Genomic DNA, 72089 nt, shown 5'->3' on the forward strand with positions numbered 1-72089 from the left:
TGCATCCACCAAATCTCTTATCCACAGTAGCGGGTACGGATCACTCGGACATGCTTTATTCAAATCAGTAAAATCGATACAGACATGAATTTTACCATTCTTCTTTGGAACGGGTATAACATTAGACAGCCAGCGAGGATATTGCACTGGTCGAATAAAGCCTGCTTCCAACAGCTTTTCGACTTCTACAGTAACTCCATCTTTTTTGCTTTGCGCCATATTTCTGATTTTCTGACGAACTGGATGGAACTTCTCATCGATATTTAGCATGTTGCAAGCTACATTCGGATCTATCCCAGGCATCTCAGCAAAACTCCATGCGAAAACTTTGGCGTTTTCCCTTAGCAATGTAATAAAACCATCATGTTCGTTTGCAGGAAGATCTGCCCCTACGAACGTTGTTTTGTGCTTCTTATCTCCAATCTTGACCTCGATCAGTTTCTCAACTGTTGGGGGTTCAGCTGCGTCCTCTCCCATATATGATTCTGGAGGGAGAGGATTCTGTAATTTCTATTTCTGTTCGACTCGTAGGATTTGGTTCGCGCTAACTTCTGACTTCTTGTACTCATCCATAGCATTCTCGTGACGCTTTCGGCCGGTCATCTGGTCGCTTCTAACTTTCACGACTCCTTCAGGGGTAATAAACTTCAGACACTGATGATATGAGGATGTGACCGCACCGATCTTATGCAGTCAGTCTCGTCCTATAATCGCATTGTAGGGAGATCGAAAATCAAGCAACAAGAAATTGCCTAAAATTGACTTGTCAGCCACTGTTATAGGTATCTTCACTTTTCCAATCGCCTTTGTAACTTCTCCACTGAAACCGATAATTGGATTTTCATCCTCTTAGATCAAGTCGTGTGGGAGATTCATATAGGAATAGGCTCCTGAAAACATCACGCTCACTGATCTTCCTGTATCCACTAGAATATGGTGTACACGAAACATGCCAATCCAAGCAGTTATAACGATAGCATCATTGTGGGGAGCATATACACCTATCATATCTGCTTTAGAGAACTCGATCTTTGTTCATCCAAGCTCCCGAATTTCTTCTCCATTTCCATTGACAAAATCGATATGATTTTTCAAGTACCATTCTTTTAACTGTCTGAGCTTTCTCCTGGTCTCATCTTCCGATGCCTGCCTGGTCATTAAATGGATCCTGGTGTGACTGACGTTAATCACATGTGCGTTAATCACATGTGTTGTGCCACATTGTCCAGGACCCTTCCCAAAATCCTTTTTCAGTTCTCTTGTAGCTTTCCAGCGTCTATCATTCGCTGGACCCCGATCTGTAAAGAGCGAAAATTCTCGAACTTGTGACCATGGTCTTTGTGAAAGTTGCAGTATTTGATCTTATCACGTTTATCATGTGTCCCCGATGGAAAAGGCCGAGGGGGGCTAAAATCCTTGCTTATTTTCTCATACTACTCTGTAAGCCATATGTTCAACGGTGTCAGCTTCATATCATGATATTTATGATATCCAGTTTTTATTCGTTCACCTTGGTTGTTCTCCCGAACTTCACCTCGATCGTTATGCTATTCGCTCGAACGGTTCTTTGACTTGTCTTTCTTCCCATCATTTGGATGATTGGATGATCTGTTAACATCTCTTGTCTCTCGAGATTTGGAGTCATCCTCAACTCGAGCGTATTCTTCTGCTGGATCATACAGTTCTTCCAGAGTCTTTGGTGGTATCTTGACTAAGGAACCGTACACACCTCTTTGATCATATTGGTATTCCTGTTTGTAAGCTTCGATTACGATTTGGTCGTTGGCACCATCCACATCAGCCAAATCTTGCTTGAAGCGTCGAGTAAACTGTCTGATGCTTTCTTCCTTCCGAATTCCTATAAGGAACAATGTGTGGCATCCCTTCCAATCACGTCTGTTGTACTTGTAGTGAAAGAATAATTCTCCAACCATCTCATGGTAAGTAACGATCGACTGTGTCGGGAGCTGATTGAACCACTTTATTGATCTACCAGCCAGTGACCGTGGAAACATTTTGCACATCAACTCATCGATGTACTGCCGTAGAGTCATGGAAGTTTCATAGTGTAAAACATGCTTATCTGGATCATCCGTTTTCTCATCGAATTCTGGCAACTTTGGAACTTGAAAATTCATTGGCGGACGGAATTCTCTGATATTCAGTTTGAAAGGAGCTCATGCGGCTCGATGCAACCTGTCTATCCTTTCTTCTCTGGAGTGCTTTTTCGACATTACTTTCTCGATCATCTTGTGATGTAATTTTGTAGTGGTAAGTAAAGTGTTCGTTTCTCGGACTTATTGGGACTGATTTCAGATTTAAAAATGGAAAACAATAAAAATAAAGACAATATATACACAAGGTTTGTCACAATGTCAAGAGATTACTCAGACTCAGGATTCCACCAAACCTCATACATGTGGTTCAAAAATTAATTCTTAGACAATTATAGCTCTTGTTTACTGACTCTAATTCTTTGATAGGATAGATTTTAAAAATATTAACTGTAAATCACTAGCATGATGCATCAAAAGCACTTAGACCAAGCATACATCATCATACGGCTTCACAACTAATTAAGAAAAATCATAAAACGATTAAATTAATGCAAAAAGTCATAAAAATAATTAAATATAATTACCATATGCATGAAATATGGCTTTTTCCGTCATCCCAGTGTTGGGGTTTAGCTCCTCATATTAATCACTTGCTCAAAATACATGTTTGTTGCTCAAAAGTTGATTAAAAGAGTGAAAGGTATAAAGCAGCTGATTTGCAACATCGTAAAAGTGTTACAGATCTCTGGTACAAAGAGGAACAATGATTACCTGTTGTATATAAACGTTACTTCTCTTCTGCTGTTGAACAACGATACTATTCTGCGACTGTTTTTCGTGCGTCAATGTTCTTCGTGTTCTTGAGATGTGCAGCAGCAGCAGAAACAAAGTTTGATAAAACTCTGATTTCTTCTTCTCTGGCCCTCCTCAGATCCCCAAACTCTAGACACCCCTTTTATATGACCCAAACAATCTATTTATATCAAAAATACCGATTAAGTCTCTCCCAATTCTTCCAAAATCTCTTCCCCTCTCTTCACGGCAAAGTTGCGGCAATTTCTTGTTTTAGAATTTCTACGTGTTTCTGAGCTTTCCTTTTTATTCTAAACTCTTCATTATATAAATACAAATCTTTGTGAAGGTTCATAGCACTTTAATCTCTCTAAATCCCCTAAAACAGGTCACACACGTGACTTTCCATATATTTCTGTTGTGATAAAAATTCGTCGATTGAGCCCAGTCTAATCGATTTCAACACCCATATCAGATTCCTATACCCATAAGGAGTCTATCCTATGAAAATCATAGGTTTAATCGACCTCAAACTCCTCCAAATCACGATTGCCAAAACTTCCAGAGATATTTTTATTGGAAATGGGTGCTGGGGACAAATCTGGGTGTTGTGGACAAATTTGGGTTACACATAACCTTGGGTGCTCCTTAGCCAATTATTGGGTCCGTTTAGCAACTTTCCTCCGGGGTGCCTCGAGCAGCTTTTCGAGCCAATTTCGCCGCAAAATCTTATTTCTCAAAAAACACCTACAAAGACATAAAATAACCAAATAAGCACAAAATCGAGCACTAACAATATATACAATTGGGATCAAAAGAGACACATAAATGCGTCTATCAAATACCCCCAAATTTATTATTTGCTAGTCCTCGAGAAAATTAAATAAAATAAATTCCTAACTCACTGTCGCAGGCATCGTCGATTGCATTTGGCGTATGCAATAAGCCTTTAAACCCCTAGATAGGTGTCTCTAGTGGCGGAGTGTTGTCTTCGGAGGGCTTACCAAAGGTATACTCACAAAACCTTTGTACTCCAGACCCTAGCTATCTACACAGAACCTTGGGAGGCACTAAATAATTTCCTTGGTTGGCATACTTATTGACTACAGGAGGAAGTACCCTGATGCGAAATTCCAATTGTTGTACACGAGTTCGCACTCAAGCATACTAAAATTCATATAAAGTGACAGAGCTCTACTCAGATAGTCGCATCCAAACTCAGAATCAAACAAATCACATGGATAGATTAAGAAGATGGATATAGAAAAACATAGATGGTTTTGATGTTGACTAAGGTGAAAGGTGTTTCTCATATCTGTCTGAAGGCCACTGCCATAATGAATCTATCCTAATGGACTGAGATACCGGTCTGACTAATATCAACACACTGGCATATACAAGGGTACCAGTGGTCGATAATCCTAACTCTAGGTCAACACAACTGGCATATACAAGGGTTCCAGTGGTCGGCTTTATTGAATTTATTCCAGTTGGTCTGATGGTCTGGTCTCAATTTATTTATTTATTTTTTTTTATATGGCTAACTCAATCACTCTATTTCACCCTAGCAATGGTAACAACTTGAATCGTAAGCCCCACCTAATCACTTAGAGAAACGTATTTTAAAAATAAAAAAATAAAAATAAAAAAAGTGAAAAGGACTCAATGAGATATGGCGAAACTACCATGTTATTTCTAACACCTGAGCTCTGTGCTTTTATGAATAGGCTCTTTAGATGTTTCCATCTAATCATATTGGTCCCTCAACTCCTACAACCAAAATGCTTCCATCCACTTAGACTGGTTAGTGCCATCCTTAATAAGCATAAATTTCTAGGCTCCGGAGTTTAATAATGCAACTAAAAAGTTTCTCCCATACCCCCAAACTTAAATCTAACATTGTCCTCAATGTTCCAAAGGTGAAATTAAAAGCATGAACAAGGAGAAACTGTTACCATTTGAAGCAAAAGAGATAAGGAAAGAAATTACCGTGTCGCATGAATATTGGGTTACCTCCCAAGAAGTGCTAAGTTTAATGTCTTCAACCAGACTAAGAAAGGATTAGTACCCTTATAAAATCATAAAGTAATAACCGAAATATCTATGGGTCATCAAAACCAAATAGAGCTATCACAAGTAAAAGGAATCTGCAACATGCCAAGAAAATGAACAAATAAAGCACACCCTTGTATAGTTTCCTGTTTAAGACAACTACATCTAGTTGTGGTTCAGTTTCAGGATCTATAACTGGGTCCAAATAAATATTTTCATGGGTTGCGTTTCCTCATAGGTTAGATCCAAATGTTCAGGTTCTAGAGTCTGGAAAAACTCAAATAAAAACTTAGAAACACATAATAATAACCTGAATAATTGAGGATCCTCTAAGTCAATCAGATTTGACTTACACAGCTGACCACAATGAGAGTGGTGATCTTCCTTAAACAAGTTTGTCGACCCTAATCTCCTAAAGTAATTAGGTTTAGTCTCAAAACTTAATATTCGATACATTTGAAAATCAAACATTCCCACATTTGGAAGAAAAATATTTGGTGGGAAAACAAAGTCAATCTGGGTATCATAGCCTGGGTAAACCACATCAACTAGAGGATGGGTTTCTAATAAATGAAATTTCTTGTGGACATCACTAGGTTCAGGAAAATGTGTATGAAGATAATCTTGTAAAATTGTTGAGGCACATATGTCAAGTCCCAAGTGAGGGACCTTTCTAAGAGTTAAATCACATGGAGAATGATAATCACCTCCAAACTTAGAGTTTTCAGTGTTTCTAAAAAGACTAGTCACAACATCCCTAATTTCAAGGTCATCTAATTCATGAAAATTGTCAATTGATTCTTCTAGGTCAGGTACATCCTCACTCATCTCGACGAGTTCATTTTCTTTTTCTAAGTCTATTGTTTCTAAATAGCTAGACTCAAAATATACTCGTTCCTCTAAACCATTATTAGCTTCGTAATCAAAGAGAAATACTACATCGTCTAAAACGGGGGTATCTCTAGTCAAATCCTCGTCCTTTTGAATAGGTGAATAATTATTAAAATTATTTGGATTTGAACTAGAAATAATATTATTATTAAGCTCAGTTGGAGTAGCAAATTCCTGATCACTATGCCTATTTATTTCAAATTCTTCATCAACACTATCCTCATCATAATCATTATAATAACATGAATATGGTTGAACCTCATCTAAACAACAAGTAGTGTTACCAATTATATCCTCGTCATCTTGATTATGCAAATAACTATCCTCATTTTCAAGGGTACTATTGGAAACACTATATTAGAAATTAAGACTATCTTGAGCAGTTCTTTCTTGGGCCTCTAACAACATTTTCTGAGTCGACTCACATGACTTCCTGATTTTATCTAGGAAAGAAGGTTCACACGTTGCATTGCTTTTATTCATAACTAAGTTATTCATCTCAGCTGAACTATGTGTCGACTCAAGTAACTTTTGTGTCGACTCAGCTAACTTACATGCGGACTCTAATAGAGAAGAATCCTACGACCGTGGGCGTATGGATAGTAATTGGGCTCACCATGGTATGGACAATAACCTTCAAAAGGCTGATGTTTCCAAACACTATTCACACTATGGTCAAAGTAGTAACGTCCATTTTGAAACTCAGTCGGATATTCGTTGTATTGGCTATTGTAATACCAGTTCGGCATTCTATTGCAGGGGTGTGAGTTGTCATACAAAATAAAACCCACTGACATGGGATTCGTGGGTGGATAGAGTCTTACCTCCCGTACCAGACGGGCGATGAACCGTTGAAGTCAACTCAGGCCAGCGACTCCAATGTCAGTGTACGAACCCGAGGGGCCGAGACAGTATCGTAACTGTCGTCCTTCCCTGCAAACAATTTATATTTAATTTTAACCCTTACTTAGGGTTTAAAAATAAAAATGTCCAAGTCCAAAAATAAAAATGTCCAAAAAGGAAAAGAAAAATTACAAAAATAAAACCATATTTACAGTTTCTAAAAATAAAACAAAATAACTATATACAAACTCTTCTTCTTCACTCCTTTCAGATTCCTCTTTTGTTTCCTTCTCTGGCGATGCTTTCCTTTTATAACACTTTTTCTTTCCTTGTAGCTTCACTCCAAATCTGAAAAGAATCGAAAAATACCAAAACGCGTAAAAAAGAACAAAAATAATAAAAAGAAAAAGAAACCTAAAACAAATCTAAATACAAGTCCGCGTCGGCGGCGCCAAAAATTGATGTAATTTTATAGTGGTAAGTAAAGTGTTCGTTTCTCGGACTTGTTGAGACTGATTTCAGATTTAAAATTACAAAACAATAAAAATAAAGAAAATATATACACAAGGGTTGTCACAATGTCGAGAGATTACTGAGACTCAGGATTCCACCAAACCTCATTCATGTGGTTCAAAAATTAATTTTTAGACAATTATAGCTCTTGTTTATTGACTCTAATTCTTTGATAGGGTAGATTTTAAAAATATTAACTGTAAATCACTAGCATGATGCATCAAAAGCACTTAGACCAAGCATACATCACCATACGACTTCACAACTAATTAAGAAAAATCATAAAACGATTAAATTAATGCAAAAAGTCATAAAAAGAATTAAATATAATTACCACACGCATGAAATATGGCTTTCTCCGTCATCCCAGTGTTGGGGTTTAGCTCCTCATATTAATCACTTGCTCAAAATACATGTTTGTTACTCAAAAGTTGATTAAAAGAGTGAAAGGTGTAAAGCAGCTGATTTGCAACATCGTAAAAGTGTTACAGATCTCTGGTACAAAGAGGAACAATGATTAATTGTTGTATATAAACGTTACTGCTCTTCTGTTGTTGAACAACGATACTGTTATGCGACTGTTTTTCGTTTGTCAATGTTCTTCGTGTTCTTGAGCTGTGCAGCAGCAGAAACAAAGTTTGATAAAACTCTGATTTCTTCTTCTCTGGCCCTCCTCAGGTCCCCAAACTCTAGACACCCCTTATATATGACCCAAACAATCTATTTATATCAAAAATACCGATTAAGTCTCTCCCAATCTTCCAAAATCTCTTCCCCTCTCTTCACGGCAAAGTTGCGGTAATTTCTTGTTTTAGAATTTCTACGCGTTTTTGAGCTTTCCTTTTTATTCTAAACTCTTCCTTAGATAGATACAAATCTTTGGAAAGGTTCATAGCACTTTGATCTCTCTAAAATTCCCTAAAACAGGTCACACGTGACTTTCCATATATTTATGTTGTGATAAAAATTCGTCGATTGAGCCCAGTCTAATCGATTTCAACACCCATATCAGATTCCTAGACCCATAAGGAGTCTATCCTATGAAAATCAGAGGTTTAATCGACCTCAAACTCCTCCAAATCACGATTGCCAAAACTGCCAGAGATATTTTTATTGGAAATGGGTGCCGAGGACAAATCTGGGTGTTGTGGACAAATTTGGGTTACACATAACCTTGGGTGCTCCTTAGCCAATTATGGGGTCCGTTTAGAAACTGTCCTCCGGGGTGCCTCGAGCAACTTTTCGACCCAATTTCTCCGCAAAAGCTTATTTATCCAAAAGCACCTACAAAGACATAAAATAACCAAATAAGCACAAAATCGAGCACTAACAATATATACAATTGGGATCAAAATAGACAGATAAATGCGTCTATCATCTTGCAAAGGCGAGATTCTGTTATTGCATCCACATCGCTATCTGAGGAACTGTCTTCCTGCTCATAATGTCGACCCTATGGAATATGAGCTTTAGATCTCATTCTTTTCCTTTGGGTTCCAGTGGGCTCTCTTCCAGATCTTCCTTTCTCCGAACGAGCATACTAATCGGGCGAAAATTCTCTCTCATCGTGCCGATCTCGAACCTCATCTTCATAATTCCTGAGACGTTTTCAATGGGTGGTAGTTCTGGCCGCACTCTGCTGAGTCGCAGCTGGCCGGGTCCCTGCTCGCCGGGGTCGCGCACGCCTTCGTTTAGGTAGATCTTCAGTGACCAACATATTTTTCTCTGGTCTATCAAGATCGATCACTTATCTGTTTTGGTCTGCAGCTTGTGGGTTAATACGATTTCCAAGGCGTTGCCACACAGATCGACCCCTCTGGTTGTTCAGATTTCCAGACCTAGGTCGAGATTGGTTCTCACGTTCTAATCTCAGGAAAGTGTTCTTTTTCTCCACCTCGTTCAGTCGATTGCGCAACAGTTCTTCCTCTGTACTAGGAGTCGTGGTTCGTCCATCTCGCAGGTCATGTTGATCGTCATTCCTCCTTGATGGGCTGCCGAATACACGACCTCTGTCTCCTCGAACTTGTGTGTTTTCCCCATCAACATCCATTCCTTCGTCTTCGATCACTGGCTGTTTTTCGCTTCTCCAATTCAGATCTGGGGTTCTGTCACGGGAACGATCTCGATCCCGACTACGATTCAGGGCTCTGTCATGAGCACGATCTAGACCCTACCCGTTTCCAGTGGGTACTGCTGGAGCTGACTGAACCTCAATCTCGTGCCTTTCAATTCCGCGTCTCCTGCGCTGTTGAGAATTGCTAACATAATCGACCCTTCGCGCAGTTTGTTTGACTACTGTCATAACTCGATTTGGGAAAACACTATTTTATTTTCTCGAAACCCTTAGTCGGCGCCAATGTTTTGATGGTAAAATATTCTTTTACCTCAAACAAGAATTTAATGGTGATTCGTTGATGATCGATCCGCTGTTTCTTTCTCCAAGTGAATAGTGTTGGGGGATACCTGCAAAAAAACCCTCTAATGCTTAAGTTAGCTGAGGTTTTTCACAGATTATTTTAGTGAGGAAGATTGCATGCCTTTTAGGATGGTAAACCCCTCTATTTATATGTAGTAATTTGGGTCTTACTATAGTGAAACATCTTCACATGCCTTGCATGCCTCCTGGCATAAATTGCATTCATTTTCCCTGCATGCCTCCTCAATCATAAATTGCATTGATTTTCTCTGCATGCCTCCTAGCATATTCCAAAACATATTCTGGAACCTTCCAGAACATTCCTCTGGGTTATGTAACTAGCTAAGCAAAAATGGGTGTAAGAAATCATGCCCAAGAAATAGTGTAAAATGCCAAGCCCAAGAAGAGAAGTTTGCTTAAGCCCACAGTGGGGCGTAAAAATACGCAAGGTTTAATGGCTTGGGATAAAATATCAGTGAGCCAACAGCTGGACTCGTCTAGGCTCAGCGAGCCAACTCACTCCAACTAGGTGGGTGTAAAAATCTTCTAGCGTAAACGATCGGGGCGTAAACATCCAAGGACTAAGGAAGTAAAACACGCCGCGAAGTACAGGAACACATCACTGTGGCCGGCCGGCGATGGACGTCGTGTTGAGCCGTCGGAGTTGGCCGCCGGCACCTGCTGTTGTACCGTTGTCGGAGAAGACCACCGCCGCCGGCAATCGCCGGTGACCTGCTGCTGCTACCGTCGCCAGAGAAGGTGACCTGCGTTGGAGAAGATTATTAGCATGTGACGTCACGCTGACGCAGAGACGGAGTAGGCTGACGGCGTTATGAAACTCTAACGGCGTTGACAGTTAACGGAATATTCTTGGTTTATGCGGACGGCGTTAACGGTGACAGATTGATGACGTCACAATGTCGTCATCATTGCCTGACGCCGCTGTTTTGACATGGCAGTTGACTGTGCTCTTCTCGCTTGTGTGGCAGCTACGGGTTGGTAGAAATTGTTTGACATGGAAGTGCTGATGATGTGGAGACTTCTTACTTCTTAGCTTGGGGTTTCTTGCACGTGGACTTGTGCATAGAGTGCTTGCAAAGCCCAAATTGGCTATACTTGGCTAATATGAGGTTTATATTAGGTCTAAGTGAGTCATCTTTGTTGTGAAATATTAGGGTACAAACATGTACGCAACTACAAGAACACAAAATTGGTTAATAAGACCAAAATCAATAATTTCTGGATGAAAGGACATTTAAATTTTGATACTGTTTAAATGGATAAAAATGTAAAAATAGCCAGGATGTAAACAGTTTCATCCTACCCATTTTCAAATACTTTTTCGTACTTTTAATTTATATCAGGATGCATCCAGTTTCATCCTTACTATTTTCTAAGTTTAAGTCAGGATAAACCCAGTTTTACCCTTGCTATTTTTTTAGTGTCCATTTCACCCATACTAATTTTTACTCGTCCATTTGAACCATGTTTTAAAAATATTTGGACAAATGACCCATTTTCCGCTACAAGAATTCCAAATTCAACTGGAAACAACATATTAAGAATCGATGCAACTAAAGTTTAATGTAAGCAACACGAGAAGTGTTAGCTACTTTGTTCAAAGTCCCCAACATAGGGGCTAACAAACACTTTGAGGACCCTTGTTTGTAGAAAAAGCCTGAACACTCACAATCTGTACTGCATTTATTTCTACAATCATCTAATTTCAAAGATCCTTCGCCTTCACTATAGTCGTTCATGAAATGTTCAACACCCATGACCTTGAAATAATCCACTTTGTTAGTCTTACCTATATATCACATTTGTGTTGCACTGGAGGTGCACAGTTGTTGGTCCAGCCTAACAATCCCTTAGGCGTTGGACAAGCAGCACATTGTTCATCTTCACATACACCAAAAGATCCACACTTGCTTGGTAACTTACACTCACTTAAACGTCCGTTCTTGGTCGGATCAAACAAACTAAACGTCACCTCCCAAGCTCCGTAAACAATTTTTCGTAATATATATAGACCTTGAGACTACCATCAAATCCTAATCGGAGCAGGGATGATGTGCTATTGTATTTGGGTCTACCTAAGATTAATGTTCTAGGTGAAGAATTAGATGCAAAAAATTTCAATGTTAGCTCATATACATAAGCTTCTTCCGTTTCTGGTGCTGCGTTGAACAAGACCTGAGTCGGTGGTCCTTCACTGTTTCCAAACCAGTCAGATGTGTAATAAAGTAGTGGCTTCTGAACAGGGACGAAGGAAAATGGGGACCCCCAGCCCCCGCTTAATTTTGAAATTCCTTTGATATAGACTTATCATTTTTGTAATTTACGGGGGTAAATATGCTAAATAGAGTTGAATTTTCATTTTTAATGGGGTCAATACTGGAAAACTAATATCAAATTAATAAAAATACATCAAATGTGTGACTTAAAAATAAAAATTCGTCTAAATTTCTATGTTTAATGTAATTAAAATATTTTATGACTTCATTTTCATTTAGTAAAAACTAAAAAGTAAATAAAATTGTCAAAAAAAAATCGAACGGCCTTCGACCGCTTACTCGCTATTGTGCACAAAAAATTACTATATGAATTCGCCCCCATTTGAGAAAAGTGGGAATGCTATTATTACCCCTAGTATCCATGGGCTTAGCAAGAATACCCTTCAGGGGCAACTTCACAAAGGGCTGAGTATCTTTAACAAATTAAAGCCCGTTTTTAACCTTCACAAATTTATTATGTCCGAACATATATAGGTTTCGTTTTCAGTTTTCTCGAGAATAAAAAAATTTCAGAGAGAAAAATAACGGTTTCAGAGAGAGCTCAGATCAATCGAGAGAGAGCTCAGATCAATCGAAAGAGAGCTGAGAATTGAATCAATTGAAATCGGTGAACCAGTTTCAGATTAAGATTTTGTTTATTCTCCATTGAAAAAGAAACATGCAGTTTTGAATCTTCAATCTAGTTGAATCAATTGAAATCGGTGAAGTAGTTTCAGATTAAGATTTTGTTTATTCTCCATTGAAGAAGAAGATTCTTCATTAATTCTGTTCCAGAATAATTGTTCTTCAACTGAGTAGACATTTCGAAATCGGTTTTGAATTCAATTGAAATCAGAAGTGTTTGTATATTTGAATCAACACTTCTGAAGATCTACTTCAGTTTTCGATTGCAGAGATCAAACGATTCGTTATTGGATTTGATTGAATCATCGATTGCAGAGATCAAACGATTTGATTTCTTCTCATTATTCAAGTTCAATCTCGTTAACAGGTAAGATTTACTTTTTTGCTCTAACCTTTGTTTTGTTTTTATCATATTTGTTCTGAATAATGTAATATAGAAATTGTTTGTTATTAACCGTAGATTTGACATGTTTGTACCTTTTGAATAAATCGTTTTTTCAATTTATGATTATCATTTTGAAACACAATGAAACTGATAACCAAAAAATGTAGTTGTTTTTGATGTGTATCATTTCAAATATTAGGTCATGTTTATAGTTTTTGGTTTTTCTGATACAACAATGTAGTTGTTGAACCTGTTACATATACAATAATGTCGTTTTTGATGTGAATAATTCATGTTTTTCCACTGATTTATGTGAATATACTTCTCACGAGGGGCGCAACCCCGAGTGATTTGCATCATGACCAGATTTTAAGCTACAGGACATGCTGAATTACATATTCAATCTCAGGACATGTAGTAGTTCAAACCTGATTACATTATGTTAGTGAATACAAGCAATGTGTTTATATTGAATGTCGTTGTTATTGAAAACACATATTGAATCTCAGGACAAGTTTTCCAAGTTGCTTCCCATTCTGAAAACAACTATTGGTAGTTGCTTCTGGTTGTTGAAACAAATTTGGTGGGTTGCTTTCGATATTTTCTCCAAACAACCTGTGGTAGTTGCTTATAGTTGTGGAAACAACTTTGGTTGGTTGCTTTCAATATTTTCTCCAAACAACCTGTTGTGGTAAATATGGTTTTCTCAACTTGTATCCTTTGCAATTTACTGAGTTTCTTTTTTTTGCCAGGTAAATATGGTTGTCACAGAGATTAACTTTTGCAACTTAAGCATCTCTCATGTTATTTCGGAATCAACTACCTTAGAGGAGATGGGAAGTGTCGTTTACATTCCTGAAGTATTCTTTCTCAAGTCCCATTTGTGATTCTTTCTGATGTTAATGATGTACTTCAAACCGTTCGGTCTGATTTAGATTTGAATTTTCTTGTTATATACTGCCAATCTAAGAGAATAGAAGTTTTGAAGTTGATTGTTCAGTTCGAAACTCCTTCTTCTTCTTCTTCTTCTTATTCTTCTTCTTCTTCATGTGCTCCTTCTTTTTCAGCTTCTTCGAGTTGTGTTTCAACTGACAGTTTGGCTTTTGTTGAAGACACGAATGATGATGTTTCAATGAATGAATTATCCATAAGAGAACCAAGGAAGTGTGATGCTTGGGCTGGAATTCTTACCGGTGATGGTCAGAAGTTTGAGGGAGGGAAAGAAGAAGTATGTGATGTCATGATGAAGTATCAAGTAGAGAGTGGATACAAAGTCAAACCTGTGAAGAGTGATTAGAAGTGTTATGCTGTTTGTTGTCTTTTCAAAGAAGAAAAGGGATGTAAATGGAGGTTCCACTCATCTTTGGCATTCAAAAACATCCGTGCTTTTAAGTGCAAGACTTTTATGTCGGGGCATTCTTGTGGTTTGGCGTTCTCTGATACTTCAAAGCTTCGAATGACGAAGACTTTTATCAAGAACATTATAAAAGACGATATTAGAGTTTCAGCTAAGCAGAAATCGGTTGCTGACATTCAAGATTTGTTTTTCAGAGAGTATCAAGTTGACCTAAGATACCATCAAGCATATCGTGGACTGAAACATTGTAAAGAATGTATTTGGGGAGATAATATCAAGTCGTATTCTGACTTCTTGTGGTGTGAAGAAGCTGTGAAGCGTTATAATCTTGGATGCGTCATCAACTTTGAGTTTAATGTTCAAAACCGGCAGTTTGAGAGGTTTTTTATTTATTTTGAAGCTTGCATTACAGGGTTCAACAAGTATTGCCGTCCTATGCTGATAATAGATGCTACGTTTCTTACTGGAAAGTTCAGAGGTGGTATTATGATAGCTTGTGGGAAAACTGGCAACCAAGGTATTATGCATTTTCTTTCCTCTTCTCATTTTATGAAACAAATTTCAGATTTTTGAAACCAACTTGACCAAGTTGCTTCCATTTTTGGATACAACTTGTGCTAGTTGCTTCCTTTTTCTGTATACAAATTGTCGTGGTTTTTTACATTGTGTAATTCGAAACATGCTACCTATTTTTTGTATTAAATTCTTTTGTTACTTTGCAGAGATATTTCCAGTTTCCTTTGGGATTGTTTCTGGCGAAAATAGTGATAATTGGCGCTGGTTTCTGGAAAATTTGAAGGGAATCGTTGATGTTGATCGTCCATTGACCATCATATCTGATCGTGGAACTGAACTTTTGAACACCGTTCCTAAAATATTTTCGAATGATTTTCACTCATATTGCTCGTACCATATGAAAGGCAATATTCCAGTTGTCAAAGGCAAGAGTAGACAAACTGCTATTAAGTTGTTTGAGTAATGATACAGTGCTGTCACCAAGGAGCAATTTTTGAAGGAAGTTTCAAGCATGGTCAATTTGAAGTTGTTCTCTGTTATTGAGTGGATGAACAAGATCCCACTGAAGAACTGGTCTGCTCATGAGTTTGAAGGGGAAAGGTTTGGAGAACTTACATCCAATGTAGTTGAAAGCTTTAACAGCTTTATTAGGCACGAAAAGCGACTGAAAGCCATCGAGTTAATTGAATGTATTCGTGCTCGGACAATGGAGACAATGTGGAAGAGGAAGCTTGCAGCTAGCAACTGAAACAACATATGTGGAAACAACTTGCTCAAGTTGTCTCCATAATAAGCTTTCATATTATGGAGACAACTAGATCAAGTTGCTTCCATTTATGGAGCAAACTAGATCAAGTTGCTTTCATTTTATGGAGACAACTTGAGCAAGTTGCTTCCACATATGCTGTTTTAATAGTGAAGCATAATTAAACAGTAGTGATTAAAGTAACTAGCCTAAAGTAAACTAGCAAAATGGACTGATAGCATGTTTCAATCATCATTAAAAGCATAATTAACCAGCAAAATGGACTACAAACATGTTTAGAACTCATAGAATTGACAAATAACATGTTTAGAACTTAGAGAATTGACAAATAATATGTTTAGTCCATAATTAACAAGCAAAATGGATTACAAATACATTTAAAACTCAGAGAATTGACTAAAGTAGCATAAGAATTTTCACTTACAAAAAATCCTTCTGGGAACACCATATTACCGTCTTTATCTTTCCATTCTACTGTCAACTTGTTGCACAATTGCAGTTGGTGCCACCTAGTGAATCTCGAAGTCGAATGCTCAAATCCTTCTCGCTTCTCAAGAGCAACTTGTCAACAATTTGACTTTTTTTTACCGACAAAAGTGGTATGCACCCAGGTACACGTTTAAGACCATCTTTTCCTTTTGGTTTCTTTATATTATCCATTAAATACTTCACATATGTGGTCTGGCCACGACACTCTATGCATGGATAACAAGTATGGAAACCATTTTTGGGTAAAGTAGTCTCCACTAGTGTCCGTGAAAAAGAAAACGGTGCACAACCACATTCCAAAGAAAATCAAAAACAACGCCGGGTCTTTTCCATTTTCAGCTTCTTCTCTCAACACCGCATCGATCTGTTGCCTAGTAACTTTGTAGTCTTTTCTTTTTTTTTTTTTTGGGGGGGGGGGGGGGGGGGGGGGGGGGGGGGAGTGTTTGTGCAAGAATCTTATGTGCTCTTCAGTTACTATACTCAATTTCTTCTTCAATCAGTATCTTCAGGCCTTCTTTGCACTTTGAAGAAAAAAGCCAAGTCATCTGCTTTTGGAACATAAACCTTTTTATTAAAAATAAATCCAACTTCCACCTTCTTCCTCACTACTACACTATCACGGCAATTGAGAAACATATCTACAGCTTGAGGGATCTTAGTGTATACATCTCTTTCAGCCGTTACATCTTTTGGAGGCATGTCTTTTGGTTTTTCTTTAAAGAATGGTTCAATAAAACCCCAATGCGGAGACTCTCTTAAGGCTTTCACATGATCTGGCTTGTCTTTCAATACTTTATGCAAGTAGTAACCGATATCTAACAATGGTAATAATCCTGATTTATATGCTAATGTTGTTTCTATCTTCTTCTTTTTACCTGCAATCATTCAAGCTATCCAATTAACATCTATTACACAGAGTTACTACTTGTCTCAATGTATAAGAGCACGTAGAAGATTTATATGTTTTCTTTCATACCTTTTCCGAGTTGAACTTTAACAACAGTTTTTGTTGTTTTGTTGTTGGGAGCATTACTTGCGGAGTTGGTTGTCATTTCCTTCAATCTTGGTGAAGTCCTCTTCATACTAGTATTGTTCAGAGAATAGAAACAGTTAGCATGAAATCTCAATAGTGCTAACTAATTCAAGTTGTCTCCATATATAGCAGGAACTACCAAAATCTGACTCCACTATCTTAAGTTGCCTCTAGAAATAAAAAACCTGGGAACAACTAGCATAAGTTGCCTCCAAAATACAAAGGCAACTAGTACCAGATGCTTCCAAAATCACAATTCATTTCAGAACATAATGGGAACAACTAGCATAAGTCCGGTAGTACAGGATGTCTTCAGAATCATTTAACATGTTCCATTGCATTCAACAGCATACAACAAGTACTAGTTCCAAATAAAATTAGTATCACCATATGAAATCAACTTCTACCAGTTGCTTCCAAATGTGGGAGAAACTAGAAGGATTTACCTCTACAAATGAAGTCAAAAACTATCAAAATGGATTGATAACATGTTTCAGTCATCATTAAAATCATAATTAACCAGCAAAATGGACTAAAAAATGAACTCAGATAATTGACAAATAACATGTGCTGATTTCTGTGACATCATTACCATGTGCAAGTACTAATTTTACATGTTCTGTGATAATTACTGTGCTTTTGAAGCCTAACAAATTACAGATTAAAAGCAAACAATCACACAAACCGTCAAACCCTCAACATAAATTACTACTAATTCATCAACATAAACAAAATATATGAACAACTAGCATTAGTTGAAAACCAGTAGTAAAATGTGAAGCCAAATACTACCAGTTGCTTCCAAATATTGGAACAACTACTACCAGTTGCTTCCAAATCTGTAGTAAAATACCTTTTTCCTACAGAATGATTGCAGAGATTCAAAATAAATACAGTTCTAATTCAACATAATAGAATAAAGTAAATCGAATTAAATTATTATCACCATCAGGTTTCTTACCTTTACTGATTTATTTTCACCAGCAGAAGCATTCGGTTCCTTAAACACCAACATAAGCAGTTCGTTTTTGTCTTTTCATCACATGCAACATCAAATTGAATGAAATTAGTATCAATAACACCAACAGAATCAGTTGATTTTGTTGTCTTTCATCACATGCAACAAAATCAAAGAAAATTAGTTCGAATCTAGCAGATATCAGTAACGAACATTTTCAAAACTGAAATCAAATGAATCGAACTCTTTTTTGAAGATAAATCATGTATTAAACCCTAAAAATTGAAATCAAGTGAACTTCAAACTTAATTTAAACACAGAATCTTTGATTACCATGGTTTGTTCTTCAAACACAGAATATTTAAAGTTTTTTCGATCTGTTGCTTCGTTTTTGTGGTTCGATTTTTGTAAAATCTATGAACTAATCTACTCCTTGATCTAGTTTGTTGTTTTCTGCAGTAATAAATTGGTTTTGTTTCAGTTTTTTTCTGGTTTTGTAGTGGATCGTTTCAGTTTTTTTTTTTTGAATTTTTTCAGTTTTTGGATATGGAATCAGAGAGGAAAGAGAGTGAGGGAAGAAGATAATAAGAGAAATGAAATAGTGGCCGACCTTTATTTCCTTTCTCATGAATTATTATATTTATTTGAAGGATATTTTAGTAATTATGTAATACGGATTTGGGATTTTTCATACCCAGGGGTATTTATAAAGATGATAAGGGTATATTGGCAGGGGACCTATACTAGAGGTATTTAAATAATGTTCCCTTGAAAAAATGTCTGGCTCCTTCACAGCTTCCCAAGGTTTCTACTTTTGAGATATATATTCAGTCTGTCCTTATGTAGAATAAAGCTATAAGGACCCTCAGATCCATCAACTTCGGATGAAGCCAATTATCCAATTAGGACCGTTTAGATTTAAACTCTGACATACTAAAAGAGTGTCGCTTGGATGCTCAAAACTCTGCCAAATAAATTTTCCACCATTGTCATAAAGCACAATATTGCCATTTGACAAAATATTAAGACCAACAACACCTCTATTAGCGGTACCATTCTGCCAAGAAATCTGTCCATCAAAATCAGCCAATACAAGATTTCCATCAGTAACGAAAGTCAAGGTGGAATTTCATGAATCGTATTTCCACGGTTACCTTCCCAAACCCATCTCATGACAGAATCTGATTCTACCAAATCCATTCTCAAAGCGAGTGTGAAGGCATTAGTAATGGCAACTGCAAGATGAAACTTAGCTTATATAAAGACAACTCTCTTTATTGATGTTTAGAAAATCTCTCAAAACTAAAAGCAAGCTCTAATCTTGCTCATATGATCAACCACAACTTTGGTGATCATATATATATAGAACTATGAATTCCTTTTCCTAGTCCTATTACCTTATTAAATGTCTTTCATTTTCTTAGAACTAGATGACTTCTAATTCCCTTAGGATTACATCAATTTCCTAATATTATCCTAACCAACTTGTTAGTGACTTCTATTTTGAAGTTAATCCAACATTCTCCCCCTTAAGCTTCAACTGTGCTTGTGAAAAATCTTGTACTCCTATTAATTTCCTCATTTCTTCAAACTTGATCCGAGCTAATGCCTTTGTAAATATATTTGCCTTCTGCTCAGTTCTAGGTATGTGTTCTACGTTAATGACCTCCTTCTCCATGCATTCTCGTATGAAATGATACCTTTTGTGAATGTGTTTCGTCTTCCCATGAAACACTGGATTTTTAGTGAGTGCAATTGCAGACTTATTATCAATCTTGATGAGAACCTTTTTCAGGTTTCTTCCTTTGATTTCACCCAATAATTCTTGAAGCCATATTGATTGTTTAGCTACTTCTGTTGCATCCATAAACTCAGCTTCGCATGATGAGAGGGCTACAATGTCTTGCTTCTGTGAACATCATGTAATAGGTGCTTCGCCTAGATAAAATATATGACCAGTTGTACCTTTTCCATCATCTTGGTCAATATTATGACTGCTGTCACTATACCCAACAATTCCTTTTGATCCTCCTCGACCATACTTCAATCCACAGCTGATTGTTCCTCTTAGATATCTCAATATCTGCTTTATTACATCACCATGAGACTTGCGTGGACTCTGCATATAACGGCTTGCTACTCCCACAGAGAAAGCCAAATATGGTCTTGTGTGTAATAAGTATCTTAGGCATCCAACATTTCTTCTATAACTCGTTGAATCAATCTCTGCTTCTTCTTGTGCCTTTTAAACTTTAAGTCCAAACTCCATTGGTATCTTAGTTGGATTACAAGTTTCAAGTCCTGCTTCTTTCAGAATTCTCCTTGCATAAGCTTCTTGTTTAATCTGAATCCCATCTGGCTTATCAACTAGAAACCAAGTCTTGTTTCTGTTGATTGAAATAATTTCTTCTCTACATGCTTGTGTCCATTTAGTCGAGACCTTTGCTTCCTGAAAATTCCTTGGTTCATCATTAAAAGAAAGTAGCATAACCTCACATTCTTCTGCAGCTTGAAGAACATAATCCTCCAGATACTGTGGCTTTTGTATATGTCTTGTTGATTTTCTTAGTGGAATGGGTTGAGTTATTTCATCGATTTCTTCTTCTTCTTCTTCTTCTTCTTCTTCTTCTTCTTCTTCTTCTTCTTCTACTTCTTCGTTATTCTCAGTGTTTTCATTATTCTCTCCTTCTTCTTGATTAACATCATTGTTTCCATTGGTATTGATGATTATGGGTCCTTCGCCTTCATCAATTACTTGACCCCATCTCATTGAAACATTCCTGGATCCCTACTTGGTTCATCATTAGTTTCTTTCCAGTTCCAGTTTGCTTTTTCATCAAATACCACATCTCGACTCACTATTACTCTTTTCGTTGTTGGATTGAATAATCTGTAAGCTTTGGATCCAGGCTCAATTCCTAGATGCACAAGAGTCTGAGATCGATCATCCAGTTTCTTAAGAGTTGCAGAATCAACTTTTGCGTATGCTTTGCAACCAAACACTCTTAAATGATCTATGTTTGGTTTTCTCTTTCGCAAACTTTCATATGGAGTCATGTCTTTCAGAGCTTTTGTAGGTATCCTGTTTATTAGGTATGTGGAGTGTTATACAGCTTCTCCCCATAGATAATTAGGTACCTGCATAGCCTTTAAAGAACTTCTTGTCATCTCCATTAGAGTCCTGTTTCTCCTCTCCACCACTCCGTTTTGTTGTGGTGTATATGGTGTTGTGAGTTTCCTTTTGATTCCATTTGACTCACAGAACTTGTTGAACTCTAAGGAAGTGAACTCTCCTCCTTTATCAGTTCTAAGCATTTTGACCTCCTTTTTTAACTCTTTTTCTATCAGATTTATGAAAGCTTTGAATCTGTCAAATGCTTCACTCTTTTCTTTCATAAGAATAGACCACATATATCTTGAGAAGTCATCTATAATAACAAATATGTATTTTTTATTTGCAAGGGTTTGTGGTGTAATAGGACCACATAAATCAGCATGAAGAAGCTCTAATGGCTTTGAGGCTCTGAATGTTGTTGCTTTTGGAAAACCTTGACGCGTTTGTTTTCCAACTAAACATGATTCACAGATCCTTGATTCATCGTTTATCTGTGGTAGTCCTCGAACCATCTTGTTCTGAGACATAGTTTTTAAGGTTCTGAAACTTATGTGTCCTAACCTTGCGTGCCACTTCCATGTCTGATCTTCCAGTCTCATATTCAGACACAATGGCCTTCCAATCATGAGACTTATCTTGTAGAGTCTATTCTTTGAGCGTGAGACTCTAACTAAAAGTCTTCCACTTGGGTCATGAACTGTTAGATAATCTTGTCGCATTCTAACATCACATCCAACTTCTGTAGCTTGTCCTAAACTTAGAATGTTGCTTTGTAAGTTTGGGATGAAGTAGATGTTTGTGACAAGCTTCTGTTCTCCGGTCTTGCTCTGAAATAAAATTGATCCTTTCCCTTCAATCTCTACAGAAGATCCATCCCCAAACTTCACTTGTCCTTTGATTTTGTCGTTGAGTTCAGAAAAGTAGTGTCTCTTACCAGTCATGTGATTGCTGGCTCCATTATCTAAATACCAGATTCCTTCTTCTCAATCCTTTGATTCGTAGTTTTTTGGTATTAGTTTCCCTTCGTTTAAGAATACAACTTCGTGCATGAAAAGAGTTGTATCTGCTTTCCTTGTTTCATTCTTGTTTGCTTCTTCCATCTTTTGTATTCTTTCAGGGCATACAGAGGAGAAATGTCATGGTTTATCACATCTGTAACAAATAATGTTTGATCTATCCTTCTTTTCTTTCCCTTGGTTTTGATCATTCTGACTTGTTGTTCTATCTTGTGAGTTAAACCTTCTTCCCCTTCCTCGGCCTCTGTTTACTCTACCACCTCTTCCACGACCTCTTCCTCTTGTCGCAGAGTTTTGTTGGTAAGAGTTTGTGTACAAGAGTTTTCCTTGAGTTTCTCCATTGTTTTCTTCATCAAGGATTCTCTCTTCATATGCTTTCAATCTTCCAATTATATCTTCATAGCTAGTCTTCTTTAAATCTAAGACTTGTTCGAGAGAAGCTATGATATGAATATACTTGGATCTTGGTAAACTATTGAGAAACTTCTTTACCAGTTTATCTTCATCAATGGTTTGTCCAAGTGACGCAGCTTTTGAGGCTATCTCTGATAGCTTTCCTGCAAAGCTATCAATAGTATCAGTGTCTTTCATCTTCACTCTTTCAAATTCAGACATTAAGGTTTGCAGACGAGCTTCTTTAACTCGATCAGCTCCGACATTACGTGCCTTTATTGCATCCCAAATTTTCTTTGAAGTTTCCTGTTCACCAACTTGTAGAACAAGACATTCTGGTATTGCTTGAAAGAGTAATCCAATGGCAACATTGTTTTTGTCTGGGTCCAATGTACCAGGATCAATTGTTTCCCAAACTTTGTAGATTTTCATCAGTACCTTCATTCTCATGGCCCATACTGTGTAGTTTGTGGCGTTGAGGATTGGAACTTGTATTGATGGTGGCGTGAACTGTTTTGCACCCACAATGGTGGTTTCGTTTTCCATGGCTCAGAAACAAGCTCTGATACCAATTAATGGCAACTGCAAGATGAAACTTAGCTTATATAAAGACAACTCTCTTTATTGATGTTTAGAAAATCTCTCAAAACTAAACACAAGCTCTAATCTTGCTCATATGATCAACCACAACTTTGGTGATCATATATATATAGAACTATGAATTCCTTTTCCTAGTCCTATTACCTTATTACATGTCTTTCCTTTTCTTAGAACTAGATGACTTCTAATTCCCTTAGGATTACATCAATTTCCTAATCTTGTCCTAACCAATTTGTTAGTGACTTCTATGTTGAAGTTAATCCAACAATTAGGAGTGGTGTTATAGAAACAAAGTTGGAAAGGAGAGTTGAACAGAGGAAGAGCACGATAATATGCTTTATATTCAACTACATCATTGCCAAAATCTCCTTGATTTATGAATTGAAAGGTCTTTGAAGAAGGTACAATAGACTAGGCAACAAAAGATGATAAGAAGAAGATGATAGTGAAGAAGAAATTTGGGAAAGACAAGTTTTTGCTACGGATTGCATTTGGTATTACTCATATATGTCAGTCTATTTGTAGCAAGATTTGACCAGATATGAAAATTAAAATTTAAAACTTCTCGACAGACCCAGAAAACGAAAAGTTAAAAAAAAACCTCTCACAAAACGTCCCTCCACATCTTCCGAAAGCACGGGTCCGGTCGGACCCATAAAAATAAAAAAAAAAGTGAAAAATTGCGTGAGAGGCGTTTTCTCATGGGCCACTTTTATGAGGTGCCGTATTTGATTTTGACGGGAGCGACAGACTGACAGTCAAGAAGATAAGTTATTATTTAATGAATTTTCATTCCTTTATTAAGCACATCTAGTGCAATCTATCGACCAATGCATTATGCATCCAGATTTGAAGTATAGTAGTCACTGTCAATAAGAAGTGATTGTTCATGTAATTAAATTTTACAAAAATTCTTAACAAACAGACAAAAACCATATAAAAAACCGCCAAACGCATAAACCTAATAATGGGACTCCTTGTTTACTTTGGGGAGGGTGGGCCCATGATTCTACGTCTAGGTGTTTTTAGGTTACGGTTCATAAAGAATCATCCTAAATTTTAATGTACACAGCGTGAGAACTGTCAGCTACTTTGTTCAAAGTTCCCAGCACTGGGTCAACAAACACGTTTATCTAGAAAAACATTATTTGGCAAATAAATCTCTATTCCCTAAACAACACGAGATCTTCTAGGTTCTCTCAATTTTGCTAGTGGTGAGTCTGCTGACTGCTGAGTACTCCAGTCAAGACCTTATCCAAGATGGGCATTGGCCGTCAAGAAACAGTGTCACACACTCATAACAGTAGAATCCTATTATTAGGGCTTATAGAGTCAAAGTTTTTTTGACCATTTTGGAGGCTTAAATATTTTGGGGAAGCAAAAACTAGATGGGGAGAGATTCAAGTGACTTAAAAGTTTGATTTATCCTCTCTTCTAAATAAAACCTAATCTTAATTTTAACCCTCTCCCCATTCATTTTGTATATTCTTCTCCATCTTCTCAAAAACTCTCAAAAACCAAAATCAATTTTTTTTTATTCTCCATTGATTCTCAAGATGGCAGCAACACCAAGAGTGACAAGATCCGATCGATTGAACCCTGATTCTGAAACATGGCAAGTTATTGATGTTCCTTTTAATGGAGATGTGGTGAACCAATCTCTCAAAACACTAAATCCCTATGTGGTGAACCAATCTGTTCAAACACCTGCAAATCCTCCACAAATGACTCCTACAAGGTAAGAGTCGAAAAACCCACAAGTTATTTTATCATTAGATTGAAAAAATAAGTTCGATTGATGATTTTAGAGTATTTCAAAATTCATTTATGAAGGGTTTACGGCTGGGATATCATATCGTCCTAGCCGTAATTGCAACCTAACGGTTGGGATATCACGAACTCCCAGTCGTTAACCTCTTAAACGGTTAGGAAATTTTGATATCCCAACCGTTATATGTTTATACGGATGGGACTTTCCCATTAGCTGATTTTTTTCATAGTTGAGTGTTTTCGGCTGGAAATTTCCTAACAGTAACCAGTAGTTCTTGACCGTTATCCACGTTTCCTAGCCGATTTAGTAATTTTGGTTAGGTAGTGGCACACCTCCCAGCCATAATCTCGTAAACGGCTAGGTCGTGTACACTGTTTGTAGCCGAGACTTTATTTACGGTTAGAATGTCCCAATCATCCCGGCCGATAATATTTACCACGGATGGGTTTTTGTTAGTTCCTAACCGTAATTGTATAACTCTGATTTGTTTTTCACCATTTTTAGGAATCCTAAAAAGGAAAAAGAAGCCCAGGAGCTTCCAATGTGTGACATTGCTACAATGATGGTTAAGCGAGCTAAAGTGGATAGCCAGGGGACTGCAACGTAACATTAAGGAGGTCTTATATTTGGATTGCGACCAACAAAAAACACTGCTTCTCAGGCTTCAGGAGTTACATAATCCAATGAGGGGTGATCTATATACTGACGACGAGGATAATTGGACGAGTGGTTCCCAAACTCCCCAAAGTTCTTCTTCATCATCTTCTGACAATGTTCCCAAGAATATTGGTCGTGGTGAATAAGTGATTTATGTACTTGTTTAAGACTTTGTTTTAGTATGTTCATCTTCTTAGATTTTATCATTCAAGACTTTGGTTTATTATATTTGCGTGGATTTAGCGTGTTTTCGGTAATTGGATATTAGTGTACCTTGAATAAATGAATACTAGTATTTTAATTATCTAGCAGAGAACACAATTTACTAACAATCCAGAGTAAAAAATGGCTGGGATAACCAACCGTGAATTGATGGTACGGCTAGAATTACTATCCGTATATTAGTTTATGTCCAGCAATATCAGCCGTGAACTTGACAGTGCCCAGAAATACGGGTGGGATTCCCAGCCGTAATTCTGCGAAAAAATTAAATTACCAGTTCATTGGGCATTACGGGTTGAATTCCCAGCCGTAATTCTGTGAATTGGTAATCACGGTTGGGTTTTCAGGCCGTTACTTTTTAAACGGTGGGGTTTTTCAGCCGTTGTTTAGTACACGACCAGGTATTCCCAGCCGTTTCTATTAAACGACTAGGTCGTGTTGGCGTCAAACCTGTCCGTAATGATTGATTCAAAATTAGTTTTTTTAAATATATGATAAAACTAGATTAAAATTTTCATTCATAATAAGCGATTCAAAAAACAAAGATTCACCACATTCATACAAAGGTTCATATGATCACCACCCTTCAAACTAACATTGTTATCATATTATCATATATGAAACGCGCAAAGATGGTGACGCGCGTCGGGAAAAACACGTGGTATAGCCCACATCAATGATTTCTCATTATCCGTAATCAACACCCTAGGAGTATAACCTTCTTGATACAATAGCTTGACCTTTTGCAATGCCCATTCATAACTTTTTTTCGACTCGTCTTTCAAGAAACAAAATGCAACGATAAATGTCGACTTGGTAGATGTTTGCCCAATAAATTTCAATATCGGCATGTTGTACTTGTTCGTTTTATACGTGCAATCCATAAAGAGAATTCGATGGAAGCATCTTGTCAATTCTACACATTCCGGATTCGCGGTGAAAAGATATTCCACTTCACCTTCGTCGTTCGTGTCGTGGGCGGTAGAGTACTTTGCTTCCTCAAACAAAAATAATAATTGTTGCATAAGCACCCTATTTTGCCATAACCCATTTCTAGATTTTTCTCTTTCGTTATAGATAGTTGCCAATGAGGATGCGTTTGAGGGGTTTAACACCTTCACGCCACTAAGAATATCAATAGGTCTTGTACGTCTTTTACTCAACACACGTACTAACTATTTTTCTAAAAGATTGAGCCTTGCCGAATAAGGATGGTTGATCAAACTCTTCGGAATAGGATGAGTATGATAACCCGAGACTACTTTTTCCATATACCACACTTTCTTGTCGTCGTTAAATTTAAATTTAATCTTAAAAGGACATCTGCACTTCTTCATATTATAACGTCCCCTCTTCCTCGTTGTTTTTGGCTTACTCACTACCCTTCTTCCAATGGCTCTCATACTTTCCACTACACTCGCAAACCATTTGAAATCTAGTGGGAGTAACTTGTTTATTCTGGACTATGATGCACATCTTTTTCAGCCCTTGTTCTTGATCCCACTTCTTTGCATCTTTCTTATGTTTCCACTCAAAGTTGTTTGCATAGTGAGCACTTGTGTCCTCGGAAAATTGCACCGGTGGCGGTTGGTCTTCTATAACCACCTCTTGGTCTTCCATAACCACCTCTTGATATTATACCAGAATGTACGGTACAATCTATAACAAAATTAAATATGTCACATCATTTGTTAAAAAAAACACACAGAAACGGCTGGGTCGATATTGAATACCCAACCGTCAGTAGCTAAATGGCTAGGTGAAAAGGTAATGTTAGAGCCGTAATATTATTTACGTTTGGGTCGACTAGGAATATTCTAGCCGTCAGGAATTAAACGGCTGGGTCGACTGCCCATGGTCCCATCCGTAAAAAGTTTACGTATAGGAGTTATTGGCCGTTTATTTCCCTGTTTTTGGATGAGTCTGCTTTCGGCTTAGAAATCCAGCCGTAAAACTATAAACGGTTGGGTAACCCAGCCGGCGCCGTCAGCATTGAATATCATTTAATACTTTCGTCCAGGAAACCTAACCGCCGCCGACAGTATTAAATGCTTCCCATGCACGTAGAAAAAAGCTGGCCGTAATTGACTAGTTACGACCAGGAAATTTTCATCGTCCCATCCGTAAGGTTTCATAACGGCTGAGAGTTCATTGTTTCCCAGCCGTGATTGTACCAGACGGCTGGAAAACTAGGGTTTCCAGAAGGAAAAAATTGAAACTTCTAGCCACTCTGAGCTTAAGAAATGAAATTGGAGCTAGAATAGAGGTATACCTGGTAATCTTGAGCATTGGTTTCTTCGATTTATTCTTCTTCTTGGGTTGGTCCTTCGGAATCATAGTAAGGTTCATAAGGGTTATTTTGAGTTTGATAAAAAAATTCATGATTTTCTGAAAAATCAGCAAAGAACTGATCGTTGTTGATGGGTAATAATATATTATCATATTTTGAAGACGAAGGGTCACCTACATCAAAAGTCTTTCTTGAATCACTCATTTGCAAAAAATTTCTCCAAATTTCTTCTTCTCCTCCTCTTCCTCCTCCTCCTCTTCCCTCTAATTTTCTTTTGTTTTTATTTTCAGTTGCATCACTTCACTTAAAGAGATGAATTAGTCTTAATTGATTTGCTAATCATGGTTAATAATGTTAATCACGTTTTATTATCTAAAATCACAGGAGTCATATTAGTCTTTATATAAATATATTATGAGGGGTGTCCCAATTGATATTTGGTGACCCTAGAAAGCACCCAAAAAAACTTGACTTTCTAAACCCCAATAATAGGATTCTAATAGTATTGTCATGTACAATAACAAAGCCTACGATGACGTCAGACTGTCACTGCAGTTAAGCTCAATAATGTACTATGAGTGGAATCCCTTTTAAAGTGTTTGCAGGTGTTTACTTTCACGACTGCTAATTGCTAAAGGATACCTGTATACTCGGAAGTGTGTAAAAATTTATATAAAACTCCCCAAAATTGATACCCCGATGTTTTCTTCCCTAGCTTGATTGGGATATACCTAAATTAATTAGGGTATACCTAATGAGATAAAATCCAGGTCATTTTGAATTAAAACGGGCTATCCTTTAATCTTATATTTTCTAAATGGCTAATATATCCTTGTTTAATTAACACTAAAATTTTTGATTAGGTTAATTAATTGAGTTTAGATGAATTAATTAAATAGATTAAAACTTATGAATTTAAGTTATCAAATTTTGTTTTTGATTGAACTCATGTGGGAAGACTTTTGATGAAAAAAATTGTTTTGAGAACTTTTTTTTGCAGCGAAAATGAAAACATACTACCCAAATACTTCTATAAAGGGGATTGGAAAGTTAATGTATGAAATCATACTCAAAATTAAAGAAGAAATCAACACTTTCAGTTCTGAAACTATGAAAAGTCGGCAGGGTCGACGAATGACGAACATGCCGACTATATCTGGTCGGCAAGGTCTACGAATGAATAACATGGAGACTTTATCCGGACGGCAAGGTCGGTGAATGAAGAAGATGTCGGCTTTATTATTTTTAACACACAAGAGACTGTTGTAAATGCTTCACTAGTCGGCATCTTATTGATTTTTTACCTTGCCGGCTACCTTATAGTCGGCAAGGTAGACAAAAAATACCATGCCGATTATAGGATTGTTTGACATACAGAGAAAGGTGTTACAAATGCATAATTAGTCGGCAAGGTTTTAATTTCATAACCTTTCCGACTAAACTATAGTCGGAAAGGTATAAGGATGAATACCGTGCCGACCCTGTAAATATTACTTTCAGAAACAAAAATCTTTGAAAAGTCGGCATGCTATTCATCTTATAACCTTGCCGACTAAAAACAATATATGAAAAGTCGGCATGTTGTTCATCCTATAAGCTTAAATATGAAAAGTCGCATGCTCGACAAACAAATACCGTGTAACTACAATTCAACAATTCCAAATTTTCTGATCTAATTTGTCATTCAAATAACAAAACTAAGTACTAGAATGAATTTGAAAGGTTTAATCGACAATAAAAAAAATCATAATCTACGATATTTTGTCATTTGAAAATGATGAAATATAGAGTAAAAGAAAAGAATTGATCACTAGATTGATGATGAAGGAGAAGAAAAGAAATTAATAAGGTTTTGATCTAAAACCCAAAAGGGGTGGTTTTGGTTATTATTAGGAAAAGGGTAATTAGGTAACTTTATATATATTAGGTACCCCTTAACCCTCTATTATGGTTGGGAACAAAATGGGTATACCCCAATTAATCTCGGTATACCCAATCAAGCCAAGTTTTGTTGGAAGGTCTTGTGGCACAGTGGGAAGAAATTTGTATTCCAATCAAATTCAATCTAGTGGGGGGTCTGTGGTGTTTGGCTTGGGCAGCTCCTTATTGTACCCTGGGTAAGAGCATCCACAGTGGGCGAGTATAACCAAAAATTTGGGATGAGATCGTGACGCAGTGGGACGGAGTAAAGATCAAATCCCAGCCAAAGATCAAATTCCAGACCATATTTGGTCGCGACCAAATACCAAATCCTAATATAGTCGGGCGTAAATTTAAAGTACGCTTGTTGCTGGGCGTAAATTTAAAGTACGCTTGTTAACGGGCGGAGATTTAAATTACGCCCGATGAAAATTCAAATTAAAAAAAAAAAAAAAAAAATGAGGCGTAAACTTAAAGTACGCCTGTTGACAGGCGTAAACTTAAAGTCCGCCTGGTGATTGATTGGGCGGACATTTGAGATACGCCCGATGAAATTTTTTTGGGGCGGATCTTTAAATTACGCGCGACCAAATTTTAATCGCCACCGTTACGTGACAACACGGACTAAACCCAAAATTTGATCTTTTTTTTGATCTTTGATCTTTGGTTTTGATCGCACCACTGCAATTGCTCTAAGGGAGGCTAAGTTGGGTTGTCCAAGCCATACGTTGGGAGTTGGGACATTATTATCTGTTACCCATTTATTACCACATGAGGAAAAACAACTGTCTATGTTGGAATATATATAGCACGTGCGATCTAGTATACGTGCACAGAAGATTTCTATTAAGTCTGGAAATCTTGCTTGGGTAAGATTTACCAAGTCAACACAATCAATTTGTTCTAGGGTTTACTGTTTCTTGTTTATCCTTTCATTCCTATAAATAGGAATCACTATGTTAATGTAAATCCACCTTACAGAATTTTGAAGATCAATAACATATTTCATCCTACGGATTCATCCGTGGATATAGACGTTAGTGCCGAACTACGTTAAAAATTGTCTTCATTATAATTTTGATGTGTAGATTTCTTTCTTTATTGATTATTTAATTTTATCATTGATTTATAATATTATTGTTTCATTATTAATGATATCTATCTTGAATTTAATCTAAGTATCAAAATTTAAGAGTCTAGACTAATAGAAACAAATGAAGTAGGCAATTATTTTTAGCAGAAACCTATTCTCATTGTCATTTTCACACCCGACATACTGAATATAGGGATCAAAATGTGGTAATCAGTTAGGAATTAATATTCTTGTGCATGCGTCATGCATGTCTGTTTAGTTTAAGTGGTAATAATTCGACAGTCCTAACATGTACGCTCGAAATTGAATTACATAACTTAGTCTAGTGGGGTATGTAGGCTTTAGCTTGGACAGGCTCCTCATTGTACCCTGCTATACTTTCTGGGTTTTTCTTTTCGGAAAATTCTTAAACTGGGACAACTAACATGGGCCAGATCTAGAACAATTAATTCAGATTTTTGATCGTTTCATCTTCATCCTTACTACCAATCCCAGTGTTAGAGTCATTCATTTCTTCACCATTAAATTGTGACAGGTCAGGTCTCAATTTTGGAGTAGCCCTGTTGTCTGGCTGTAGTAAGGTCCTTTCTTTTCCCCTTCTTTCCTTTCTGTTTCTCTATGTACTTTTGTGCCTCCTTAGTTTCTTTTTTTATTTTTCTTTTTTTTTTGACACCAATGTAGGTACACAAAATAGGCTCACCAGGTGGCCGCACGACTGAAGAATCTCACTCAAAGATCCCGGTCAGTGACTTGTCAAATCAAATGTCAGAATTACCTCGCCACCAACTAATAACACGAAATACGAAGAGGAAACATCCTAAAATGAAGTATCTCACATAAGGAATCTAAAACATAAATGAATCAGTTGGAGTACCCGACAAGATACCAATCACGAAGTACAGGTTGGCAAAATAAGGTTACTTGGCTGAAAAGATAATTGGCGAAGTCAGTAGATTATGGAGCAAGAAAAGAGACAGCTGTCCCGAAAAATATCCAAAGTTGTCAGCGAAATAAAGGAGAAAACTTTATGGAAAATGATCTGGGCGAAGTATAAAACATCTCCACGAGATACAGACGAAGTAAAATGAGTTGTACATCATTAGGGTCGATTGGTCTATGAATAGAGGTCCTTTGGGCAATGTATGAGGGGCGGATTCTTGGAAAGGAGTGAGCTTTGCTTAGAGTGAGAGATTAGGATTTATAAAAACGACTTGGACACTAGTGGAAAATGAATTTTTTATGTCTGTTTAGGATTTATAAAAACGACTTCGGATGGCTTTCTTTACAGATTAAAACTTGCTGTTAGAAATCATACTTTATCCTAACTTCTATCTGAAATTCAAAATCCATGTTCCAGCAGAAATCAAAAGGAAACTTTGTAATTCTAGATCTAGTTGTTTTTCTTCTTAAATCATCAGGGGTAATATCGATTTAATTCTTGCTTCATAAATTTGATAAACTTAAATTTTTAGTATTATTAACGATTTTTAATTTCTCTCCATCCTCTCTCATTTTTTTTTGCAGGAAGGTGTTTTATTTTTCTAATTTTCCCGACACGAGAACTCGTCAAAATGGGTAGAAGAATCTCTTCTCGTAGTGTAAGAAACAAAACCCCTAAATATAATTTTGAACATAACTATAATTCTATTTTGATCTTTAACCCTAACTAATGGTTTATTTTGTTTGTTTTTTGAGTCTTTTAGGTTGAGGTAATCGTCTGCAACTTCACAAAGAAGGATTTAACTGCATCATAGATTGGTACTAATTTCATGATTCTCATGGTATTGCTCAAGTTAATAGTGTTCTGTTAATTGGTTTTTTCTTTGTTGCTTTTCTCCGGTTGATTTGTCTGCGTTTGATATTTTTCTTGTTTTTGTAATGGTTGGTTTAGACTTTTGAGTAATGGGTTTTCTTAATTTTTAGGTATACGATATATTGCTTACAGCCTTGACACATTTGAAAGATGTGTGGGTTGTTAGTTGTTTAGATCTGTTTGCAATGAGGTTGTTTGTTGATGATTCTCCACAAAAGAAGGTTCGATTTCCAACACTCTCAGGTTAGTGTTGTTCTGTCACTTCTGTGGCTAATTGATGTATGTAGCTTGATTATGTGGATTTTCTGGTAAGAATTTGAACTGAGTATATAGTTTATTTGATGTTGAATTAGGTGAGAAGAAGTTGACACCACAGCCACTGCAGAGGACAGGTTTCTTCTCAGTGCTGGAATCTAGTATGTTATCTCCTAGCACTACAGGTGAAGCTTGGGTTAGCCAAGCATGGAAAGCCAATTGGTCTTGACGAGAAGCTCAAGGTTGATATGATAGTTATTGGTTCGGTTGCCGTTGATCCAAAGACAGGAGCACGGCTTGGTAAAGGCGAGGTAAGGATTTCAACTCGATTGTTTTTACCACTTTCTAGTATGAAAATCGTTGGGGGGAGTGGATTACTGCTGGGAATCAGAACTATTATTGTCATGGTTGGACATATTAGACAACTTCAATTGAAATAATGTTATGGTGTATGAGAGTAGTACTATTAGATTAAAAAATTGATACATATTGATTAGGATTAGTAGTTGGACACAAGGACATCTTTGGGTAAAGTGAGGGTAGCGATATTGTCAAAGTATACTTGATACATTAATTGCAGTACAATTCATCTTTCATAAAATAGTTGTAAGCAAATTTCTCGTGCACATGGTTTTGATAGGGGTACAACATTCTCAGAGTTTATTTTTCATTATAGTTGGAAAGTCAGCGTGATGCAATGTGAATAACATGAAGCGGAGTCCGTTGATTAGCTGTGTATGACATACTTATACATGGTTTAGAATGACCCTTCCTGTTTCATAACTTTAGAACTGAAATTAAGGTTGCCATTTTATTATTATGGATGGCGAAGCCGCTGCAATGCGCATTTCAGATATGAACTGTTTATTTACAGAAACTTCAAAACAGAAGCTTGAAAGCTCACTATATGATTGTGTACTGTTCAAAACGTCTACTGTATGAATAACTTTCAGATATCTTCAATGCATAATTCCTGCAGAATGGCTATGTAATCTCAAAATTTCATTGTTGTTACTTGCTAACTGATGAACACATCAATCCTCATGATATAATTAGAGAGTATATCTTATGCATTCTGTATATACATTTTAATGCATAGTAAGGTTCTTTAAGTTATTTTTCCTGTGTTTTAGGGGTTTGCGATACATGGGAGCAATTGATGACAATACTCCAGTTGTCACTGAGTAGAACTTTATGTAGCTACTTCTTATATCTTTTCCATGTCAAAGTAATGCATTCAATTCGGTTCACCTCATTTTGGAAACCAGTTGAAACGCTGATAAAATTCATGACCTATAATCCTACAATTTCAAATCATGTTTATTTTTATCGGCCTCTTGACATGATTCTTACTCTGTCCTTTCTCCTTTTGTCTCAGTGTTAGTGTCTTGTAGTATTGTTTTTATTTAATATCTTACTGATACTGGTTTTGTTTAAAATGTCTGATCCTTGGGCTATGAAGTCTTATGCTCATTGGTGCCTGCTGCCGACTTGTTGAGTTATTGCGGTAAGTATCACCTTACTGTATTATGTTTCTAAATACTGCTAGGTGTATGGTGATTTGTGAGAGATTTTATTTTCCAGTCATCCATCTCCTACTGTACTCATTCCTGCCCTCCGCACGGTTGGCAATATCGTCACTGGAGATGATCGTCAGACCCAGGTATCAATGTCTTTGTTTAACCTCTATCCTTACGAAATGTGATGATTAAACCTTTTTTGTTATGTTGACTTATGTTTTGTTTTATCCTCTATCTAGTGTATCATTTAACTTCAACCGCTTCCCTGCCTCATGAACCTGTGGACACAACCTTAAAAAGAGTATCAAGAAAGAAGCTTGCACCAAAAACCAGATTTAGGTATTATATATTATGTTTTTAAGGTGGACTCCATTCTGTCCTTGAACTCCATTTGCACCAAAAGTCTCTTGCATTTTCTGACATTTGCACTAATGGGATATGCTTTCGTTTCAATCTTTTGTAGTCCGTGATAGTTGCTGATATTATTGGTCCTCTAATCCATCTCCTTCAAAATGCTGAGTTTGATATCAAAAAGGAAGCTGCTTGGGCAATCTCAAATGCAACTTCTGTGGGATCCCATGAGCAGATCAAGTACGTATTCGTTCTGTTTTTCTTGGGTTCAGCAGCGTTGTGCCCTGTTTTAGTTCTTACTTGATGAGTTTATTTGAATCTTGGATCTTAATATGTGACAGGTACTTCGTGGATGTATCAAACCACTGTGCGATCTTCTAATATGCCCTGATGCTAGGATTGTTACTGTCTGTTTGGAAGATCTCGAGAATATTCTGATAGTTGGTGAGGCTGAGAAGACCATTGGCAACACTGATGATGTGAACTTGTATGCTCATATGATTGATGAGGCAGAGGAATTGGAGAAGATTGAAAACTTACAGAGTCACGACAACACTGAGATATATGAGCAGGCGGTGAAAATTCTTGAGACTTACTAGTTGGAGGAGGAAGATGAAATGCCTCCTCCAGGTGATGCTGCCCAAACAGAGTTCCATTGTGGAGGGACCCAGCCCCAACTTCCTTCTGATGGATTTAACTTCGGCCAAAGGTATGCCCACCGAACGACCATATTATATTTCTGTATGGATGGGAGGCGTGGAAAATGCTATATTGGGTAGTATCTTATTCCAGTTTGTGGGAAAAGTTTTACTATGATTAATATATGATCTGCTTTATTGGATGAATAGTTATTTTGATTTGGCTTCTAAACTAAAGTTCCAGTTATCTATCCTCTCTTGAAATGAAAACTTTGCTTTAAAATCACCGAGGGATGATGTAGTTTACTATTATGGCTCACATGTTCGAGTTATTATCTTAGTATCTTTGTACTTAAGAAACTATTTTGGATCATTGATGTGTACTCTTCTGTCCAAAATGTACATGAAAGTGGGTTTGCAAGGGATGAAAGTTAAAAGCTGGGAGAATGAGGTCAAGTCAGGTCAGGTTTTTTTGGTGTGGTCAGTGCACGTCATCGAGTAGTTATTTTGTCCTGTTTGCAGAGAGGTGCTATAAAATAGCAAGGGGTCAGCTAAGAACTACGCTATTTCACTTCCTAATGAGTAAAAATAGCTATATCAATCTTAATACTCGATTGTTGCCGGTTTTATTAAGTACCTGGTCGTTCTAATAAGGTTTGACGTCTCTTCTATAAACGTTTTGTTAGCGTTCACTTGGAGTTATGAAAACTATGACAACATATTGGCAGGTTTGGCATATTTTTCTTGTCTATGCTTAGCCTAGATATTGCCAGCTATATTTGGCTGTGAATGCACATGTATTAGTGTCTGAAATTATTTGCACGTCACTCGAGTTTCATTTATGCGAGGAAGATTAACCATAACTCAGTTGTTAGAGAATTGCTTGTTTTTTAGAACCATTCATGCTATGGTGTCAGAACTTTGTTGTTAAACTTCTAATGCCCATACTTGTTTTGATGCAGGTATACTATTCTGATCAGTTGGGCAGCTCAGTTCATCTTTTTGCTGGTTTTGGTTTATTTCATTGTGTGTAGGTTAGTTTCCACCAATTGTAAGAACATAAATTTTTAAGAACTTAAAATTGGTGTGGATTCAGTGATTGTGTAGAATTTTTTGGGGTTTTGACCCAAGTCTCGGCTCAATTCACATGTGAATTCAGTTTGTACAACAAATTTCAGATTTGAATTCAATGGTGAATGTTTTGATTAGTTTATGAGATGAGTTTCTAATTTCAATTTAATTAGTTTTTAATCGTTGGTTCAGTCAGAATTAAGTCAGACGATTTAAATGAATCAGATTTTCTGAAATAAGTCCAGTCAGATATACCAGTTAAAGTGTGATTCAGACGAATTAGCTATTCTAAAATTATTCAGACCATCTTTTATGTTCTTTGATATAAAAGTAAAACGTCTATCTCTATATATTCATCGATGGATAAAGGAAGACGTAATTTTGAAAATTAAACTAATCCCAGAAGCAGTCTTTTCGGGAAATAAGACTACCGAGTGGGGCTCCCCAAAGCAGTCCTTTTCAGAGGTAATAGGACTTTTCTGTTTTTTTTTGCATTTTCCACTGGTGGGAGTGGTTAATCAATAAAGAATTTCTTATCCAAAACCTTTATCATGTCTTAGATCTGTTTCTTTTCTTACTTGGGTGTGCTACTGGATTTCCAGTAGTTACATTTTGGCATCCAGAAACAGGGACTTAGATCGGGGATTCATCCTCATCTAAGAGTTTGAGAAAGGTTGAAACTGTTTTAAAATGGTAGAAGTTAGATATCCTGGCTAGTTGTTTTAAGGTTAGGATTTTGTAGATCTTAAACGATTTATTCGTAGTTAAGATTAAAAATATAGGAGAGGGAGTAATCTTTGGGCGTTGCATCATCGAATGGAAATAGATTTGGAGATACCGAACCAAGGATCAGTCGATGGCCAGAATACCAGATCGAGCGAGGCACTTGATAGCGACAAGAAGAAGCAAACGTTTGGAAGCGAAGAGATGAGGAAGAAGGGAACAGGGAGAAACATCGGTTGCAGGGGAAAGGAAAGGCGTGAACCGACGACGGAATAATCAGATCGGTGAAGATGATTTTAGGGAAGGCTTGATACACAGTTTTGACACGGACACCGATGCCGAGGAATAAATGACCCACGAAGAGTTGGAAGAAAACATTGATGAAGAACATATGACGTTGGAATAGCTAAGGGAGACACTTCGCCTTGAACGGGAACGAGACAGGGATCTAGCAGAGCAACACGCCCGACTGATGAGACAAAACGCTAGGTTGGAGCTACAAAATCGCCAACTTAGCGAGGAAACAGAAGTTGACGCCATGGACTCGGAAGGAAACACGGTATCGTCAGGGGAAGAAGAGCCACGACGGAGGATAGTTTCCCATGAGGACGATGAAGGAAAGCGACGATAAAGACGGCAAAGGGAAGGCAGTGAAGAAAGAGATCTGAGGAGAGCATTGGAGGCAACGAGATGGGAAGATCAAAGACGGAGATACGAAGAAGAAATGAGGAAAGAAGACGAAATGAGGCGATAAGAGGAAAGGCAACACAACGTAAACCGGAGACACGAGGAAGCAATCATACGTGGGGAATGAAGGCTTAGCGTGATGAGAGGCGACCAACATGAAAGAAATGAAGGAAACCTGAACCAGGAGGTCTTGAATGATCTACGAGATATCAGGACGCTGATAAAAAAATCGCGAAGAGGTGGTAGGGTGCAACTGGCGAAGGCGATAAAGGAAGCAGATAAATCTCCATTCACCTATGAGATAATGTATGCGGACATTCCTGAAAAGTGTGTGTTACCAATATTTTCAAGCATATTTAGCGGATCGGAAAGTGTTGTGCAACACTTGAAGCAGTATACTCTGTCATTGATGCAGTTGGGACGAAACGAAGCGGTGCTCTGTAAATACTTCCCGGAGAGCTTGACCGGCGAAGCGTTGGCATGGTTCGACGGGCTACCAGAAAGGTCAATTTCGTAATTTAAATACCTACAGAGAATATTCCTAACAACGTACATAAGTAACAACTTGCTGAGGCCGGGAATCGAGACCTTGTTTAACCTAAGGAGAAGACCACTGGAAAGTTTGCGAGGACTAGTAACTAGATGGAGGACAGTGTGTAGCGAACTTGCGGGACGAGTTGATGAGAAATTTTTTATCCTAGACTTCGTGAACGCCTTATTCCCGACCGACCTGTTGTACACCCAAATATTCATAATCCGGAATTCCTTAACAATGAATGAATTAAGGGAGTATCGAGAGGAATACATAGCGTTGGAAGAGAGCAGAGGAAAGTCAGCGAAGTAACACCACTTCCAGCAAAGGAAGGAAATTCAAGGTTATTACCAAGAAAAGTACATGTCGTGGAGAATGATCCGAAACATGAGAAAGGGGAACCTTCAACCCCAGTTCCGGCGAAATTTGTAGTTGTGTCAAGTGGAGACCAGGAGTGATCGATCAACAGAGGTACGAGGAGTTAAGACGAAGGAATTATGGTCCCCGAATCCGTAACATAAGATATCAACACAGAAGCAATCAAGGACCTAGGGTCAGGTGACTATGAAGTAAGAAAATATGATATCTTATCCTGGAAGAAATTGTGCACTCCCTTGAATGAAGGAGGTCTTGGTATAAGAAGGCTTGAAGTTGTGAATAAAGCATTATTAATGAAAATTATGTGGAGAATACATACTTCAAATGATGAAGGGTCCAAATATTTTGCAGCAAAATATAAAGATAAAAATAGTCAGTCGAATAGCAAATGGAGATATTCTTCAGTTTGGAATGTACTTAAATGGGCTTGGCAACAGTTGAAGCATGACATAAGGTGGAACATTGGTAATGGTGAACAAATCTCTGTTTGGTTTGACATATGGATTGGTGAACAACCCTTAATTGAAATTATTGGATACACTGATTATGTTAAAGATCACTTAAAGATGACAGTTCAAGATTTAATCTTCAATCAAACTTGGAATGTTCCAAATGATATAATGTGTCACTTAACTTCTGCCTTGCCAGCTTTTAGTGGAGTCTCTGATAGAATTATGTGGATTGGTGATATCAAAGGTAATTTTACTACTTCAGCTGCAGTCAACAAAATCAGACACAAAGAAACATGAGAAACATTTTCTCCATCCTGGAATAGCAAGAAATGTATGGAAAATCAAACAGAATATTTATGTGGATGATATTAAAAAGGTCATGCAAGGATACTCAATGGCTTCAAGATGCAGCATATGCAAAGAATCTCAAGATAACATGGAACATCTTCTGTGGTTCTGCAAATTTAGCACCAAAATATGGAAATAGCTAGGTAATGTGTTTAACTTCAAACAACCTAATTCCTTTGATGATGTTTTCAATCTTGCCAAGCATAAAAGTTCTATAGTTCAAGAAATATGGCTAACTGCAGCTTGCACCACAATTAGAGAACTTTGGTTTCAAAAAAACATGGCATTTTTTGATAACATTCTACCTAATGAAAATCATTTCAAAAGTAGAATCTTGAATCTGGTATATGAAGAAGCTACAGGATGAAGGGTACAAAGTGGAATCAAAATTATGATTCAAACGTTCTGTCATTTTTCAATATAAGGAACAGAAGCACCAAATTCAATTCTATTATAGAATGTAGATGGAATGTTCCAGCTGAAGGATATATTATGTTCTGCTATAATTGTGTAACTTTTGGTAACCCAGGCAATGCAGGGTTTGGGATTATTGTCAGAGATCATTTATGTCAAGTGCTGGGTGCTAATTCTGGTGGTGCTGGTATTGCTACTAAACACATTGCAAATGTGATGGCTGTAATTTGGTCTCTGGAATGGGCAGTGAGAATGTCATGTAATAGAATCATCATCTGCTCAGATTCTAAATCAGTGGTGGAATATTTTACAAGAGGAAATGTTTCTTGGTTTATTCATGCAAGATGGGAGAAGGCCTGTTAACATATCACTGAAGTCAAGTACATTCATTGCTACAAAGAAATTAATTTTTCTGCAAATGTTATGGCTAAGGAAGGTGCATCTCTAAATTTGGGGTAGGTGATTCAATATGATGGAAGGCCTACTTCTTTAATTCAAATAGAGATGCCTGACTGAAAATGTTATAGAATTGGTTAGCTTTCCTTGCTAGGTTGTTTCATGTTTAGTTTATGTCCTTTTTTTTCTGTTTTTGAGCACCAGTTCTCTTTTGTATTAAACTTTTGTTTTTCTCATTAATAAAAATTTTGACTTAGCAAAAAAAAAAAAAAAAATATATCTTGGCCCTTAAATATCCTAAGAAATATTAAATGAATTGCATACCTAATATATTCTTGGAATTTAAAAAAAAAAATCTAATTTGTAATCATGGATATTTAATGATTCCATATATATTCTAATTAAATAGGTTAATTAAATAGGTAGGAGTTTTTTGTATTATTAAATATCCATGTAAATCATAATCCAATATATCCCTATAATAATATTTTTTTGGGATTTTTTAAGAGCACAACCAATTTGCAAAAGAAAGACGATATTTTATGATGATGGAGGATCCATGGACACTCTTAGATGGACAAGGTCGGACAAGATTTGTGTCATTTTCTCCGTAAAACCCAAACGATAATGAATTGAAGTCTAATATTTTGATGGTGTTATAAATGTGTAATTATGTTAAGAATATCTAGGGTAAATGATATGGGACATATATAGAGGCTTAGTGTGCGACTCTTATGGCAAGTCCGTATCTCATTTATTTAGATACAGTTTGTTAAGATTTACTTTATGTTTGTTTGTTAGTTTGCTGGAGTCCAATAAGATGTGTAAATCCTGAATCTAGATAAGTCAAACGAGTTACAATAGGATTTTAGGGGATTTAGTTGTTAGGATAAACTACACGGATGTGTAGTTCAGGAATATAAATAGCCAGTTGTTTTTTGATTGTTATCAGCTTGGATTAGCTCATTCCTGATTATTGTTTATTGTCAAGTAAGTCTTTGGGTTAATCAACCTTACTATTGATTTATCATCTTGTTTCATTGATTTATTCCTTACTGTGTTTGTCTGACTCTTGGATTAGAGTTTATTCTTCACTGTTTGCGGAAGTGGATTCTTCCTTGTTTCTATTACTATTTCTATTGCTTCCGCTGTGTCTTATCGGATGGTATCAGAGCAGGTTTATTCCTGTTGCTCATCTTTGATATATCTATCTTGGAAACGGTTGAGGAGTCCCGTATTATCTAGGATTTTCAGAGAAGATGACAATTTCCGATAGTGTTAATGGAGAAAAGAACGCTGCCAAAGATCCGATGTTGTTCATGATCGAGGCTCAAGACAACATCATCTCCGGAATAGGAGAAACGTTGATGTCTCACACAAAAATATTGAAAGAACTACAGGATTCAATGAAGGATTTGAATCTTGTAAAACCAGACCATGTCGAGAATACTCGTCAAGGAGAGTGGCGATCTTATGGTCGTTTTCAGAATATAAACCATTAGAGCTTCAACTCCAGAGCTTATGAGAGTTATGATCGTCATGGAATAAGAAATCGTTGGGCTTCTAGAGGAGGTACAAGACCTCAAACAAATATGCTTGAAGTTGTAGATGATCCTGAACATCAAAGGGGTGGTTCTATTTCTAGAGCTCCGTGGAATGAACAAGGCAACAATGGATGGTGAAAAAAAAACATTCCGGATGCCCATGGGTTCTAAGAATATGATTTTGCTCCTGATAGTTCCATGGATTTTGAAGAAGGGGAATATTTTATGCGAAGGAACCCTACATATGAACATATGGCATCAAGAATGGATGTCAACAATAATACCCAAGACAACTCTAACCTGGTGCAACGTCGTCTTAGGTTTGAACATGAACCAAAATCTCATGGACGAACAACCCAATTTGAGATGGAAGAAGAAGATACGGGACCTGAATTATTTTTTGAGGAGGGTTCTCAATTCAATGGAATACACGATGAGGTTGATGCTAAGTCCTCATACAAGATGAAGTTATAAATACCAACCTACGACGGAAAGATCGACATCGAAGAGTTTTTGGATTATGTTGCTGCTGTTGAAGACTTCTTTGAGTGCATGAAAATTCCTGAATCTCAACAGGTAAAATTGGTGTCATACAAACTAAGAGGAGGAGCTTCATCTTGGTGGAGGCAAACCGTTCACAATAGAAGAATTCAGGGTGAAGCGATGGTAACTTCTTGAGGTCAAATGTGGCGTTTGATGAAAGCGCGATTCCTCCCCACCGATTATGCGCAAAAGCTTTTTCAAATCTATCAACAATGCGCACAAAGAAAGAGGCCATTTGATGTGTATACGGAGGAGTTTTATAGATTGGGTTCAAGGGTCAGTCTTCCTGAGACCGACGCACAACAAGTTTGTCGTTATCTAGGCGGGTTGGATCTTGATATTAAAGAAGTTCTTTACCTCCATCCAACACAAACACTTACAGAAGCCGTCAGTCTCGCTCAAAATATTGAATTACAACCAAAGATTATGGCAAAAACGCCCAGTGAGCAAGCGAACCAAGTCATCACTTGAGGCGACTCCAACTGAATTGTCCGCAACACCGCCTAACCTTGAGCCACCACAACCAACTAAGGTACCTACAATCGACTCTTTTACTGTCAAAAAAGTTAATAATCCTTATATGAAACCTTCGGGAGATAAATGTTATCGTTGTGGACTGGCTGGACATCACTCCAATGAATTCCTAAAGCAACAACCAGTGGGACTTGTCGAAGATGAAAAAGATATAGATGGAAAGTTGTACGAAGAAAAGGTTGATTGTGTTTTTGCTGATGACCCAAGGGGCACGTGTATGGTGGTGCGGAAAGTGATCCAGTTTGAAGGGAAGAATAAGAAAGTACTCCTTGTTCCGAAAGTAGATGAAGAATCTCAAAGAAAGAAGTTGTTCATGCTCAAGGGAATAATCCTAGAAAAGGTATGTGATTTTATCATCGATAGTGGGAGTACTGAGAATCTTGTGTCATGGGAACTAGTTCGAGAACTAGGCTTACCAACAAAACCACATCCACACCCTTATCGTGTTGGTTGGATCAAAACAGGACTGGAAACTAGAATTGAAAGGGTTTGCAGAATTCCAATTGCATTTGGGAGGGTTTACCGTGATAGTGTTCTTTGTGACGTAATAGACATGGATTCATGTCATATCATTTTGGGAAGGTCATGTCAGTTTGATGTGGATACTCTTTTCCGGGGCAAGGCGAACAACTATGAGTTTTACTGGAGGGAAAAAAAAGTGTTTTTACTACCAACCAAGAAACATCAAGTCAGGGAGGAGAAAGGAAGACTTCCAAATCAGGCTCTTACTATGGTTGCTGCCAGCAAAACTGCAAGTTCTGGAACCGTTACTACTCAAGGTGAACCCGAGGCGAGTTTAGTCGCAGTGGGGGAGCCTGATATGTGACATATATATAGGGTTAGTGTGCGAGTCTTATGGCAAGTCCGTATCTCATTTATTTAGATACAATTTGTTAAGATTTACTTTGTGTTTGTTTGTTAGTTTGCTGGATTCCAATAAGATGTGTAAATCCTGAATCTAGATAAGTCAAAGGATTTTTACAGTAGGATTTTAGGGGATTTAGTTGTTAGGATAAACTACACGGTTGTGTAGTTCAGGGTTATAAATAGCCAGTTGTTTTGTCATTGTTATCAACTTGGATTAGCTCATTCCTGATTATCGTTTACTGTCAAGTAAGTCTTTGGGTTAATCAACCTTACTATTGCTTTATCATCTTGTTTCATTGATTTATTCTTTAGTGTGTTTGTCTAACTCTTGGATTAGAGTTTGTTCTTTACTGTTTGGGGAAGTGGATTCTTTCTTGTTTCTGTTACTATTTCTATTGCTTCTGTTGTGCCTTATCAGTAAATCTCATTTATTACTGGGATGCTCTTGTGTCTATCCCTATAAAGAGAGGCTCTAATGTTTGTATATTCTACTGATTGAATAGAATTTTTCCTTTCTTCTTCCCTTCTATTTTATGTCTCCTTTCTCTAGTTTCTCTATCTACAATACATCATCATTACGATGTTTTAATCACTGATCAATATTGGAACTGCGAGCGGTATGCATAAAGAGAATGGGGAAGGATTGTTTTATTTCTCTTCTTGTTTTTCCCTTTGAATGCTAGTTATATAGAATATTTATCGTCTTTATTAGTTAATTTTGGCTTATGTACCATGTATGCAACTTTTGTGTTAACTTTTAAGTTTTGACTACTTGTTGATATTTTGGACATGATATGAACATCGTGGCCTCCATATATGGAATGGACTAGAACATGGTGTGATTCTCTATTACTATTCAAAAGTGTCAACAGTAAATAGGTATGACGTGTCTGAAAAAGCGAGGGTCTAACAACACCACCCAATATTTCGTTTAGAAATCTGTATGGACAAACTCAAATATACTTTTAAGAGAATCAACAAGACTCAATCAATTAAAAGTATATCAGCGAGTTTGTATCTCTCTTCTTGATTTGATTTACTCAAGCAAGAACTACGAGTTCAAATCAAATACAAGAAATAACTTGGATGGTACCAAAGACCAATATCCAAGGATCAATCAATATCAATCAAATACAAGAAAGAAATCTCCCCCATTTGATGTCATTCCCGAAAGAACAACAAGAGCGACCTTAATTTGAAAAGAAAAGAAGGATTTTTATTGGACACCAAAAACCATGAGAATGATTTTCTATATCCAAAAACCCAATCAAATTAATCACAAGTAAACCCATGATTAATTTAATCGAAATACGCAATCAAATTAAACACAAAAAGTGATCAATTCAATTGATTATGCTCAACATAAGAGAACTTATGGAGTCACGAAAATACTCAACTAGATTAATTACAAGTGAACCCATAATTAATCTAATAGGAATACACAACCAAAATAATCACAAAAGTAATCAATTTAATTGTCATTTGTTTTGCTCGACATAAGAAAGCTTACGGAGCAATAACTAAATAACCAAATAAGATGATTAATTTAGTTCAATACGCTCGACATAATATATCTCACTACACCAACTAAGCTAAAAAATTAACTTGGTTGTATAGTGCTCAACATAAGACACATTACAGAGCCTCACAGTAATACATAAAATATGGATCAGGTATGATCAATACTGCGGAATACACAAGGATTCATTCTACTTTGCACCACTATTTTCATAACGATATTAATAGACATAATCCTTGAAAACAAAAGATTTTAACCTATCTTACATCAAAGAATTGACAATATAGGCTTAACTTTTGTATTTGTCAAAAGTCCATTCATTCTTTTATCAGTACGTGAATACCGATCACGAACGACTTTACTTTTGACAAAGTATGGGAAAACATAGTTCACGGACATAAACACCAATATCCCATAACAAATTGCAATATGCAAAATCATAAAGATTAATACTGCAAAAACATCATCTTCCAAATAGTTTTTAGAATTTAAACAAATAAATCTAAAAACATGAAGATGAAAACGTTGGAATAGCTATGTGTAATCCTTCTCAAAAACAAGACTAAATTCTCATAAGAAGTTTCCTAGGCATCAAGACAAATTCGTAATGCACATATAAGATGATTTGTCCTTAGAGAGTAGAATCAATCTTTTTCGCCCGGATTTATACCAAGAATAGCTACCAATGGCGTATAAAAAGATTTTCAAAGAAGAACATACAAAGTCATTAACGACCATGCACCATAGTTCACATAAAATGATTGTGAACATTCAAGAATCCCATAATAATGCGTACTACTGCCCATTATTGAACTTCCTTCTTTGTGATTCACCAACAACATTCTTGTAAAAACTACAAATGAGCTTAGAATAGTACTACTCCACGAATCCAAGTGCCCAAGTCCAAGAGAAGTGGAACAAGTGCAACGAAACAGAGAAAAACACTCAAAAAAGAGACAGGACAAATACTAATCTTTACTCATCCAAATTCAATAATTATCACCTCCATTTTGAAGATAATTCAAAGAGGAAGATAATTCAAAAAGAATGAGGTCATTCCGAGTTCGGACGAAGAAGATACGGCCAAAACAAGTTTACCGAATATCAACGTCAAGTATGCATACGGGTTTGCAAACGAATTTTCAAGTCCGCTAAATTAAACCCTTGGATTTTGATTTTAAAAGATGTTATGCATACCTGGTAGGTGTATCATGAAATCCAAACATCCCGAATTACTATTTTCAAAGCTAAACGTTTAAGAACCTTAAACACAGATCAAGTTAGGTAGAAAAGAACGATAAGAAAGGTACGTGAATCATTATAAGTTCTCCAAACAAATAAAAGCACAAATATTTCTCAAGTTTATAGACATACCTTTTTAGATGAATCCAATTGAATTCTACAGCCTTACCGAACATAATCTGTGCGCCCCAATTTTCGTGCTTCCTTCACCGTATACATAGCAGGGCATTCCTTGGTGAGGATGCACTTACAACACAATCAAGTTGTGTTGGGGTGAACAAAGTCTTTTTCACCACAATTGACCTTTGGATTATCATGAAAGGGATCACTTTTAGATCCTTTCACATCGAATTCCATTTTTCCAAAAAACTTGTTAAGTTCCAACATCATGGATATTGCCTTCTCCATAGTCATGGAATTTTCTGGAAGATCATTCTTTTTTACACTCAAAGCATCATTAGCTTTCTTTGGTACCCACTTCTGAGTGCATTTAGGAAAAACTGGAACCTTCTTCCCATTACTCTCTTCAAGATTTCTCGGAAGAGAATTGGATTGACTATTCTTTTGCAAGTTAGTCTTTCTCCAATTGGGAGCATCGGATCTTGTCTTCGTCTTTAAGAAGTTATCCTTTTGATAACCATTACTATTGTGAAAAGGCTTTGTATAACGTTTATAGGCAAATTGAGGTTTATCACAGCAACGATTCCTTTGCCTAAAGGTTGGAAAGTTACAGCCTGAAATGTTTAGGGGATTAGCCTTAGCATATGATTTTGGTTTCACAACTTCTTGTGATGCCCAAATAAGAACATTATGAAGTTTCTTATTCCTAATACGAAAACGACATCTCCTTTCCAGGTAGTGTCAAACATAAGGAATGTTCTTACCTCAATCTGTATGTGCTGACTTTGGAGGTTGATATTCTTTGCTCTTTCGAACCTTAATTGCCGGTGAAGGTATTTCACTTTTACCATCAGTGGAAACCTTTTGTTGAGAAGAATCACTAGCCTTGACAAATTTTACCTCTTTGCTAATACTTGGAGCATCTATTCCTTTATAACCCAATCCTCGTGTATCACGATGATTTTTACTTTCTCCTAAAATAGTGATTAATTTGCTTGAACTAGTATTGAACTTTTTCAAGTCATCTTCCAACATCTTGATTTTATCAAGAGCAACAGCTAAATCAGCCTCAAGGCGTTTTTCTCGAGCGAGACAAGCACTTTCTCTGTCATCAAAACTAATTTGTTGAGAGTTAAACCTTGTTTCAGATTCTGCAAATTTCTCTTCCAACAAAAAGTACCTTTGATAAAGATTATCACATTCAAGGTTTTCCTCAGAATCCTTGAGAAATGATTCGTTAGAACGATTCGAAAAATAAACACCTGCGTAACATCTTCTCAATTTCTTGTTTTCTCGACAAAGAGGAGTCAGAAGAGGTGAGACATGAGAAGTTGTAATCTTCTTCATCTTCCACGATACAAAAGCTTAACATACTCTGAGACTTCCTCATCAACATCTCTACCAATATCTGAATCACCTTCATTAGAAAGTTCATCCAACTGTTCTTCTAGGAGAGTTTCCCAATCAACAGTTTTTACATCAAGAGAATGTTTAGATATTGACTTAGATGTGATAGTTCTCTTAGGTGAATCCAAGCTTTTAGAATCATCTGGTAATTTCTGAACGGGTACGTTATTAGAGATAGACTCGTCCATAATTAGATCACTACAAACACAGACTTATAAGGTCTTTACGTGTTTGCCTGCTCTGATACCAATTGAAAAACCGGGGGTCTAACAAAACCACCCAATATTTTGCTTAGAAATCTGTATGGACAAACTCAAATATACTTTTAAGAGAATCAACAAGACTCAATCAATTAAAAGTATATCAACGAGTTTATATCTCTCTTCTTGATTTGATTTACTCAAGTAAGAACTGCGAGTTCAAATCAAATACAAGAAATAACTTGGATGGTACCAAAGACCAATATCTAAGGATCAATCAATATCAATCAACAACCAAAGATAGGATTTCCAATTGATTAATTCAAACGCACAACCTGTATTATTTCAATTATATAAACAAATATAATGCAGAAATAAAAATAACACAAACACCAGAAATTTTGTTAACGAGGAAACCGCAAATGCAGAAAAACCCCGGGACCTAGTCCAGATTGAACACACACTGTATTAAGCCGCTACACACACTAGCCTACTCCAAGCTAACTTCGGACTGGACTGTAGTTGAACCCCAATCAGTCTCCCACTGATCCAAGGTATAATTGTACTCCCTACGCCTCTGATCCCAGAAGGATACTGCGCACTTGATTCCCTTAGCTGATCTCACCCATAACCAAGAGTTTCTATGACCCAAAATCGCAGGCTTTGACAATAAACAAATCTGTCTCACACAGACAAGTCTATCAAAGTATCAATCTGTCTCCAACAGATAAACCCTAAAAGGTTTTGTTCCGTTTTTTGATAATAATCAAGGTGAACATGAACCAATTGATAATCCGGTCTTATATTCCCGAAGAACAGCCTAGAGTTATTAATCACCTCACAATAATCTTAATCGTATGGTAGCGAAACAAGATGTTGCGGAATCATAAACTATGAGACGAAGATGTTTGTGATTACTTTTTATATCTTGCCTATCGGAGATATCAATCTCAAGCCAATCAATTTGATTATACTCGTACGATAGAAGATGCAAGATCATATCACACAACTACGATAAAAGTAGTATCGGCCTGGCTGCACAATCCCAATGAAGTCTTTAAGTCATTAACCTGGTTTTAGAATAAGAAAACCAAAGGTGAAAGGAGAATTGACTCTATTATGCAAACTATTATCACATGTGAGGTGTGGAGATTAGTTTTGCACAATACTAGATGTCTTCTTTATATAGTCTTTCAGATCAGGGTTTGAAATCAATGTTAGCTTAGTAACAAAGCATTCAATATTCACCGTTAGATGAAAACCTGATTTAGAGTAAAGCTAATATTTCTCAACCGTTAGATCGAAAACTTAGCTTGTTACACACACTTGACAATGCACGCTTCTAGGTTTGTTAACCGTACCCAAACGTATGCACTTGTTGGTTCAATAATAGTTAACCAGAAGGTTAGCCATATGAGTATTTCATATAAACCACGTTCTTCTTCACCGTAACTAGTTCAAATGACTTCAAATAAACTAGTTAGAGAGTTGTTCAATTGCAAGAAAATATCAACTACTACACAAGACACAATTGAAGCAAAGATGATTTTGTTAGAACATTGCTCGGTCGAACTCGCATGCGTTGCTATCTCAAGCATGTTTGTCAGTTTTAGTGATCAAAACTATAAGTCTTGATTTATAGTCTACTATAGCTAAGTCTGGGACTAGGATATAAAGTGTAGTTGAGCTCAAGGACTTCATGGCGATTCATCATACAAGAAGAAGAACTACTTAAGGAACCGGTGGAACTTCTCGACAAAAAGGTATGTGAAGACTTGAACTTATCTGTCACTCAAAAGTTGATGGGTCATGCTTTCTTACATGTTTGATGTCCCATGCTTACGATTTATAGCTAATATTTTGAGAATCTACCTTGGAAAAACCATAGTTGATGTTGTTTTATTTGTTGAGCGATAATTGTTGAGAATAAATAATTGAGCCTGATGATATGAATTCGGTGGAATCCTAGTCCCAGTAACTCTCTCTTTTGTTTATTATTTAAACCTTTAAATTTAATATTCACAAGTCTTAGAGTTCGAATCTTTATTACAACAACGACAATTATAAATCTCATCAAAAGTCTATCTACTCTATCTCCTACTTCTTGAGACAAAAATTCGTATGCTATATATAGACTTAGATTATAAACATTTGGTATTTCGATCCGAGTATACCTCGCATATCTATATCTCGAAATATGTGATGGTAAGTGTTTCGGTTCGACCATGTTTATCTTACCTAGTGACGTAAGTCATGATATGTTTCAATCACTTTGAAAATTGCTTTGACGAGAAATGGTGTAACAACTATATAATGTCCTCTAAGAATGTTTCGATGGTTGGAATGAGAGTTTATATTACATAACCAATGATGGACATAAGTATTATTGTGGAAACACATATGTGCATAAGTTCTATCTCTTGAACCAAAGTTTGCGAACTTTGTTGATCAAGAGAAACCGGAAGAATGACTTGTTTCCAAGTCCGCGAACTGCCGAACTTCTCATCCCGAGAAATTCTGCTGGAGTTGACAAACTAGTTGCGTCCGCGAACCCAGTCCGCGATCCAGCGGAAAGTCTTTGCCGAGATTTTCTGCTGGAGTTTGTAAACTCTGCCCGGTTGCTTAAGTCTGCGAACTTAGTGTGCGAACTTAAGAAGGTTATATATCTGAAGATGATTTCTGAACTTAAACATATAAAGGCTAAGGAGTGCAATTTGTAAACCGTGGCTATAAATTTCCTGAACCGAGTCGAGTGAATCAAATCATATTTGCTTCAATTGTGTCTTGTGTAGTACATAAGATTTCCTTGCAATTGAACAACTCTCTAACTAGTTCATTTGGGTCATTTGAACTAGTTATGGTGAAGAAGAATATGCTTGGTATGAAATGCTCATATGGATAACCTTTTGGTTAACTATTGTTGAACCAAAAATGTACACGTTTGGGTACGCTTAACAAACCTAGAAGCGTGCATTTCACTTGTGTATAACAAGATAAGTTTTCGATCTAACGGTTGAAAAATATTAGCTTGAATCTCAATCAGGTTTTCATCTAACAGTGGATATTGTTTGCTTCGTGACCAAGGCGAAACCCTGATTTGAAAGACTATATAAGGGGACATCTAGCAACTCTGCAAAACTAATCCCCACACTTCGCGTGTGATACTAGTTTGCGTTCTAGAGTCGTTTCTCCTTTAACCTTTGGTTTTCTTCTTCTAAAACCAGGTTAACGACTTAAAGACTTCATTGGGATTGTGAAGCCAGACCGATACTACTTTTATCGTAGTTGTGTGATCTGATCTTACATATTCTATCGTACGAGTACAACCAGATTGATTGTCTTGAGATTTATATCTCCGATAGGCAAGATATAAAAAGTAGTCACAAACATCTTCGTCTCATTTTTTGTGATTCCTCAACATTTTGTTTCGCTACCATACGATTAAGATTGTTGTGAGGTGATTGATTTATCTAGGGTTGTCTTCGGGAATATAAGACCGGATTATCAATTGGTTCCTGTTCACCTTGATTATTATCAAAAGACGGAACATAAACTTTAGGGTTTTTCTGTGGGAGACAGACTGATCCTTTGATAGACTTGTCTGTGTAAGACATATTTGTTTATTATCAAAGCCTGCTATTTTGGGTCGTAGCAACTCTTAGTTGTGGGTGAGATCATCTAAGGGAATCAAGTGCGCAGTATCCTGCTGGGATCAGAGGCGTAGGGAATACAACTGTACCTTGGATCAATGGGAGACTGATTGGGTTCAACTACAGTCAAGTCCGAAGTTAGCTTGGAGTAGGATAGTGTCTGTAGAGGCTTAATAAAGTGTGTGTTCAATCTGGACTAGGTCCCGGGGTTTTTCTGCATTTGCGGTTTCCTCGTTAACAAAATTTCTGGTGTCTGTGTTATTTCAGTTTCCGCATTATATTGTTTTATCTTTATAATTGAAATAATACAGGTTGTGCGTTAGATCATCAATTAGAGTAATCCAACCTTTTGTTGTTGATTGTCATTGATTGATCCTTTATATTGGTCTTTAGTACCATCCAAGTTATTCCTTGTATTTGATTAGTACTCGTAGTTTCTGTTTGAGGAAATCAAATCAAGAGAGAGAGAGAGATATATAAACTCGTTGATGTACTTTTAATTGATTGAGTCTTGTTGATTCTCTTAAAAGTATATTCGAGTTTTTCCATACAGATTGCTAATAGAAATATTGGGTGGTGTTGTTAGACCCCCGCCTTTTCAATTGGTATCGGAGCAGGCAAACACGTTCAAGACCTTACAAGTCTGTGTTTGTAGCGATCTGACTCTATGGACAGAGGTGTTATCTCTATTAACGTACCACCAGTATTTGATGCCTCTAATTACTTATGGTGGAAAATTTATATGCGAGCTTTTCTTCAAGCGCATGATTTTCAATCATGGGAATATGTTGTTAATGGATATGATGCTCCTGTTGTGGCAGTTGGAGATGCAAATGTTCCCAAGAATATTGGTGAATATAATCCTGCCGAGATACTTGCTGCAAAGCAAATTTTCGACGGTTTGAATACCATCATACATGCATTACCCCAGATCTTCAGCACCATGTGTCAAATTGCACTAGGTCTAAAGATGCTTGGGATATCTCAGAAACCGTGTTTGAAGGAAACTCCAGTGAAAAGGAAGCTAGGCTTCAAAACCTTAATTCCGATTGGGAGAACCTTCGTATGGAAGATGAAGATACATTTGATGAGTTTAATCACAGAGTGTCTGAAATTATTAATGCATCTTTTGCATTGGGTAAGACTATTCCTGAAAAGGATATTGTGATGAAAATTCACAGATCGCTGCCATCTAGATACGAGTCTAAGAAGCATGCCATCGTTGAGGGAAATAACCTTGATAATCTTTCCAAAAATACATTGGTTGGAAAGAAAGATCTTTGATCATGAGCATACATCCAAAATCGGAAAGGATGTTGCCTTTAAAGCACAGAAGAACACTAATTTACTTGATAAAAGTAAAAGTGTTTATGTCTCTGAGGATGATCAGCCTGACGGTGATTTTTCGGATGAAGATCTTGACAAATCAGTCTCCTTGATCACAAGACAGTTTAGGGATCTTCTATTGAAGAGAAGTAAACGGTTTTCAAGAGACAAACCTAGGTCGTCATATATACCTCACAATCGCGTTCCTCCTAAAAACAGGGATGCTGACGAGGCTGATGACAAGGATATGCCACAATTCTTTAAGTGTAAAGGTTTTGGTCATTTTGCAAACGAGTGCCCAAATCGTAGAAAATACACTGGGAATAAAGGTCTTGCTGTAACACTTGATGAGATGTCTGAGATCTATGATTCTGATGAAGATAGGAAATCAAGTGTTGGTCTTCTATGTGAAAACATTGATTTTGATAATTGTAGCAATACATATATCAACCTTGATGGTTTCGGTGAAGAAGAGAATCCAATCAAGCTGGAAGAATAAATTGACCCATCCTTTGGAAAATCTGGTTGTAATGTTTCAGGATCTACTATGTGTCTGGATGCTTTCACACAACAGATGCATGAATACTATCCAAGTTTGATGTGCTCGTTTTTTTCTCAGAAAGGTCATGAACTATCAAGATGTTACAAGTACAAACATAAAGTGAGTCACGCCAACAAACTTCAATCGATTGGCAAGGAAGCTTAAACTTTCTCAGAATACTGATGAGGTATGTATGATTTTATCTTCGTCTAAGAAATTGGTTTCCAAAGACAAAATAAGACCATTAGAGAAGAAAGTATGGTAAAATCGCTTTGATAGACATAAATCTGAGGATTCCTCTCAAGAGGAAAATGGTGGACAAGTTGTTGTTCACCACAGCACAAATTAATTGTGTTGTTGTTAAATATTGTCTCATGTGCCTGATCAAAAAGAGATAAGATTGTGTACCGCTCAGGCTTTAGGAAAAGTTTTTTTTCTTAGGATTGTTTTTCCTGTCTATCAAATAAAGTAAAAGGTTATTATCAACAATTCTACTCTTTATAGGGTCTAGAATTGGAGGTCCACGAACCTGTTTAAAGGTTGCGAACCCTACATTCCTTTTTCCTCTCTGATATCTTTTATATCTTAAGATTACTTGATGAGATTGTGAATTCCACTCACAAAAACCAGTTGTTTATAACTGTTCTCTAAGCATCATGTCTTTGTATGGAAAAGATGTCAATATGATTGTTAAGCCATCAACCAAGGAAAAAGAGAAATCTCCAGTAACGCCTTCCTTGAAAAGAAAGAGGAGGAATACAAGAAAGCCAAGGGCTGTCCCTTCTAACTCTCAGAAGTTTTCCGATGTTCTTGATGAGTTCAAGGAAGTAAGAAAGGAGATTAGTGAAATAAAAGCTTGCGTTTTTAGATCTTTGGAAATTCAAAAGGCCCTGGTTCTACATCATCAGCCAAGACGGTTTGTTGGTATTGACTCCTTCCTCCACGAACCTTATATTCCGATGGCTGTTGACGACAAGGAGTTAGGGAATGATAAGGAATTTCTCAAATATATTGTTGGCTAGTATGTCTTCTTTTTGGTTTAGTTGGAAGAATAACTAGTGCTTGAATAACAATGATTCTGACTACACATAGCTATTATTTTTCATCTTCTTGTTCTTTTTTAGGTTTATTGGTTTAAATTCTAAAAATACTTGGAGGATGATGGTTTGATGTATTTAATCTTTATGATTTGTTATATTGCAATTTGTTATGGGATATTGGTGTTTACGTCCGTGAACTATGTTGTCCTATATTTTGTCAAAAGTAAAGTCGTTCATGATCAGTATTCATGTATTGATTTAAGGATGAATAGACTTTTGACATATACAAAAGTTAAGCCTATATTGTCAATTATTTTATGGAAGATAGGTTAAAATCTTTTGTGTTCAAGGATTATGTCTATTAAAAATTGTTATGCAAATAGTGATGGAAGATAGAATGAATTCTTGTGTATTCCACAGTATTGATCTTCATTGATCCATATTTTATGTAATACTGTAAGGCTACGTAATGGGTCTTATGTTGAGCACGATACAACCAAGTTGATTAATTTTTTATTAGCTTTGTTGGTTGTTCTGTAAGGTACTTTATGTTGAGCATTCTTGAACTAAATTAATCATCTTGTTTGGTTATTTAGTTATTGCTCCATAAGTCTTTTTATGTTGAGCAAAACAAATGACAATTAAATTGATTACTTTTGTAATTAGTTTGGTTGTGTATTCAAATTAGATTAATTATGGGTTCTCTTGTAATTAATCTAGTTGAGTGTTTTCATACTCCGTAAGATTCCTCTTATGTTGAGTATATGAACGACTATCCCATTCATTTTCTAATAGTTATGTTAGTTGTATGCTCTGTAAGTTCTCTTAGTCGAGCATAATCAATTAAGTTGATCACTTGTGTGTTTAATTTGATTGCATATTCCGATTAAATTAATCGTGGGTTTGGTTTTTGGTGTCCAATAAAAATCCTTCTTTTCTTTTGAAATTAAGGTCGCTTTTGTTGTTCCTTTGGGAATGACATCAAATAGGGGAGAGTTCTTTTGAACTTGTGCTTAATGGTCATATCTTGAGGGGTGTGTAGCTGTGGAATTTTAAAGGGGTTATCTTGTATCTTTAAACTCCTTGATGAATGCTATTAGCTTCGGCTATATGATTGCATCTAAATTATATGTTATGTATTTTCTATTTGTCATGAAATGTCTCTTACGGAAGTTTCATTATGATCCCGTTCTTATACCTTTGCCAATTTTATTGACAAAAAGGGGGAGAATTAATATGTGGTTCACACTACAAATACATATGGTTTTCGGATCATTGTGTAACGGGGAGTGGTTTCCATGTGAGATGGAGTATTTAGTAAGGGGGAGTGATACATATCACCATAGTATTATTGTTGAAGTTGTGATATAATTGGACTTTGACACTGTGTAATAACACTATGACATTGTATAACAATGATCGAGACCGATGCTTTCTAATTGTTATAGCTACGGATCATCAACAAGGGTGATGCTAAACTTACAACCTTTGGGGTCATTGGAGTACTTGGAAGTGACGAAGATTTCGAGGAATGTTGAAGATTAGACATGTGGAATATGAGCTACTAAAGTTTCTTTATCTTTTTTGTATTCCATATGTATTGATAGTTTTGTCACTAAAATTGACAAAGGGGGAGATTGTTAGAGAATTGCTCGGTCGAACTCGCATGCGTTGCTATCTCAAGCATGTTTGTCAATGTTAGTGATCAAAACTATAAGTCTTGATTTATAGTCTACTATAGCTAAGTCTCGGACTAGGATAGAAAGTATAGTTGAGCTCAAGGACTTCATGGCGATTCATCATACAAGAATAAGAACTACTCAAGGAATCGGTGGAACTTCTCGAGAAAAAGGTATGTGAAGACTTGAACTTATGTGTCACTCAAAAGTCTATCTACTCTATCTCCTACTTCTTGAGACAAAAAGTCGTATGCTATATATAAACTTACATTATACACATTTGGTATTTCGAGCCGAGTATACCTCGCCTATCTATATCTCGAAATATGTGTCGGTAAGCGTTTCGCTTCAACCATGTTTATCTTTACCTAGTGACGTAAGTCATGATATATTTCAATCACTTTGAAAATTGCTTTGACGAGAAATGGTGTAACAACTATATAATGTCCTCTAAGAATGTTTCAATGGTTGGAATGAGAGTTTAGATTACATAACCAATGATGGACATAAGTATTGTTTTGGAAACACATATGTTCATAAGTCCTATCCCTTGAACCAAAGTTTGCCAACTTTGTTGATCAAGAGAAACCGAAAGAATGGCTTGTTACCAAGTCCGCGAACTGCCGAACTTCTCATCCCGAGTAATTATGCTGGAGTTGACAAACTAGTTGCGTCCTCGAAACCAGTCCGCGAACCGGCGGAAAGTCTTTTCCGAGAATTTCTGCTGGAGTTTGTAAATTCTGCCCGGTTGCTTAAGTCCGCGAACCTAGTGTGCGAACTTAAGAAGGTTATATATCTGAAGATGATGTCTGAACTTAAACTTATAAAGATTAAGGAATGCAATTTGCAAACCGTGGCTTTAAAGTTCATGAACCGATTCGTGTGAATCAAATCATCTTTGCTTCAATTGTGTCTTGTGTAGTACATAAGATTTCCTTGCAATTGAACAACTCTCTAACTAGTTCATTTGAGTCAATTGAACTAGTTATGGTTGGTATGAAATGCTCATATGGCTATTGTGGAACCAACAATATACACGTTTGGGTACGGTTAACAAACCTAGAAGCGTGCATTTCATTTGTGTATAACAATCTAAGTTTTCGATCTAACGGTTGAAAAATATTTGCTTGAATCTAAATCAGGTTTTCATCTAACGGTGGATATTGTTTGCTTCGTGACCAAGGCGAAACCCTGATTTGAAAGACTATATAAGGGGAAACCTAGCAACTCTGCAAAACTAATCCCCACACTTCGCGTGTGATACTAGTTTGCGTGCTAGAGTCGTTTCTCCTTTTACCTTTGGTTTTCTTCTTCTAAAACCAGGTTAACGACTTAAAGACTTCATTGGGATTGTGAAGCCAGACCGATACTACTTTTATCGTAGTTGTGTGATCTGATCTTGCATCTTCTATCGTACGAGTACAACCAGATTGATTGTCTTGAGATTTATATCTCCGATAGGCAAGATATAAAATGTAGTCACAAACATCTTCGTCTTATTGTTTGTGATTCCGCAACATCTTGTTTCTCTACCATACGATTAAAATTGTTGTGAGGTGATTGATTTATCTAGTCTGTTCTTCGGGAATATAAGACCGGATTATCAATTGGTTCTTGTTCACCTTGATTATTATCAAAAGACGGAACAAAAACTTTAGGGTTTTTCTGTGGGAGACAGATTGATCCTTTGATAGACTTGTCTGTGTGAGACAGATTTGTTTACTGTCAAAGCCTGCGATTTTGGATCATAGCAACACTTAGTTGCGGGTGAGATCAGCTGAGGGAATCAAGTGCGCAGTATCCTGCATGGATCAGAGGCGTAGGGAGTACAATTGTACCTTGGATCAGTAGGAGACTGATTGGGGTTCAACTACAGTCCAATACGAAGTTAGCTTGGAGTAGGCTAGTGTCTTTAGCGGCTTAATATAGTGTGTTCAATCTGGACTAGGTCCCGGGGTTTTTCTGCATTTGCGGTTTCCTCGTTAACAAAATTTCTGGTGTCTGTGTTATTTCAGTTTGCGCATTATATTGTTTTATGTTTATCATACATGCTATTACCCCAAATCTTCATCACCATGTGTCAAATTGCATTATGTCTAAAGATGCTTGGGATATCTTAGAAACCGTATTTGAAAGAAACTCCAGCGAAAAGGAAGATAGGCTTCAAAACCTTAATTCCGATTGGGAGAACCTTCGTATGGCAGATGAAGATACATTTGATGAGTTTAATCACAGAGTGTCTGAAATTTTTAATGCATCTTTTGCATTGGGTAAGACTGTTCCTGAAAAGGACATTGTGATGAAAATTCTCAGATCTGCTGCCATCTAGATACGAGTCTAAGAAGCATGCCATCGTTGAGGGAAATAACCTTGATAATATTTCCAGAAATACATTCGTTGGAAAGCTAAAGATCTTTGATCATGAGCATACATCCAAAATCGGAAAGGATCTTGCCTTTAAAGCACAGAAGAACACTAAGTTACTTGACAAAAGTAAAAGTATTTATGTCTCTGAGGATGATCAGTCTGAGGGTGATTTTTCGGATGAAGATCGTGAAAAATTAGTCTCCTTGATCACAAGACAGTTTAGGGATCTTCTATTGAAGAGAAGTAAATGGTTTTCAAGAGACAAACCTAGGTCGTCAGATAAACCCAACAATCGCGTTCCTCCTAAAAACAGGGATGCTGACGAGGCTGATGACGAGGATATGCCACAGTGATTTAAGTGTAAAGAATTTGGTCATTTTGCAAACGAGTGCCTCAATCGTAGAAGATACACTGGGAACAAAGGTCTTGCTGTAACACCTGATGAGATGTCTGAGAACTATGATTCTGATGAAGATAGGAAATCAAGTGTTGGTCTTCTATGTTAAAACATTGTTTTGATAATTGTAGCAATAAATATATCAACCTTGATGGTTCCGGTGAAGAAGAGAATCCAATCAAGCTGAAAGAATAAATTGACCCATCCTTTGGAAACTCTGGTTGTAATGTTTCAAGATCTACTATGTGTCTGGCTGCTTTCATACTACAGATGCCTGAATACTATCCAAGTTTGACGTGCTCGTTTTGGTCTCAGAAGTGTCATGAACTATCTCGGCAAAGACTTTCCTCCGTTCACGTACTGGGTTTGTGGACGCAGCTAGTTTGTCAACTCCAACAGAATTTCTCGGGATGAGAAGTTCGGCAGTTCGCGGACTTGGCAACAAGCCATTCTTCCGGTTTCTCTTGATCAACAAAGTTCACAAACTTTGGTTCAAGGGATAGGACTTATGCACATATATGTTTCCACAACAATATTTATGTCCATCATTGGTTATGTAATCTAAACTCTCATTCCAACCATTGAAACATTCTTAGAGGACGTTATATAGTTGCTACACCATTTCTCGTCAAAGCAATTTTCAAAGTGATTGAAACATATCATGACTTACCTCACTAGGTAAAGATAAACATGGTCGAAGCGAAACGCTTACCAACACATATTTCGAGATATAGATAGGCGAGGTATACTCGGCTCGAAATACCAAATGTGTATAATCTAAGTCTATATATAGCATACAACTTTTTGTCTCAATAAGTTGGAGATAGAGTACATATAATTTTGAGTGACAGATAAGTTCAAGTCTTCACATACCTTTTTGTCGAGAAGTTCCACCGGTTCCTTGAGTAGTTCTTCTTCTTGTATGATGAATCACCATGAAGTCCTTGAGCTCAACTACACTTTCTATCCTAGTACGAGACTTAGCTATAATAGACTAGAAACTAAGACTTATAGTTTTTATCACTAACATTGAGAAACATGCTTGAGATATCAACGCATGCGAGTTCGACCGAGCAGTGCTCTAACAGTGTCTATTTTTTTTTCTTACTCTTTAATATTTTACACTGCAGTGCTATACTCCTCTCTTGTCTCCTCCCTATTCTCATCCCTCATGACGTGTCCCCTTACATGGCAGTACATCTCACCAAAACCTTAAACCACGTCATTTACATTCTCAAAATCTATTCTTCCCTGTTTTTCATTCTCATCTCTTTAACCTTTTCATTTATTCACAGATTAACAGTGGATCATCAGACAAAATGGTGTTGCTATCGTACCTTAAGTTAAGTTTTAAGGTAAGATGAAATAAATTGTAGGTGGAATCAAATGATTCAAAAATAATTAGGGAAATCATTCATCTCTACATAAGATGATGTTACCTAATGTTTCTCCATTAATGTTTCTTTTTCCATACAGGGTTAATGAAGTGTGATATCAATTGAAAGCTCATCACAGAAGACAAATCAATTGAAAGTGTGAATGACTTTCAATATAATTCTCATTTCAATTAAGTGATTTTCCAAATTAGTATTTCACAACCTTCAGAAATATCACCTACTAAGCCTTCTTCAACCCAAAAAATTAAGATTTTCTACTACCCAAAAAATTAAAATTTATTACTTCGAACCCGTTATAGAAAACTCAAATTGAAACCATAAAAACCCTTCTAGAAAAATTTATCTTCAATCCCAGTACCCATATTGAATTTCATCAAGAGAGAAAATCACCTGCACCACCAATAATCATCTATACTAAAGAGATCGAGAACATCCCTGCTGCCGTCAAAGGATTCAAACCACCACCAATACTGGTTTTGTTTTGAATTCCAAATAAATAAAATTTCTTACATGAGAATACATAGATGTGATTATCGATTCAGAGATTGCTCCTTAATTTTTACTTTAAAATAATTTTCTTGACAATAAATAATCAAGTATTAGAACCACCTCCACCAACAAAACCGTAAACACCATCAGTATTCAAACCTAATCCTTTTCCGGAAAAAATGTTCGTCAATTTTAATTTTCTTCTTCTATGTTTTTCTGGGGAAGAACCATAGGATGCAGAGAGAGGATAGAGGAAAAGAAAGATAGAGATGCAAGACTTCAGTGAAAAGATGAGGTGGATTTAAAGTTTTTGTACAACTCATTTTCCACATCAGACAGGGAGGAGAGTAGGGAGGTGAAGGGGGAAGAGAATAGCATTTTCGTATTTTACACCATGCTTCAGATGATACGAGCAGTTTTAACACGCTCTTAATAGAGTGCCTTAAACATCATGCATGGGGTATTTTTTCAAGATGGAATATCAGAAAATTTTCTCCGGTGCAGTTGATATCCATCGAGTAATCAAACATTCCTAATCAATTCTTTTTGAATATATTTGATTTTTTTTCTTCTCTAATTTGCTCGATGTAATAATTTCCAAAATTGAGACCGTTCAACTTGATGTTGGAATACGGTTGGACATAAAAGATCAATGGGTACACCCGGCTTTAGCTAATATTATTAGTCCTTATAATGACTATATTGATCAAATTTTATTTTGATAAAGAAATTGTCCATAAAATCAATCTAAATCATTATCTCGTTGACCCTTGAGGTCACGAAGTTATTGTAGATTTGTTAGCATATTTCCAATGCTTTTGGTTTTGACATATAATTTTTATTTTGTTCCAAAAGCGATCCATGGTTGATCCTAAATATGTATGTTTATTAAGACTACATTTTTTTTAATGACTAAAGACATATTTCATAATGAGTATATGTCTCGAATTAATCGGATAGTACTCGTATATGAGATGATAATATTTCTGCCATAATCTGGGGGAGACTATACATTACCATATGTTTCTCTCCCATTTTGATCAAATCGAAAAAGGCTGTCTATTAGGCGTGAAAATATCTCATCTAGATTTTATATAAGCTTATGTCGTTTGAAAAGGAAAAATCAATCACATCTAGCAAACATGTAGCATTTTTGTATATGCTACAGATAGCTCCAACAGAATCTATCATAATATGATTCACGTTCTCAAAAGTTACATCTCCTTATTTGAATAGTAGTAGATTATCACGCCCGTGGGCATTGGTACCAATAATTTTGAATTTTTCAAAGTATGCATACACTGAAATTATATGAGATCGTGACATACTAATATGATTGTTGAATATTCATTTATAGTAGCTACTGAAATAAATGATGGTGGTTGTGAACCCCTATGCAGAGGAATATCGACATATGTGATTGGTTGACATATAATCCAACTTAAGTTGGATTAGTTTCTCGATTGATGCAATTTTGGATCCAAGACTTAACACCTTTGCCAAGCAGATTAATTACAGGTTGGTGTTGTCATTATTACGTTGTACGAGAAGTTTGATCGTTTTAAAACGATTTAAAGGTTTCATTTTTTTACTCAAACCCTAGGATTGGTTCAATAATGTTTTGTTCTCCATGTATGGAGAATTTGGTGTGGTAGTCCTTGAAGGACTCATATTGCATTTGCACAAGAATTTTGATTGGGAACATATTCAAATTTGTAATCCTTGTAGGATTCAAATTATATTCAGACATCTACCTTACTCGATTGTGTTAGGTTTTAACAATCCTTTATGTGTTTTTAGAAATTTGGTACAAAACCAAATATCCGGATTAATTAGTTGATGATATCAACTTATATTGGTCTCTTGAGGAGTCCATAAAAACACAAAATCCACGCTTTGGGAGCATAAATATTATTTTCTTTTTCCTTAAATCCACAGTTAACATTATGCTTGCATAAATCTTGTCCATGGTATAGATTTGAGTTATGATTTTGATGCTTGTTTTCTAGTAATACTCATATAGATGAGTTAGCATCCATAAATCATTGTCCAAAGTTGTACTCTTTTTAATTTGTTTCGGGTTTTGTCCCATGTGGTTTTCCTAACAAGGTTTTAACGAGGAAACATCTATGACATTTAAATTTCTTTTAATGTTGATATTTGTGCTCTTTTTCCTTCGTCCAATTTTTTTCCATTGGGTTTTACTGGCAAGGTTTTAGTGAGGCAAATTTAATTCAACATGGTGGTCATCCAAGGGGGAGTTGTATTAATTTTTGTTATTTGGTGGATTCCCACCATTAAATAGGTCATTTTGTTAGACCACATGAACATAACCATCTCCTATGAATTTGGATATTATTCTGATCCATATAACGTATGATCATAATAATTGTTCACTTATAGTATTGTAACTACATATTGGCACCTTGTTGAAGAAACTACATCTGTAAATCATCTTTGAAGATAGAAAACCAAGATATAAGTTCTCGATGCATTTATACAAGCATGAAGACTTAAGAACACTACCGTTATAGCACTAACACAAAAGAAGACTTCATCAACTAACAAATTTCTCATGAAAGAATTATTATCTCTAACATTCAAGAAATTCGTTTATTTGCAAGCCAAGATTTAATTGAATTACTTATCAGGGGGAGTATCAAATTAGAAGGTATTTTACTAGACTATCACGTTGTACACTTTTTCCTTCATCAAGGTTTTTCCAACTGGGTTTTCCTTGTCAAGGTTTTGATGAGGCAACATTTGCGTGTCCAAATATTTTGTAAGTTTTCTCAATTGTACTCTTTTCCGTTCGATCAGATTTTGTCCTTTTGGAATTTCCTGACAAGGTTTTAACAAGGCAATTATCTTAGACACAATGTCATCAAGGGGAGTGTTATAAACGTGTAATTATGTTAAGAATATCTAGGGTAAATCTCGTTTATTACTGGGATTCCCTTGTATTTATCCCTATAAATAGAGGCTCTAATGTTTGTATATTCTACTGATTGAATATAATTTTTCCTTTCTTCTTGCCTTCTATTTTGTGTCTCCTTCTCTAGTTTCTCTATCTATAACAGATGGCATATTCTTCTTATAAGACTCTACATTCCTACAAAAAATGAACACAATTCGAGATGTATAAAACCACCATCTACCCCTTTGAATATCATCAGTTCAAAATTAACGGTTGAAATTAAGATCGATAGATGGCCAGGTTTGATATCTCGAATTGCATTCATTTTTGGTGGGAATGTAAAGTATTATAATAGTAACATATCAATAAAATATTAGACTTTGAGTTTTCCGGAGAAAATGGCACAAATCTTTCCGACCTTGTCCATCTAAGAGTATCCATGGATCCTCCCTCTTTTATGATTGCGATAGATGAACAAACTTTAATACTTTGACAAAAAGAATGTATGAGTGAAATATCGCACATTCATTTTGTATGCGAAGTAAAGGTCATCTAATATAAGCGAGGACCATCGCTCACCGCTAAATTGAGATGATGTACTTAATGATGTCATCATAGTCACGAGCAAAGTGTGATGATCTGTGCGAAGTGTAAAGAAGGTGAGCGAATGTACATGAGCGATTGTAACGCACAGTGATTCTGAAAAATAGGGGATATATTAGATGTCATCCACTATGTAAACACCTATATAAAGAGGAGATTAACCATGTAATGGGTGAATTTTTTGAGAGTGTGTTAGACAAGAAATTAGGAGAGAGACAGTTTATTTGGAAAATAAGTTAGCTCATTGTATTATCTTGTATCCAACTTAAGATCTTAATGAATAAACGAATGATTTTCACCATGATTTCTTAGAGTATTGTTTACATTCATGTATGGATGTGGTTGTAGGATTTCCTGCAACTACATAATGGCGCTAGAAACAGGGAATGAGTGATATACCATGTTGGTGAATTCCTTTAGAAATCAAGTTTCCAGAATTTTAGATCTAACATCTTTCTTTAAAAATTTGATATTTTCATCATCGAAGTCTTTCAGCTCTTTTAAAAGTAGTTTTTCCTTTGTTAATACAAGAAAGTGATAATGGTAAGAATCAGATCTACTGTTGAACAAGCGGCGGCGGCCAGGAGGAGTACAAGAATTGCTGAGAGAAGAAGAGGTGCAATTCCTGAACAACCAGAGGTAGGAGAAAGAGAATATCAAAGAAATGCAATTCCAATTGGACATCAGCATATACGAAAGCAGAACAATGATATTGATTACGATGGAGTGAGTATTCATACTGCACGAACGAATTCTACCAAAGAAGAGGAACAAAGAACTGGATATGCAGGAAGGATTGAAGGAAATGAAGAAAATATGACAATTGCAGAACTTAGACGAAGGTTGATTGCAGAACGACGAAGAGAGGAGGAAGAGCGTGCGAACTTGATACATCAGAATGATGATTTAACAGAAGATAATCTTAGATTGCAAGAACATGGATCAAGAAGCGCTACACGATCAAGGTCAAGGACAAGTAGAAGTTCATCAAGATAAATTCAATCTAATCAAAGAGATGCTAGGCGAGAGCAACCTTTAGGTAATATTGATGAGAACTTACCAGTAGATGATAATTTAAAAGATCAACGCGATGAGAGACACATAGAATATGACCGATACGAGCAACCGCGCGAACATCATCACTGACAAGAAGGTCAAAGGAACAACAGACGTCAAAATGCAGGCGAACGTCATCGCACGCACTATGAGTCAGATAATGATGAAAAAAATGATCCAGAACAAGGGAGACTTATATTACATGGTAGATAAATATTGATAGATAAATATGCACGCGAAGAAAAGGATGAAAGAAATAACACCATTCGTGAACGTGTGAGAGATGAAAGAGAAAGGCGTAGGAGAAGAAGAAAGGAAGATGAAGAAAGAGAGATACAAGAAGCCATGCGACAGAATAATCATGGGGATAGGTTGAGGCAAGCGAGATTAAAAAGACCTATGCGACAGGACTTAGATCAAACTATGAGTGAAGAAATTCTTAAAGAAATGGTGGAAGGAGACAGCTAGAGGAAGCAGTAGAGGAAGCTGGACAAACACCCTTTGCAAGGAAAATTCAAATTGCAATAATACCGCCTAAGTGAAATTTACCAGTATTCACTAGTATATTTGATGGAAGCACATGTGCAATACAACACATAAAAGCTTACAGTCGATCTCTATTACAATGGGAAAAGAATGATGTAGTGTTGTGTAAATATTTTCCTGCGATCTTGACAGGGGAGGATCTGCAATGGTTTGAAAGGTTGCCATCAGGGACCATTAGATCATTTCATCATCTACAAAACGTGTTTTTGGGACAATATATCAGAAATAATATGCCAAGACCGGGGATTGAGACAACATTTGGGCTTCGCATAAGGATCAATGGGAGTTTGCGTCATCTAACCACGCGTTGGAGAACCATGTGTAGTGAATGGCAAGACGAGTAGATGAACGAAATATTATACTAGCCTTTTTTAATGCTCTTTTTCCTACGAACTTATTATATACACAGATCTTCAGGATAAAAGACACCATAACAATGTCAGAGTTGCGCGCGTTTCAAGAGGAATATATAACACTTGAGGAGAAGCAGAGAGATATGGATTCTTACCCAATTGCGTTACCTAATGCGAATAATGGGAATACAAGTTTACTCCAAAGAATGACAAATGCTGTTGCGAGCACATCTCAGGGAAGTCAAGGAAAAAACATTACAGAGGTGGAACAAAAGATGGTAGCCATGGGTAGTGCAGATCAAGAAGAATTCGAAAGAGAGTATAAAGAAAGACAATTCCAAAATCGCGGAGGAAATAATAAGATTCAAAGAATGGACAACCCTCCAGAAGGCTTTGGAGGCCAACAACCATATTATAATAGAAGACAAGGAACTGGAAAGGTGGTCTGGGAACAGATAAACTTGCCAAAGTTGAATACTACAGTAGACAAAATATGTGAAGTTGTTATATTAATGGAAGAAATTCCTGAACCACATAATGTAGGATATGATCCACCACCGGGGAGAAGGAGCAAATAATTCTGTGTATATCATCGCTTTCATGGTCACACAACAAGTAATTGTATAAAGGTGAGGAAAATCATGCTGCGAATGATTGAGCAAGGAAAGCTGGACCACTTCTTAGTACAACAGTCACAGAATTTACCACCACCACCACCAGGGGGAAATACATATGGTGCGGAGAAAGGAAAGAATACATATGTAATGGAAGTAGGTGCGAAGGCAAAGAACCTATACTGTAATTCGATTATACATTCATTCAAGAATATAAAAGACTTTCACGACAACATCTTAAGTCGGGTGCATGCGAGAGACGATGATGGAAATGAAATCTTCAACCTTGCAAAGGTATCACCATTAAAGGGTTGGCAAAAACAGACCATTTCGTTCAGTGCGGAAGAAACACCGGGAGGAGGAGAACCACACGAATGCCCACTAGTGGTGAGGTTAGGGATTAATCCGAAATAAAAAGTAGAAGATGATGAAGAATATGAAGCGAATACTTGGGATATATATAGAATACTCATAGATCCTGGAAGTTCTGTTGATATCCACTTTTATCATACATACAAGACTATGGGTGGAAGAGATGACGAATTAATTCCTTCGACTTATAAAATTTATAGCTTCAATGCACTGCGAACAAGCCAAAAGGAGAAGTGACAATGCGAATTCCTCCACAAAGTCTACCAACATAAATTATATTCTGTGTTGTTGATGTTGAGTCACCTTATAATGCTCTGATTGGGAGGCCATGGTTGCATAATATCTTGGGTGTGGCTTCGACATTCCACCAATGCATAAAGTTTCCTTTACCTCAAGGTCTTGACATAATAAGAGGAGATACAAATGAAGGCAGAAGCTGTCAGGAAATTGATGTTGACAAGTGCGAAGAGCGAGAATGCAAACGAAGAAATTGGAAAAAGCATGCTAAAGATAGTCAAAGAGTTGAAAGACTAATGGTTGATGTAGTGTCTAAAATTGAAAAAACAGATAAACAGGATACTGAAGAAGAATATTCTGCGAATAATAATACCAAGCGAGCCAGAAAGATTACTTCTAAAGAAGGAGAACGAATGCAGAGGCAGAAGTTGTGTTCTCAGGACAACAGTGAATTGTGCGATAATTTTCGCATAGAAGAAATCATGCGAAATAATGTTCTGAAAAGCATCTGCAAACTTAAAGAGATGCAAAAGATGAAAGAAGCAAGCAAGTAGTATGAAAAGCGTAAATGTTTTTCTTCATGAGTAAGAAATTAATAAGAATTCTATGTACTAGAGTTATATAACTCAAGAATAAGAATGGAATGAAAAATTCTATTTTCATATGATTATACCATATCAAGAAAAGGAAATGTAAGTCCTTATAATAAGACCTTAATAGAAGGCAACAGAAATAAAAACTCTAACTAGGGAGGCTAGGTATCCGAATGTGGCGTGCAACCTAGTTCGTATATATGCAAGAGGAAAAAAGTAAGACCTATCGCACGTCACAGTCGGGGAAAACCTGGTGAGCATGACTCATGGGAAAGCTACATCGACCCTAGAACTTGAGTTATGAAGATTTTGGGTGAGAAAAAACGAAAAAGCCCATCCAGGAGAGACACCTACATCGAAATATTGGTATAATAAGATCTTTCCTAAGGAGTGCAGAAACTCGATCAGGGTGCCCAGGTACACGGTTGAGTCAAGAGTGTCCGGGGGGGTCTGGAGCGTACCTTGCCACTCTTGACATTTCCTGACTATGAGGCACTTGGTCCGAAGAAACCCCACCTAGGGTGCAGTCTCGTAACCATAAACCTTATCGTTGGAGGGATAAGAGACTGCGAAATTAACTGGTTGTTGTATTACCGGATAGGAGGAGACAACCTTAACCCGGTAGAGGTAAGCTTCCTTGAAGGGGCAACCAGGGGGAATATAAGGACGACACCCTCCATTAGGGAGCTGAATTGTGTCAAAAGACGTAAATGTCATGAGGCTTTTTACTCACGGGAGATTTAAGGCTTGTCATATTTACGCACGTAAAAAACCTGAAGAGGCAATAATACAATAAAAAGATAAGGCGAGATCAATGGGTCGATACACTACGGTGTAAAGACTTCCTGCGATTTCATCGCACAAGAGTAAAGAAAATTTTGGGGCAAAGTAAGACCTTTAATTAGGAAGGAAAAATAAGACCTCATGAGAAAAATCAGATATAATCAAACTTTGTTTTGCGGGAGTTGACAAAAAAATAAGTGTGTTGCGAATCTTTTCGCATGCTACATAACAAGATTGAGGCAGAGAGCGACATTATGTTCATCAGCCTATCAATATGTGCCAACTAACAGAGGAAAGAATGGGAATGCAAACATAAGAAGAATGTTACTTGCCCCATTTGATAGCCTCATGTACAAATGTAAATCAAAGGGAACATATATTAAAGGAACAAAAATTAATACTTAAAAAGTGTACACTGAAGAAGAAATTTCAAAAGACATGAAGATATACAAGAGGCAGAAAAAGAGTTCATAGCAAGCAAAAAATGATTAATTTTTACCTGAATTATCCTCATCATTTCGCTCGGCCTCAGAATAACTTACTTCCTCTTCATACTCTTTATATTATTTTTCACTATCAGAAATATCAGGAACAACTTCGTTGGGAGGAACGTCTTCGAATGTATACTTTGAGAGAGGAATGTTATTATCAGCACAGACTTTCTTAACAACTGCATCACGAGCACGGGTGGCGTCCTTGTCATTATTCGAAACAGTGATGATGTAATTTTTCTTTAACTTCTAGTACTTGGATTTACGAGCAGATAACTCCTTTGATAACTTTTCGGCTTCCTCAAGACGTTTCTTCTCTTCGGCAGCTAATTGTGTTTTCAATTCTTCAATTTTATCAAGATGGTTCTTCTCTTTCTCTGCGAAATATAAATAAGCAGGTTAGAGTTAAAGAAGATATCATCCTCAAGAAATGACAAGTATGAAAGATCAAAAAATGACCTTCATGATTAGAAATAATTTCTTTAACCAGTGCAGAATGTTCAGATTGAAGGCTCACGTTTACGGCTAAATCCTTCCTAGCATCATTTAGAACTCTAGAAGCCCAACTAAATTCAACTTCACTTTCTATGAGAAGTTGAGAACGGATTAAATTTCTTTCCTCAACAAGTGCATTCTTTTCGCTCAAAGCTAAGTCACGTTCAACTTAAACTTTAAGGACAGTTTCTTGGGATTTTTCTAGTGCTTTCGCACCCTTGAGAGCAACCTCATCTTTTTCACTAATGAATTTGTTCTTCTTTGCTTCCAAAACCTGAATTGTCTCTTTATTCTCATGAAGACGTCGTTTGAAGTTATTAAGTGTAGTCAATAGGGGTCTATGATCTATTCTAAGAGCAGTATACTTCAGTCTTAATTCCTCTAGATTAAGATTCTCAAATCCTTTGGTAGGATAATTGTTTAAAGAAGAATTAAGGTGTTCTAAATGAATTTCCTTGTCAGGAAAGTTAGATGCCTCATCAGAAAGGTTATAAATGTCTGCTAATATAGAAAAGTAAGAAGTGCGAATTATCACATAAAGCAAGGAGAATGAGAAATTTAAAGATCACATACCAATAAGTTCATCATTCCTTTCTCGGACCATGCGAATCAATTCATAGTTTGAAGAATTTTCAGCTTTAAGTTTGGTATTTTCTTCCCCCAGCTTGAGAAGTTTCCTTTGATAATCTAAGGAAACCGCATAGGATAAGCGATATACCTGCGAAAATATAAGGAAAGCATTATGTAATAAAAATAAAGAATAAAAATAATATTAAAGAAAGTGCGAATATGTGAATATTACCAAAGAGCCAATTGCATATTGGAAACTTGTATTTATTACAGAAGCAGCTCCGCGAAGAGATGGATCATCCAAAATGGGAGCATCGCAGACTTTTGAGACATTTACAAAAGTGCGTTGTAGATCATCATTATTGATAGCCGACATTGTATCAGAGAAAAGGGTGGATAAATCTTTCACTAGAGAGGAGACTGATGGATTTTCGGAAGAGAGAATATCATCATAATTAGATTCAGGACTTGAAGAAGGGTAGAATTCTTTACGCTTCTTGGAAAGGTCCGAAGATGACGTTTTAGACGAAGATTTAGACACAGGTTTCTTGGGTTGGTTCTTAACTTTACCCATAGTCTTAACATCCGAAGTTCCAACCTGCGTGAATAATCAAGATAAGAAACAGAGGAAACAATATTGTTAAAATTAGAGAAAAAATGTTTCTTACTTCATTATTCTGCGAAGATGACACATCGTGTGATGTCTTGGATCTCTAAGCAACCTGGAAATGGGGGAGTAGGAAATAAGAAACAAAGAAAATAAAGTTATGCGAAATCAAAATTACTTATGTGAAGATATCATACCACTTTTTTATTCTCATCTACCGACATGGAAAACTTCCAAGGTTGGTAAACACAAAGTTTCTCAGGAAGGGGAAGAACAGAACCGTCAGCAGCTTTGCCAGACACATAAGATCCCTCTAAAATAACAGGACAATTAAGCCATCATGAAT

General features: G+C 36.6%; 2 protein-coding genes and 1 long non-coding RNA gene across 5 annotated transcripts; 2 read left to right on the top strand and 1 right to left on the bottom strand.

Annotated features, from left to right (window-relative positions):
- Window positions 1-1547: 1547 nt before the first annotated feature.
- Window positions 1548-2138, bottom strand: LOC113324704. The gene has a single exon (XM_026572999.1). The coding sequence runs from the start codon at window positions 2136-2138 to the stop codon at window positions 1548-1550; it is 591 nt and encodes a 196-aa protein (XP_026428784.1).
- Window positions 2139-14275: 12137 nt separating this feature from the next.
- LOC113324705 lies at window positions 14276-15491 on the top strand. The gene is made up of 3 exons (XM_026573000.1): window positions 14276-14744; window positions 14950-15133; window positions 15215-15491. Exons 1-3 carry the CDS (start codon window positions 14276-14278, stop codon window positions 15489-15491), a joined length of 930 nt encoding a protein of 309 aa, XP_026428785.1.
- A 16832-nt stretch (window positions 15492-32323) lies between these two features.
- LOC113321379 lies at window positions 32324-36859 on the top strand. 3 transcript variants are annotated; one of them, XR_003346626.1, is made up of 11 exons: window positions 32324-32486; window positions 32591-32664; window positions 32770-32847; window positions 32990-33122; window positions 33233-33445; window positions 34268-34641; window positions 34719-34797; window positions 34894-34993; window positions 35118-35245; window positions 35347-35714; window positions 36606-36859. It is a non-coding gene; the product is annotated as an uncharacterized LOC113321379 (long non-coding RNA). The 3 variants fall into 3 exon arrangements; XR_003346625.1 differs by having other exon boundaries at window positions 34597-34641; XR_003346627.1 differs by having other exon boundaries at window positions 32770-32824; window positions 34597-34641.
- Window positions 36860-72089: the final 35230 nt, after the last annotated feature.

This window comes from Papaver somniferum, chromosome 11, assembly GCF_003573695.1.
Source record: "Papaver somniferum cultivar HN1 chromosome 11, ASM357369v1, whole genome shotgun sequence".
NCBI lineage: Eukaryota > Viridiplantae > Streptophyta > Magnoliopsida > Ranunculales > Papaveraceae > Papaver > Papaver somniferum.

Coding starts and splice junctions, on each gene's coding strand:
- LOC113324705 (XM_026573000.1), top strand. CDS start 14,276: ATGTCGGGGCATTCTTGTGGTTTGGCGTTCTCTGATACTTCAAAGCTT. Junction 14,745..14,949: donor TGGGAAAACTGGCAACCAAG/GTATTATGCATT, acceptor GTTACTTTGCAG/AGATATTTCCAGTTTCCTTT. Junction 15,134..15,214: donor GATTTTCACTCATATTGCTC/GTACCATATGAA, acceptor GTAATGATACAG/TGCTGTCACCAAGGAGCAAT.
- LOC113324704 (XM_026572999.1), bottom strand. CDS start 2,138: ATGAATTTTCAAGTTCCAAAGTTGCCAGAATTCGATGAGAAAACGGAT.